General features: G+C 38.5%; 2 protein-coding genes across 2 annotated transcripts; one reads left to right on the top strand and one right to left on the bottom strand.

Annotated features, from left to right (window-relative positions):
- Window positions 1–225: 225 nt before the first annotated feature.
- On the top strand, window positions 226–1,404 carry LOC149156209 (uncharacterized). Its single transcript, XM_089444673.1, has one exon. It carries the CDS (start codon window positions 226–228, stop codon window positions 1,402–1,404), a length of 1,179 nt encoding a protein of 392 aa, XP_089300799.1.
- A 26,514-nt stretch (window positions 1,405–27,918) lies between these two features.
- Window positions 27,919–39,267, bottom strand: LOC149156208 (N(6)-adenosine-methyltransferase MT-A70-like). The gene is made up of 8 exons (XM_089437991.1): window positions 38,708–39,267; window positions 37,189–38,486; window positions 36,915–37,013; window positions 36,722–36,805; window positions 36,289–36,629; window positions 35,844–36,060; window positions 28,818–28,897; window positions 27,919–28,649 (listed from the first exon to the last, which is right to left on the bottom strand). The coding sequence occupies exons 2-8, from the start codon at window positions 38,446–38,448 to the stop codon at window positions 28,376–28,378; spliced, it is 2,355 nt and encodes a 784-aa protein (XP_089294117.1). The 5' UTR covers window positions 38,449–38,486; window positions 38,708–39,267; the 3' UTR covers window positions 27,919–28,375.
- Window positions 39,268–72,089: the final 32,822 nt, after the last annotated feature.

Raw genomic sequence — 72,089 nt, 5'->3', positions numbered from 1 at the left:
GGTGGCCCTTGGGAAACAGAAAACCATTGATAGGGTTCTTAGAGCAAGGAATGCCCTCCCCCCTCCCCCTCCATGAATATTTTATCCTTTAATTGTCGAGGGTTAGCTAGCCCTGTCAAAAAACTAGCTCTGAGGTGACTCTTTTCATCTGTTCCTGTTGACATCATTTTCTTACAAGAAACCCTGAGTATGTCTAGTTTGATCACTCCTTTACTAGAATCATGGATGTCGGGATGGACTTTTCATGCTTTGGATGCATCTGGGCGATCTAGAGGTATTGCAATTGGTTTTCAGAACCAAACTATTGATTTGAGAAGTATTTGGGGTGGTGGTGGTTTTATAGGGGCAGACATATACTCTGCAGCCCTGGAGACTGAAATCAGAGTAATCAATGTATATGGTCCTTGTCAAGATAGGGTTGTATTTTGGAGAAGGTTATTCAGCACCTCTATCATGCAGGTTGATAACATCATTCTCGGAGGAGACCTTAATTTCTCTTTGGGTTTCATGGAATCATGGGGACACTTGGCTCAAGTGGATGGATTAACTGATGTTATCACAAACCTGTTGGAGGATCATCACTGGATTGACATACCATCAGCTAAGATTCAGTATACTTGGAAAAACAATCGCATTGGGGAACACAGTCTGGCCAGGAGATTGGACCGTTTCCTCATCAAGGAAGCATTTCAAGCTAAACACCCCCGTATCAGGCAATGGGTGGGCTTTGGAGGAATATCAGATCATCGTCCAATATACCTGGAGTTGGATGATAGTATACACAGAATCAGAGCTCCATTTAAATTCAACTCCTCATGGCTTCGGGATCCTGCCTATATAAAGCTGGTGACTAAATATTGGCAAACTCATCTAATCAGAGAAAATGAGGACACTGCTGAGGGATTTGTTCGTAAACTTAAGGATTTAAAGGGCATTTCCAAAGAATGGGTGCACAAGAAAAGGAAGCAAGAAGACATTATTCTAAGAGAGGCGGAACAAGCCATCACAAATCTTGAAGCAAACACAGATGGCACATATACCTCTCAGGAACAAAAAGAGCATATCTCCGCCTTCATCAAGCAGAGAACTCAAATTTTAAAAGACAGAGAGGAAAGTTGGAGACTTAGAAGTAGGGCGATTTGGTTAAAAGAAGGGGATGACAATACCAAGTTTTACCACAAGTTTGCCAATGGTCGGAAGGCCATAAATACTATTTGGGAGCTTCAGAATGAACAAGGACGCATTGTTAACACCTCCAGAGACTTGGCTAACTTAGCCACTTCTCATTTTAAAGATATATACAAGGCCCCCCCGGGAGCCAATATACTAGAAGTTATGCGTACAGCAAAGCTTTTTCCCAGTTTGTTGATCAGGAGGAAGAAGATGAGCTCACTAAGGAAGTGACAATGGGGGAACTTGAGGCCACTATCAAATGGTTCAAGAAGGATAAGAGTCCAGGACCAGATGGTTGGACTATCGAATTTTACATTGCTTTCTTTGATATTCTGGGTAATGATCTACTTAAAGTGGTGGAGGATTGCAGAAAGACAGGAAGGATGTCCTCAGCTATTAAATCAACATTTATAGCTCTCATACCCAAATCAGATAATCCCTCATCTTTCAATGACTTTCGCCCTATATCCTTATGCAATTGTTTATATAAGATCATCGCCAAAATCATTGCCAATAGACTCAAACCTGTCCTTTCGGCTCATATATCCCCTGAGCAATTTGCCTTTCTCCAACACAGACAGATTCATGAAGCCATTGGCACTGCCCAAGAATTACTTCACTCAGTTCATTTGAGAAAACTGAAAGGCATGATTTTAAAGGTCGACTTATCAAAGGCTTTTGACAGGGTAAATTGGTTATACATTAGAATGCTTTTAACACATCTGGGATTTCCCTTTATATATATTAAATGGATTATGAGCTGCATTACTAATGTCACATTCAGTGTTCTTCTTAATGGTGCTGCCACTCCTTTTTTCTGCGCAGAGAGAGGACTCAGGCAGGGATGCCCTCTATCCCCTCTATTGTTCCTTCTCATCATGGAAGGTCTAAGCAAAATCATAAGTGTTGAACACAGAAGGGGTCGAATCGTTGGCATCAAAATCACGGATAATTGCACCCTAACTCACCTTCTTTTTGTGGACGATGTCCTTATATTCTTGAATGGGGGCATAGGAGACATATCTGCTCTTCAGAATGCATTTGGCCTCTTTTAGCAGGCTACAGGAATGGTCATCAATGTCAGTAAATCTACCTTGACTGCTCCCGGATGCTCTCAGCATGAAATCCAATTTGCAATAAGATGTTTTCCATTTACTCTCCATAATATAGAAGAGGGATTGAGATATCTTGGATACAGGTTGAAACCTCAAGGATACAAAATTGCAGATTGGACCTGGCTGATCTCAAAGGTTGAAAAACGTCTCAATATCTGGTACCATCGGTACCTCTCAAGAGCAGGTAGGCTTGTTCTTATCAAAGCTGTTCTGGAAGCAACACCTGTGTACTGGATGACCTTGGCATGGATTCCCAGGGGAATTCTGGCTAGGTTGCAAAATATTTGTTGCAGATTTTTGTGGAAAGGTAATCAGCAGGGGAGATTATTTGCATGGGTTAAATGGGACATTATTGCAAGACCTAAGCGATGGGGATGATGGGTTAAATGGGACATTATTGCAAGACCTAAGCGATGGGGAGGATGGGGTATAAAGAGATTGGACATTTTTTCCAGAGCTCTGGCTGCAAAACTGGGTTGGCAGCTCATTACATCTCACAGTCTATGGACCAAGGTTGCCTATGCAAAATATATCAGCCCTGCTAATATCATGGACTGGGTCCAGCAGAACCAAAGGAGCAACAGCAGCATTTCTATTATTTGGAAGGCGGTGATAAACTCTATCTCTCTTATTCGAGAGGGTTTAACTTGGAGAATTCAAGATGGCAACGCAGTGCGTATTGGAGAAGATCCTTGGATTGGATGTGGAAATGCCCATAGACTTCCTGTAGATCTGATAAGATTCTTATCCAGTCAGGGCATTTCTCATATCAGCCATATTGCAGATCATAAAAATTCTACATTATTCCAACAGGCTTGGAAATCTGCCCTTGAGATAAATCTCCCCGCTCAATGGCATCAGGAATGGCAAGATTACACAGAAGCTCTTACTCAAGCCCATATTCGGATTACTGATGGCGAGGACGAGATTATATGGGCCTTTGCCAAACATGGGAAATATTCACCTAAGGAGGGATATTTGAAGCTGATGGAACTTGCAAAACCGCAGCATATCGAGCACTCATGGAAAGCACTCTAGAAACTTAAGGTTGCACCTAGGACATGCATGCTCATGTGGACTATCTTGTTTAACAAGATCCCGACCGGACTCAACTTGATGAAAAGATCATTTTATGGACCTTTCTGGTGCCACCTCTGCAGAAGGGACGAGGAGAGCACTGAGCATCTTTTTCTTGAGTGCCCTATCATTACAGAACAATGGAATCTCATTACAGTACATTACCCTTCCATCAAACCATGGCAGGGTAGCAACATTATTGAAGCTTGGAACAATTGGTGTAATGGACACAGTGGCAAAGAAAGGAACATGCCATTAATCATGTGTTGTGCTTTTTGGATCGCTAGAAATCAGTTGATCTTCAATCTAAAGGCCCCTCATTGGCCTTCCATAATGTCCAGGGTCATTGCTGATTTTGACCTCCTTCCTGAAGAAGACCCTAACCCTCCCACTAGAGTTATTCAGCCTGAATCCATTGATAAATCCATCCCATGGGCATACTTTGATGGATCTTCCCAGGAAGGAGGATGTGGGGGGGGGGGGGAGGCATATTATATATTAATGAATCTCACTGCTTCAAAATCCAAATGCGATTAGGGAGGGGCACTAATAACTTCGTTGAACTAAGTGCTGCAAAACATCTCATACAATTTGCACTTGAAAAACAATGCATTCATCTTCAACTATTTGGGGACTCCAAAATAGTATGCAACTGGTTAAATAAAACATCACATTGCTCTGCATATTCATTGAGGCACATTTTGGCTGAGGCACACAGACTTATATCATCTTTTGATTCATTTGTCTGTCATCACATTTACAGGGAGCACAACTCAGGGGCAGACTTCCTATCAAAGGAGGCAGCGCTCAGGCAGGATGATGATTGGTTAATTCAGGAAGAAATCGATGGAGTTTTCTACCAGCGTTATCATAGACCCTGTTGGAAATAATGCTAAGAGGGGGGGTGAATCAGTATTAGCAATTTAACAATATTTCATTTCCATAAACTGATTTATATACGCTACTTCTGTTAATGAAACTTGCATGTATACGCAACTGCATTTAGAGCAACCAGCGTATACCTTGCAAACTTATAATTTAGTTAGTTGATCTTTAATCTGTGTATCAGAACCATATAACCAGTAATCAGGTGTAGTAAACAGAACAGGCAATCACACACATGAACACAAGATATAAGGTGGAAACCCAATGTGGGTGAAAACCACCTGCTGCAATTGTCTCTATCTTTCTTTAATAAGAAACTTCCTTTTACAAATTTTGTACTAGTGTAGCCGTATACCAGTACGCAAGCTTCTACCTGCAGAAGGATACAACCTTCTCTCGTTCTCCAGCTTTTCCTGGAAGGGAGCTACAACCCCCTTAGCTCTTGTACTAGCTGATGTGTTTACTAGTACGTAGGTGCTAACCTACAGAAGACTACAACCTTCTCTTTTCTTCCAGGGACCACGTTTCATAAATTTTCAGACTGGATCCATCAATAACATCAATCAAACATCAAATATATCTGCATTAACCAATCTCCTTTGCACCAACCAAAACTGAATCAAACAATCACTTTTCTAAATGCTGTAACTAGAATACAGTAACAGTAACCAGAACTCAAAACACTGCAACATTAAACAGAAGTAGCTAAAACATATTTTATGAGATGTACGCTACTTCCATGTGTCGAACCTGTGTGCATACGCACTTTTCTGAAGGTGGTCCTGCGTATATGCAGTTTTGAAATGCCGAACCAGCATGTATATGCGCCTTTGCTATACTGAACCTGCGTACAGATCTGTAAAATATGATTTAACCTTTACCACTATTCAAACATCAGTTATACCCAGATCATCAGATTTACAGATTACAACATGCGCCAATTATTCAGATAAAAGATCAAAACCACACAAAGATACTTCTCTTCAAGCCTTAAGATCTTGACCCATCAATAGAACTTATCCTTCTTCAAGCGCTCAGGTTTCTCCTTGATTCCGATCCAGCTATGCACCATAACCTAATGACCAGTATTCTAGATCTTGCTCTTCATTAGATATTCAATGCTTGAGTGCATATGCCTAATGATCTCCTTCTCATTTTATAGTCTTAGGCCTTACTCAATACCATGGTCCAAAACCACTTAGAATCAATACCTTGGACCAAATACCTGGGGTCAACACTTCGGACAAGATACCTTGGACCAATACCATGGGTCAAAATACCAAGGACCAAATACCATGGACCAAAACCAAGTTTTCCAAAATGTAAATGCTTTTCCTTGCGTGAAAGTGCATGTATACGCATACGCGTCTTTTGGTCTTCGAACTCGCGTGTATACGCGGCTTGGTCAAAGGGAACCTGCGTATACCTCTTTTTCCTTCATTTTGTGAGCCTGAACTATGATCTGTCATCTGAGTGAGTTGCCATCAAGGACAACACCTGTGTCATAATGCCAACAATCTCCCCCTTTGGACTTGATGGCAACCCCAAGTCACTCTCCCCCTTTGTCATCAAGGGCAAAGGGTTATCTTCCCCCTGAGTACATGTTGAATTCTCTGATCTGTTGAAGTGTGTTGTCCATGCTCCCCCTAACTGTAAGCAAGGTCTGCAAAAATATGTTCTTACAAGAAGAACAAGACTCTATACATCATAAATTACCTTCCTATCAGCAAAGACTCATGTTTACATCCATCTCCCAACCCAGTGGGGATATACCAAATGTTTATACATGATAAAACAAGAACATGACATCATCCATCCCAGGCAGAGTGGGGAAAAATAGGTCGTTACATGACCTTGATAATAAAATATATTTAGAGACAAAATATCTAAGACAAGACTATGATAGTCATCAACAACTATCATCAGTAGCATCTGTCAATCACCATCCAAACCAGCAACAAGGATCTCCCTCTGCACCTGTTCCACCTCAATCAAAAACAACTTGTGAAATTGTACCAAGATCTTCTAAGATAATGCCAACAGACCCTTCATCGATTTGCATGCTCAACAGGGGCTATAAGCCCATCATGGTTTTTTGAACAATTGTAAATAATTATGATTTGCTTTCTTTTTTAAGATGCACATGAACATACAATACAGTTTATCGATCTCTCTATGAAGAGACAGTTTCCATTTTTGGATGTTTACAGTTATCTTTCTCTCTGTGAAAAGACAGTCACCATTTTTGGGATGTTTTTTACAACGCTCCCTGCGAGGAGACCATGTTTTTGTATCATTTTTGTATCACTCATCTGACTGGCTATCTAGCCACAATATGCATATGCTATGGCATCTACAAAATGTAATTTCTTATTATTAATGGAAATTACGACTTTTTTCCAAGGGAAAAACTATAATAGTCGTTTTCGAATATTTCAAAAATAAGGGATATTGGGCAATTTAACGAGGTCACAATTTCGCTTGTTTTCAAGAGTTAGATTCCCACGCCGGTTGACGGTGAATTTGTAGGACACTTAAACTTGGCCCACAGTGCAACTTTGACCAAAACTTTGACTAGCTCATTCTCCCTCATACGAACTCAGATTTGAGCGTCGTTCGCACCATTGCAATCAGGGCAATGAGAACTTCAATCTAATGCTGGTTTGGGAGCAATCTGACCACTTTGAATTTTGTCCCTTTTCTAAGTCCTCTGGGACTTCTGCATGTGTCTGGAGCCACCTAGATCAGTGTCTAACATTTATCTCATACTTTTCATTTGGATAAATCGGAATTCTAAAAGCACTAGCAGTTGCTGCTAAAGAATCTGCAATTCCATTCATTAAGGGAATTTTGACTTCTAAATGTTAGGATATTCCAACACATAGGAAATAGTTAATATAAATTGGTCTAGTGTAGAGTTAGGTAGTGTGTTTCTTTACTATGTACTTTTGTAACTTAGAATCTGATTGTCATGATATGTTCTAGACATGAAGTGATCCGACGGTTCATTCTCTCCTCGGTATTACCGACACTTGATCCATGGCTCAACACCCGATTGGTCCATGATCTCTATTTAAATAGCATGGAGGGTCATTTTTAAGGTGACCGTTCATGAGAGAAGCTTATGTAAATTTTATTTCTTTTACATTAATAAATTGCCTGAAGTGACCGCGTTGGCTCAGGTCATAGATTATTTCCCTCTTTGAGGGTTTTAACCATGTTAAGAATACTGGTGTATTGATCTGTGATCTGTTTGTGAGCGGTGTCTTTTGGTGTTCTATCTAAGGAACTTACCCTATAAATTCCTAAAAATAGATGAAAAAAGTTTTCATATTTTGTCTTGATGATATAGAATATAATTATTTCATTGATTATTTATATTTTAAATATTTTTTAAAACCCACTTAATTGAATCATGTGCAATCTAATTCTGCTTCAAAACCTGAATGGATAGATAGTTAATGTGAAGACCAATTTTGAATTTTAAAACTGTACATTCTCCTACCAACCAAGATTTAGAAAATCCTCCTACCCTACCAAGATCAGTAAATAACTCTAATGAATAAACAACCTCATCACAAAACATTTTATCTTACTCCAATAACATCATCAACACCAAATACCCTGTCAATAGTTCCAATAACACCACCTAACACTAAATACCCTCTCAATAATAACATCATCTAACAGTAAATACCCTCTCAATGGCAATCAATGGAAATAAATTGTAGATTGGATTCCCCAATAAAAATTTTCCTTTAAAAGGTAACACCATTGCATACCCTTTTATAGTAACTTTATGTTATTAGTCCCTATCGCATGCAAGGCGGGGACTATAGTAATCAGAATGATATTCTTTACATTAGTTAGTATTGATTTATGTGAAAGTTTTTTCCTCATATTTGATTGTCATGCGATTAATCCCTTTCGAATTTGATTTCAACGTCTTATTTGGCCTCTTCCCGAGGCGGAATAGGTTGAACTATATGTTATTTTGTAATTGTATTGTTCATATTTAAGAATATTTTTGTGTCTTGAAATAATGTTAGCACTAATTTGAAATTATTAATGCTATGGATTGCTATTGTGCCAAACTAATTTCTTTAGTGTGGTTGGTCTTTAATGCGGTTGGGAAGGTAAATTAGGTGGTTGAAGGTAAAGCAGGCAGAATTGTAACTGCATTACAGGTGGTGGATGCATGCAAGATGTTGTGGTGGCGTAAGATAACACTATTACCTTCGCATGGAAATTTTTCATAAAAAGGACTCTGTCGAGTTTGAGGGTTGTTCTTTGACCTTTGAACCTTGCAATATGTAATTGGACACTGGGTTATTTTCCTTTTTCTTTGCTAAGAGCGTTACCCTGGCCGGTCAGCGCATGCAGCGAGCAATGCTAAAGGCACTCGAGAGCTAGTTGGATTACCCTAAAGTATAGGCAGTTGATTCATAGGTCAATGGTAGCAGCTGTTTCAGTCGATCCAGAAACAAACATAGACCAGGGAAGCAAGAAGGGAGCTCTTCACTACCTCGACAGCCTAAATGTGATCGGAGAATCGTAACCCCTTCCTTAGCCAAGTATTTGAATGGTCGGCTAGCTTTGGCTTTCTGGTGTAGCATGGTTGGCTTGGCTACTGGTCCCAAGTCTGTTGCCTTCCATCCTACCTCTATAAAGGAAGCTTAATAAAATGGAAATTTGAAGACCTTACATCAATTTATCAATTGACAGAGTTATCACTCATAGGGTATAGCGATTCCTGGAATAGATTCTCAATCCCAAATTGGATAATGGCATCGATCAAAAACCCATTTTGGTAGCAAGGATTCACTCTAAGAAGTACCATTGTGCGGCCTCATGGAAGCTCAGGCAGTGTCAAAGCTCAAGCAAGTAAAACAGGCTCAAGCAGCGAATAAGGTTGGCTCAGCCAACAAGAGGAAGGATACCTCAAGGGCACTCCAATATCTCCCCGTGAGTGGTCACACGACTTGCTCTCTGGCAGTCAAGGCTCTTTCCTCGTGCAAAAAACCCTTAAGTTACTCAGTTCCACCCAACTCATTACCTTCGAGCTCCCTCAAACTTAACCCCTGTTCCTCGACAAGTAACCCACTTTTGGATCCAAAAATGTAGTAAGAGCTTTAATGGTTGTGTAACAACCTCTTTTTGAGGTGTGGCCTCACCTTGTTTGTGCCTCTGAATCGATTCCCCTTCTACTTGTGACAACCTATTATATAGAAAATTTGACATAGCACATCAGATACAGAGCTTAACTTCCATTATTGTAATCGCGTTAGCATAAGTAACGTAGGCAAAGGCATCATATGAGCAGTTGATTCAGTAGTTGATGCAGTTCTTATCTAGTTTCTTCCTGGTTATCCATGTGGTAGTTGAGGCTTGGTGGGCTTGGGCTTGGCTGGCTAAAGGTTGGAGGTTGAAGGTTGAAGGTGATCGGTTATAGGCTTCTGGCTACTGGCTAAGCATATACGAGCAAGAGGTTTGATGGTTAAGCATATACAAGCAGGAGGTTTGATCATCAGAGCTAGTTTTCAGCAGATAATACTAATACAAGCGGGAAGACTAAAAGCACACACATAGGTTTCAGGTTTCAAAGATGACATATGTTTCAAACATACGACATTTGTTCAGCGAATTGAAACACATAAAGGGCATAATAGGGCACATATGAACAAATGTGACATTGGTTAAGGCGATTTGACACAGGTAAACACAAATCACATCATATATATGTGTTGCTTGCTAATATTCTTGTGAACACATTTAACTCCCTGTGAACACATTTCATTCTATCCCATACCATCCATGCAGATTTGTGATACGTGTAAGTTTCTCTTGTTATATAGTATAGTACAATGTTGAAAATGCATATCGCAGATCATTGTTGTAAATGAAGTTCTATCGTCTACGCTCTCTTTTGATGTGAATGAAGTTTTGTGCTCTATTTGTGAATTCTCAAAATCAGCAGCCATCCTATTGGTAAGAAGAATGCACTATTGACAAGTTAGACATAGGATTGCATTTTTATGCCCAAGAAATTTGCATTTTTCGAAACATTTTTTCTGTAAAGAACTTGATTCTGGATCTAGTGTGTTGTATGCATGCTTTTGTTTAATGTATAATTATGGATACATTATGGTTAATTGCTAGGTGCCATAAAGATGCATAGATTTTGTTCTTGGTTGTTCGTCTAGTTTCATTCATTATGTAAAATAAAAGAGCTTATGATTCCATAAAAACAAGCTCATAGTGTGTACAGTATAAGCGATTTTATCTGACTATGGTCATGATTACTATGAACAAGAATACTTGGCTTATGTATTCCATTACCTTTATAAGGGTAGATTAATTCCCATAATTAATCTATATACAAGAGTTGAACCTATTTGACATATAAGAGTAAACAAAACATTAATCAAGATATGGTAGTCACACTAGTTAAGCTTGATAGTTAAGCTTGATTGAATCAATGCCCTGTATAGGCTTGTTAAAACATGTCTCTATGGTTAACATAAAGCAAGTAGGTTGGTGTTCAAGCTTTAAGACTAATACATACTTAAGGTAAAACATGACCGTAATCAAAGAAGAGTTCTATGTAGAAGCTAATATGTACATGTTAGTTATAACACCATTCATTACTGTGATTAAGTTCTAGTACATACCTGTTATTATGTAATACTCATATGTAAAGATCTTCATGGATTGTGTATCATCACCATTGCTCTTAGAAGTTGTAATGGTATATAAGCTCATATAGGGTCAAGTTGAAAACAACTGTGAGTTCAACCTATTCATTATTACTAATACAAGCTGCTAATCATTATGCCTATTTTATTACACAACGTAACATAGGTAATAGTGCTATTCACCTTATACAGTTATATTTGATTATGGTGATGCTTACTTACCTCTTTAGCTTGATGAAGTTTGAAAGCATACTGACTCCAAGCGAATAATTGTTTTCTTGATATAGTTTTATCAAATCACGGAGGACAAGGGGGAATGCAGTTTTGTTCCAGGATGCCTGTAGCCTTTGCTTTTACTACTGGGTCATTTACTGATTCGAATAAAATAGCATTCTTAAGGACTATGCTAAGTTGTAGAATTTTTGCTAGTCAAAGTGGTTAGCTCAATTCCTCCAAGTAACCATCATACACATCGATCCCATACTATGTTGGATCCAGTTCTGAATCATGAATCCCAAGTTCAGTTCCTCATGGGTTTCTTATTTCTTGTGTTTGTTGTTTTTTATTCACTCTTACTCTATTAATAGTGCAGTGATTTGCTCTAATATATCTGCCATTAGACTTCCTTATTTGTAGTTGCACTAAGAGAAGCAAGCTGCATTCTGAAACCCAGTTGGGGGCAGAGGTGGTCCATCAACTCTTCATGTGTTGGTGTTGGTAATGTGAAAACTCGGCGAACATTGAATCCTACTGAAGCAAACTAATAATATTTCACCTACTTGTTAAATTACTTGAACAAGTTGCAGTTTTCTACGGCAAATACTGAAATACAAACATTGCAACCTACACAAAATAAAATACTGTGGAAACTAAATATTGCACTAGAGAGAAATAAACACACACATCAACAAAGTGGTTTTTGGACAATGTCCCCGGAAAAACCCAACTTGGGAAAACCGGTGCAGCAGTGGAGAGTTTTAATTATTACGCAGTAGTAAATCTAAGTACAAATCGTTGGATGCCCAAACTGGCTATCCGATACAGAGAAACACTGGCAAAAAGTTAGTGAGAAGAATCTCACACATATACGGGAGATCCGACTCTAATCAAGGGGTTGTTGACTGGCCCTACGTTGCCTTTATGCAGCGTCTACGTCAACCCTATGCAGATTTGTGTCACAATGGCTGGGCTCTGCATCAATCCCTTTATTGACCTTCGATTTTTTGGAAATTCAACCTTTGGGCCCTCTGATCTCACACCCCGTCTTCTGTCACTGAACCTCATCTCTCCCAACTGGAATTCAAACTCCCTTTGAAGCTTTGCACTACCTCTACGCTCCCTCACTGAACTGCTCTTTGCCTTCTTTGCCTTGCACTCCCTAGATCTGGAAAAATTCCTCCGATCTACTATCCCTTCCCCTCTCTCACTGCTTCAACTTTACTGAATCACTTCTGGCAACTCACAGCTGCTACTCAAGAAATTGATTCTCTAGCAAAGTCGAACTGCTCAAGTGTATTTCTCCAACCGCATCAAACTCCTTATAATCTCTAGTTGGAGCTCCAACAACCAGGATTAAAACATAATTGATGGCTAATATTAAATTGGATTTGATCCTCGTCTTCTTCTATAAGATTCACACCTGATTTAATTAATACCCTTTAATTAACCAAATTTCCTAAGTTTAGACTTAAGGAACCATTTTAAAAAAATAATTATTTTAATTAAATCATCTTTAGGTGGAATTTCCATAAAGGATTTCTGGGATTTGGAGATTGCATGTGTCTTAGCCTCTCTACAAAGTTTCAAGGCTAGAGCACAATCTATGCTACAAAAATAAACACTCCCTCTTAGTGAGGAATGTGCTCTTGTGTTGCAACCCACTGGAGCATCACTCTGACTCTACAACACCTCTTATTGTGTTGCTGATGTCTAGCTCTACTGTCCACCAACTACTGCACAACTCTTATATGAGTTGCATATGTATTGTTGCTGAATTGTTGTCAACTACTACATCTACACTACAACCCTCTCTTCATATGTTGTTGTTGCAACTGCAACATCTGCAATGGAAAAACATCCAAAATACTAAACTAAATGTGTTCAATATGATGCATCTTTTGTTACAGTTCTGATTGCTTCTAGATTTTGTGCCATCACTGAATCCTTTGCGATGTTGCTGACTCTGCTATGTGCCATCTACATTGTTGCCAACTCTACTCTGCGTTGCTTAGTATCTGACCACTACTAGCCACTACATTTGTCACTCTGGCACCTGAATGCACCACCTAACACTGGTCCATCCTGTCACTGTTGACTATGGGCTCTCGTAGCAATGTCTTGATCCAAGAGGTGGACTCCTCAAGGATCCTGCCCATCCTGTAGCTCTCTGAGGCTACAACTCTAGGTCACCCCACCTCACCCCTGGAGGCATCTCGGAAATCATGGCAAACTCTTCCTCCATCCTAGAGGAAATCTTGTCAATATCAGTGGATGCAGATTATTGATCCTGCTTCTCCTTCTTGTCCCTCTTCCTAAGAGGACACTGAGTATTGTAGTGGCTCATCTCACCACACCTGAAGCACTTGATCTTTGAAATGTCCTTTTTCCTCTTGCGCTGGTCTTGTTTCCCCTTTGATGCAAGGACCATGTCCTCCTCTTCCTTCACAACCTTCATCCCACTACTACTACTTCCACTGATTGTGGCCTTCACCATATCAAGCCTCATATCCTCTTGTTGTATATCATCCCATACACATTCCCAATCTAGTAGGTGTTATCTTCCCAGGATGCTCTTAACAAACACTTGCCAATATTCAAAAACGCTATTCAGCGCTAATCGAACAAACTCTATAGGTTGGGGCCATGACCCTATTGAAACTAGTTGATCTCGGACTTCCTGAAGCCTCTTAAGGAAGAGGTCTATTCACTCCCCTTTTGGCATCCTCGTGCATCTCAACTTTTCTTCTAAGTACATCATCCGCTGCTCGGAAGATCCTTCATATAGTGTGGCTAAGGCTTCCCACCTCTGCTAGGCAATATCCTTGCCAGCTATATGGGATACTATATGATCTCGAACCCCAACGAGAATGATCTTCTTAGTCTTCACCATCTCATCTTTGTACTTCTTGAGTGGATCTGCATCGGCAGGCACAGCTACCACACTATTGACATACATCTTGAGATCATGCTCATCTAGAAGGCAGGAAATCTTGGCCTTCCAAATCACATAGTTGGAGGCTCCATCCAACCGATCTTGATCTCTCAATCCTGTTGATGCCATCTCTCCAGAAAAAGTCGAACTGCTCCCTCTTCTTCTCTACGCAGCTGCTACCTAGCTATTTGCACTCCCTTCTGGAGTGAGAAAGCTCACACACAGCTACTGTTTCTCTGCTAGAAAAAATCAGACTTCTTGGTTGGAAGTCCTCTAAGGAAGAAATTCCCTCAGTATGTGCTATTCTCTCCCTCTGACGCTATTCTACCAACAACTGTTGCAAAATATTTGTGTCCCAGCTGAAGATCTACTCTGCAAGGAAACAGCGTTGCTCCCTTCCACCTCTAGAAAGATTCAATCTAGAGAATTGAATTTCTCTGTCAACTCACTCAGAGAAATCGATCTCACTCAAAACTTCGACCTCTTTGGCCCAAGGACTGCGATGCCTTCTGGGGTTTCGAATTGTTGCCTCTGCAGTAGATTCGAAATTCCTCCTCCCATATGCTACTGAGCTCTCGGGCTTACGATCTGTGCTCTGATACCATGTGAAAATTCGGCTAACCCCAAATCCTACTGCAGCAAACTGATAATATTTCACCTACTTGTTAAATCACTTGAACAAGTTACTTGTAGTTTTCTACAACGAACACTGAAATACATACACTCTAGCCTACACAAAATAAAATATTGCGAAAACTAAATATTGCACTGAAGAGAAAGAAACACACACATCAACACAGTTGTTTTTGGACAACGTCCCTGAAAAAACCCTACTTGGGAAAATCGGTGCAGCAGTTGAGGGTTTTAATTATTGTGCAGTAGTAAATCTGAGTACAAATTGTTGGATTCCAAAACTGGGTATCCGATACAAAGAAATACTGGCAAGCAGTTAGTGAGAAGAATCTCACACTGATCCGGGAGATCTGACTCTAATCAGGTGGTCGCTAACAGGCCCTATGTTTCCCCTACGCAGCTTCTGCATCAACCCTACGCAGCTTCTGCATCAACCCTACGCAGATCTGCGTCACACTAGTTGCGCTCTGCGTCAATCCCTCTGTTGACCTCCTGTTGTCTGGAAATTCGGCCTCCTGGCCCTCTAGTCTCACACCCCGACTTCTAGCACTGAATTTCGTCTCTCCCAACTGGTATTTGAACTCCCTCTGAAGGTTGGCGCTACCTCATTGCACTGCTCTCTACCTTGCACTCCCCAGATCTAGAAAAATTCCTCTGGTCTACTATCCCTGCCCCTCTCTTACTGCTTTGACTTTATTGAATCACTTACGGCAACTCACAACTGCTACTCAGGAAATCGATTCTCTAGCAAAATCGAAATACTCAAGTGGATTTCTCCAATCACATCAAACTCTTTATAATCTCTCGTTGGAGCTCCAACGACCAGGATTAAAACATAATCAATGGCTAAGATTAAATTGGAGTTGATCCTCGTCTTCTTCTAGAAGATTCACACCTGATTTAATTAATACCCTTTAATTAACCAGATTTCCTAAGTTAGGAACCCATTTTAAAAAGTTAACTATTTTAATTAAATCATCTCTAAGTGGAATTTCCAGAAATGATTTCTGGGTTTTGGAGAATGCATGTGTCTTAGCCTCTCTGCAAACTTTCAAGGTTAGATCATATTCGATGCTACAAAAATCAACATATCATTGTGTAATAGTGGACTGGATGTAGATGATGCATTGAATATGTCGCTATATAAAATTCCTAATTTTATATTTTAGAAAATAATGTTATATGCCAAATTTCAGCATTATCATTCATTAAATATTTGTTCCATAACATCATGACTTTTGTCACCATCCATGGCTTCTTGTCAAGTTCACTTTTATGAAGTATTTATTTTTAATTAGTTCTCTCAAGCTCATAGTATTGTTGTTGTCTTCACCGTGCACCACCTTACGCATCCATTTATCTTATCCAAAGGATATTTAACAAACAATTATCCCAAGAGGTGATGCATGTCCTGGGTTTTCTTTGATTGAAAGTTTATCACACCTGTGTGGGATCAAAAAGTAGCTTGTAAAGGCCACTATCATGAGTATGTTAATTCAGACTCACTAAATACGGCTTTGCAGACAAAAAGATCAAGAAGATTCTAAAATAAAGGCCAAGCATGAAGAATCCAATGCAATCACAATACAAGAGCTTAAAATCCTCAAAGTGGCAACAACCTTTCATGGAGATGTGCTAGTAACATATAGAACAACACTTGATCGAGCACATGGAGTGGAGTTGTTACGTGCCGATTTAGTTGACACCAAAGGAGACATCACAATTACGCTGAATGTGCCACACAATCTAATTACACGTGTTGAAGCCAAACTTGTTATTAGCCACGGAGTTTGTATCAAGGATTTTAAAATCTCTGCAAAACCAATTTATGATCATGGTGATTGCAGTTGCATATTAATTTTACATGATAGAAGCACTTTAGAAACAATATCAGCAATTTGAAAAGAACATAAGTTCCAACCAACAACAACAATCAGACAACTAACAACTGCGAGATTCCATTTGCAATAGACACAGTCAATGCACTTGTCACATCTGCAAAACAGGAAGGTCTTCAATATGCATTGGACATCAAATACGGCCAATTAGAAGAAGACAAAGCAACAATATGTACAAACTCAACCATACATACTTTTGCACATTTACTCAAACAGATTTTAAAGCAACCACTTTTAACACTAATGCATTTTGCAATTCAGGTTTATTTGTTTTTTACATTCTTTCCTTCTTCCTTTCCATACAACAACAAATTTCAAAACAACAAACACCAATGGTGTTATTCTGAAATCTTGTTAAAGAAAAAAAACCAAGCTCGTTTCACACATGAAAATCCACTTTTATAATCACTGTCGACTTAAAGAGAGCACTTGTAGATCTAAACAAGCTAATTGCCTCAAAAACAAAGGTTATTTCAAGTTTCACCCAATATACATTCCACTAAATAATTTAATGTTCTCATAGCATTTTCTATTGCAATATCTAACACTTCAATTATATTGAAATATGAACCAAATTAAAGGAATGTTGACAATAGCAAACATTCATGCAGATCCTTTTGTCACAATTTATAACAGTTGTACTTTCCCACCAGATGCATTTGGAATAGTTTTTGGGGATCAACTTCATTGTTCCACATGTAAACAATCAACAACATACTGACGATATCTCCAATTACAGTGCATTATTCAAAGAGAAACAAATGTTCAATACGAGTGCATTCTAAAAAACACTTTGTTGTTGGAGCTTTGTCAAAGCTTGAAAAGTATCTAGAAGACACTTCTGATGTTATCTACAACCTTCGAGACTTCCATGTACAAGGCAGTGTCATACTAGATAATGCAAATGTCATTTTACATACAGAATTATGCAACTTCATTGTCAAAGAGCGTTCATATCTTTTGTCTCCATTGTAAAATTCGCTTTGTATGCTTCTATCATGTACTCTTGCAGCAAAGATAAAGAATCCCAAGAATACCTTTCCTAAGGCACTCTTTTGCGGGATGTTGTTAGTGGTGTTGGGCTACTTTGTCCCTCTCCTCAACGCCATTGGGTCGATGGAGCTTCATAGAAACCAATGGGAAGATGGCTATTTTGCAAACATTGCAAAAATCCTGGGTGGGGTTTCACTGACATCGTGGATAGGGGCAGCTTATGCTCCGTCAGATATCGGGATGTTTGAAACAGAAATGAATAGTGCTTCATTTCAACTGCTTAGAATGTCAGAGGAATGTTACCCGGAGTTTTCGGCATCGGGTCTCGGTGTCATACCCCTATGTTGGGTATTTTATTTTCAACTTCGGGTGTGCTTTTGTTGTCAACAACAAGCTTCCAAAAGATTAAGAATCAAGAACTGAGCAATGTCTTGACCCTACAAGGTTCAAGCCCTTAACTTCTTGAGAGTTTTGCCAAATGTTTTTAATATTTCCTGAGGTGGTGGTTGCACACCCTTGTCGAATTTATTCATTCTGCAAGTATTCAAATGCATTCCTTACTTGCATTTCAATGTTCAGATGTTTTGTATAGATTTATATATTAATACCAAGGTTTTGAACTTTTTTCTTTTATAGTGAGACTAAATTTGAGAATCTAGATATTGTAAAAGTTTCAATCTTCTTATTGCTGCCAATTGTTCTTTAATTGTTTTTTTCTTTTGGAAATGTGCAAACCTACAAATGTGAATTGTTGTCATGGTTTTCAAGCACCGTCTGTGGGATCTTGTCATTTGATCATAATTTCCCTTAGCTTTTGGAAATGTGAAAACTACAAATTTGAATCGCTGCCATTGACTTTCAGGCACAATCTGTGGAATCTTTGTCATTTGGCAATAATTGCTTTTATGTGAAAATTGTTAGCATCCAAAGATATCCCAATTCATTCATTTGTTACATTCCATTGGACAACAATGTTCTTCCATGGCTTCTATTTTTATGGGCATTTGCCTTTCCTGTGCTCTGCTTGTTTCTTCAGGGCATGTAAAGGCTGAGAAAACCAATCTTATTTTCCACAGTTTACTTATTGTTCTCCTGATGATGCACATTGAAATATCAATTGCATAATTGGCCAACCAAATTGACTTCCTCGTGGCCTGTGCTTCACTACCCCCTCCATTCTTGGTCATGACCATTAGGGCTTTGTTCCATGGATGGGAGTCCCCTCTACCAGCTGCACAAAATCCTGCTCATAGCCCTTTGTTCACTCATGATTTATCTTATTTGCATTTATCATCTGGATCGCTTTTACCAATTTTTGACTTCTTGCCTTGACGATGCCAAGCAGTGTACTAGTGTCCTCCACTTTTTGATACTGCTTGGATGCAATTTTAAGTAACTGGCCTTGAGATTTCACCAATTCATAATGCTCTGTTGCTACCCTCACCGAATGCCTTAATATTACTACTATCATTTCTTCTCATGCTAAACTTTGCTTTCTATACCATTTGGTAAGCAATTTTAGGTTAACCGGCCTTGAGATTTCACCAATTCACAATGCTCTGCTACTGCTCTCGCCGAATGCCTTAATATTACTACTATCATTTCTTCTCGTGTTAAAGTTTGCTTTCTATGCCATTTGGTATCACCATGGCCTCAGCCACTACCCGCTCTGCTTCATTCCTCTTTGGAAGCTTATCAAGCTTAAAACACTTCTGTAAGGTTATTGCTTCTGTAAGGCTATTGTTTTCTTCTGCTCAATCTTTTTTGACTTCATTACTCTTTTACTTGGCCTCTCTAGTTCTCATGCCCACCCTCTCATTCAGCAACGAAACTTTCTATCACTAAACCATTCATGTTAACATAAGATATAGTAGCAGCTGAAACCCATTCATGTTAACATAAGATATAGTAGCAGCTGAAACGACAAAACACCACCTTGTTGTTCATCTTGAATGTCAGTAAATACTAACATTCATACCCTAAGCCAATTTAGGTTCTTGACAAATTTTTTAGGAGATAGAATAGAGCCTTCAGGTCAAGTATTACCTCTTGCTTCATCGAATAAATCTTTGATCCTCCAGTTACTAGTAGGTTGACATTCATAATCCACTCAGGTGTTGCTTATAAGCAGTGATTTCCTAAATCTATGCACTTTTCAAGACTTTCTTTATAAATGAAGGGCATTGAACTAAAGGCATGACATCCAGCTCATTAACGGTAGCTACAACTAAGCCCAAAGAGAACGATTTCAGTACATTCCCACCCTCATGCTCTAAAGGCGCAACATCTGCCTCATTAGCAGCAGTCGCACCTGAGGCCGAAGAGGAGGATTTCAATATATTCTCGTCCTCATGCTCAATAGCAATACCCCCTGCCTCTACAAGGTTCACCTTAGACTGCCTCACCAAACATCAATACTCCCAATCCTACATGATCTAGTTGACTGGATTAAGTTTATAATAATTCACAGTTCACATGATCTTCAAATTACAGGAATGTTCTTTTACAGCTTATCTGTGTGGGAATTTTATTTTCAGCTTCTCTGTGTGGGTATTTTATTTTCAGATTCTGGTATGCTTTCGCTGTCAACAATAGCTTCCAAGACATTAAGAATCAAGCATCGAACAATGTCTCAACCCTACAAGGTTCAAGCCCTTAACTTCTTGAGGGTTTTGCCAAATGTTAATATTTCCTGAGGCGGTGACTACACGCCCTTGTCAAATTTATTCATTCTGCAAGTATCCAGATACATTATTTACTTCGATTTCAATGTTCAAATGTTCTGTATAGATTTATATATTAATACCAGGGTTTCGAACTGTTTTCTTTTGTAGTGAGACTAAATTTAAGATTCTCGATATTATAAAAGTTCCAATCTTCTTATTGCTGCCAATTGTTCTTTAATTGTTTTTTCTTTTCTTTTGGAAATGTATCCGCTGGCTATGCAGGTTGTCCCCTTGCCGCTGTAGTTGTTTCTGCCGTGTCATAGCATCTTCTTGTTGTAAGGTGTTGTTGAAACCTTGCTAGCATTGACTCAAACACTTACCGCTACTTTCTCTTTATTGGTTAATTCAACAACATAAGAGCACAACAACCTACGTATATTCGTTGGAGCTCTTCTTCGTCGTTGTCGGAGGGCTCAACAGTAGCCCCACACTTACAGAGCTTCACACTTTGAAAACACCTCTGTGCTTGGCTTGTTTCATCAAGCCATGTAAAGACTGAGAAGATTGATCTTATTTTCCATTGTTTACTTATTGTTCTCCTCATGATGCACATTCAAATATCAATTGCATAATTGGCCAACCAAAGTGACTTCCTCATGGCCTTTGCTTCACTACCCCCTCCATTCTTGGCCACGACCATTAGGTCTTTGTCCCATGGATGGGAGCCCTCTCTACCAGCTGCATAAAATCCTGCTCATAGCTCTTTTCTCATTAACGATTGACCTTATTTGCATTTATCATCTGGATCATTTTTACCAATTTTTGACTTCTTGTCTTGACTGTGTGAAGCAGTATACTAGAAACGATAAAACACCTTCTTGTTGTTTATATTGTGCTGAAGATTGAGTAATAGCTAGAGATTCAACCAGGTCAATAATAATATCTTTGACTATGATCATACAATATCATAAAACAGAGGAAACTATCAAAATGTTTTATTTATTGATAGTACCATATATCCACATATATGGTTTTTTCAATATGATCAATGGTAACAATACATAGCTATCTACCAATCAATATCGCGTGGGTAAATTTGCAGATTACTTTGAGTCACTTTATAGACATCATTTTCTGTAAACTGTTATATTTCTCCCATGAATAGATGTTGGATGCAGAATTTTCAAATTCATCAAGGGCTTGATGCTTGGATGAGTATAGATGTTGGACTTCAAAACACTAGATAAGCTAAGATAAGATAATTATATTTATGTCCAACTAATGACCACAAAGTAGGTCAAAGGGACTGTTGAGTACATTGATGTATATACAAAGTGGGAGAACCAAACTGTCTCCTATAAAAGATACAATGCATGAATTAAATCAAAGATACAATGCATGAAGTAAATCAACATCTGGCCCTAGTGAAGAAGATCCAAGAGCTAATAGGTCTGACTATCAGACCCATCTCTCCTAACATCTGACGTTGAATGAATAACAATGAAGAAACTCAACAAAGTCTGTTGGCCCGATGAAGAGCTGATGGCAAGTGCAGACTATCCACTAAATCATATCCTGGGGGGGTCACACGTTGTTGAACGCTGGAGGACCTAGTATGTCTCCCAAGAACAGATCTAAGACAGAACTGCTGCTGAGATCTCGTGTGGCAAGGTGAGGTCCCACGGATCCTCACTGATATGGAGTCTGGATCCGTACTAGTATCAATCGATCTTTTAGTGCCCATGTCTGAAGGTATCTCTTGCCTTGGGAAGTTCTTCATATATCTTAGAAGTTAAATTTTATTATGGACCCTGGTTTATGGTAAAAGATCCCAATGTTGAACCCTTGAGGTTAGCCAATGGTAAAAGGCTCTCAAGGAGTGCTTACTCATAACTAGTATACAAGTGTGCTATAGAAGTCTAGTAACACAAGTTAAAATGGGTATATTTGCAATGTTTTCCAAGTATTTGATTAAAGCTACAAGGATTCTACAAGAATTTGATGTTGAATTGCTTATATAAGTTTTAGACTCTGCTTTTCATAAAAATATGAATTAGAGATTCATATTTGAGTTCTAGAATGGAATCTATTGAGATTCACTGGGTTGCACTGTTGACAGTGGCCAGCGATTCGTAGTAAACATTGGTCTGATTCATATGGGCCTTGGTCACTGCTACATTGGGCACCTTGCCTGGAACACAGGCTTTCCAAACTTACAATGGCTTGTTAACATGGTTGTGATTCAATTTTGAAACCAAGCATATCTCCTTGAGTTATGGATAACTAGTTGAGGCTAGACACATCACAACTGGAGTTTAGGCTAGACACATCACACCAGTTGTACCTGTTTTGTTAGAAGACTTCGTGTTGTAGCATTTTAAATCCACGACCATTGCTTGGAATTGAGCTTTGCATCTCAAACAACCACCATTCATCAGTCCATTGTTTACATATTGTTCTTCTCATGATGCACATTCAAATATCAATTGTATAATTGGCGAACCAAATTGACTTCCCCATGGCCTCTACTTCACTACCCCCTCCATTCTTGGCTAGGACCATTAGGGCTTTGTCCCATCCATTCTTGGCCAAGACCATTAGGGCTTTGTCCCATGGATGGGAGCCCTCTCTATCAACTTCACAAAATTGTGCTCGTAGCCCTTTGCTCATTCAAGTCAATCAATCAATCAAAGCTTTTCCAGCGAATAAAGAGAACTTAGGGGCTACCCTAGGCAAATGTCAACAAAGAAAACTCTATCATTTTCCCTTTCAACGTGTATTATATAGTCGTCTCCGCTCAACCGACAATTCCCACCCCCCTCTATGCTTCATTCCTCTTTGGCATCTTATCTCACTTTGAACACTTCTGTTTCTGACTCCATCACTCTTTTACTTGGCCTCTCTAGTTGTCACGCCCACCCTCTCATTCAGCGACGGAACTTTCTAGCTATGAGTTCATATATACCTGCAAATGCTCGTGTTTACACCCAAGCAAATAAAGAGAACTTAGGGGCTACCCTAGGCAAATGTCAACGAAGAAAACTCTATCATTTACCCTTTCAACATGTGCTATATAGCCATTTCCGTTCAACCTACAATTCCCAACCCCCCTCTTTGCTTCATTCCTCTTTGGTAGCTTATCTCGCTTTAAATAATTCTGTAAAGCTATTGTTTTCTTCTATTCAATCTTTCTAACTCCATCACTCTTTTACTTGGCCTCTCTAGTTGTCACGCCCACCCTCTCATTCAGCGACGGAACTTTCTAGCTATGAGTTCATATATACCTGCAAATGCTCGTGTTTACACCCAAGCAAATAAAGAGAACTTAGGGGCTACCCTAGGCAAATGTCAACGAAGAAAACTCTATTATTTTCCCTTTCAATGTGTGTTATATAGCCGTTTTCACTCAACCGGCAATTCCCACCCCCCTCTTTGCTTCATTCCTCTTTCGCAGATTATCTCGCTTTAAACACTTCTATAAGGCTATTGTTTTCTTCTGCTCAATCTTTCTGACTCCATCACTCTTTTACTTGGCCTCTCTAGTTGTCACACCCACCCTCAGCAACGGAACTTTCCAGCCAGGAGGTCGTATATACCTGCAAATGCTTGTGTTTACTCCCAAACAAATAAAGAGAACTTAGGGGCTACCCTAGTCAAATGTCAACAAAGAAAACTCTATCATTTTCCCTTTCAACGTGTGTTATATAGCCGTTTCCGCTCAATCGACAATTCCCACCCCCCCTCTTTGCTTCATTCCTCGTTGGCAACTTATCTCACTTTAAACACTTCTGTAAGACTATTGTTTTCTTTGGATCAATCTTTCTGACTCCATCACTCTTTTACTTGGCCTCTCTAGTTGTCACGCCCACCCTCTCATTCAGCAACGGAACTTTCCAGCTAGGAGGTCTTATATACCTGCAAACGCTCGTGTTTACACCCGATTGAATAAAGAGAACTTAGCGGTTACCCTAGGGAAATGTCAATGAAGAAAAGTCTTATCATTTTCCCTTTCAATGTGTGTTATATAGCCGTTTCCGCTCAACCTGCAATTCCCACCCCCCTCTTTGCTTCATTCCTCTTTGGCAGCTTATCTCGCTTTAAACACTTCTGCAAGGCTATTGTTTTCTTCTGCTCAATCTTTCTAACTCCATCACTCTTTTAGTTGGCCTCTCTAGTTGTCACGCCCACCCGCTCATTCAGCAACGGAACTTTCCAGCTAGGAGGTCTTATATACCTGCAAGTGCTTGTGTTTACACCCCAGCGAATAAAGAGAAGAACTTAGGGGCTACCCCAGGGAAATGTCTACAAAGAAAACTCTATCATTTTCCCTTTCAATGTGTGTTATATAGCCGTTTCTGCTCAACCTGCAATTCCCACCCCCATCTTTGCTTCATTCCTCTTTGGCAGCTTATCTCGCTTTAAATTCTTCTGTAAGGCTATTGTTTTCTTCTGCTCAATCTTTCTGACTCCATCACTCTTTTACTTGTTCTCTCTAATTGTCACGCCCACCCTCTCATTCAGCAACGGAACTTTCTATCATTAAACCATTCATGTTAACATAAGATATAGTAGCAGCTGAAATGATAAAACACCTTCTTGCTCTTCATATTCAATATCAGTAAATACTAAACATTCATACTCTAAGCCAGTTTAGGTCCTTGACAATTTTTTTAGGAGATAAAATAGACCCTTGGGGTCAAGTCTTACCTCTTGCTCCATCGAATAAATCTTTGATCCTCCAGTTACTGGTAGGTTGCCATTCATAATCCACTCAGGTGTTGCTTGTAAGCAGCAATTTCCTAAATCTATGTACTTTTCAAGACTTTTTTTTATAAATGAAGGGTACTGAACTAAAGGCATGGCATCCAGCTCATTAGCGACAGCTGCAACTAAGCCCAAAGAGAAGGATTTCAGTACATTCTCATCCTCATGCTCTAAAGACACAACATCTACCTCATTAGCAGCAGCCCGACCTGAGGCCAAAGAGGAGCATTTCAGTACATTCTCGTTCTCATGCTCAATAGCAATACCCCCAGCCTCTATAAGGTTCACCTTAGACTGCCTCACCAAACATCAGTACAGCCCAATCATGCATCATCTACTTGACTAGACTAAGTTTATAATAACTCACGGTTCACATGATTTTCAAATTACAGGAATGTCTCTTTACAGCTTGTCTGTGTGGGTCATGGAAGTTCTTCATATATCTGAGAAATTCTTGTCTGTGTGGATCATGGAAGTTCTTCATATATCTGAGAAATTCTTGTCTGTGTGGGTAATGGAAGTTCTTCATATACCTGAGAAATTCTATTTATAGAAGTTGACATCATCATTGTGTTGTTGGGCTAAAGTGTTTTTTCCTGATACCTTGAAAAGGGTTGCTCACTTATTTTTTATCCTGGAGCCTGGTTTATGGTAAAAGATCCCAATGTTGAACCCTTCAGGTTAGCCAATGGTAAAAGGCTCTCAAGGAGGGTTTACTCATAACTAGTATGCAAGTGTGCTATAGAAGTCTAGTAACACAAGTTAAAATAGGTGCATTTGCAATGTTTTCCAAGTATTTGATTAAAGCTACAAGGATTCTGCAAGAATTTGATGCTCAATTGCTTATATAAGTTTTAGACTGTGGTGGAATCTATTCATTGCCTGGAAAGCAGAGATATGGATAAACAGTTGAGGCTAGACACATCACAACAGTTGTAGTTGTTTTGCTGGAAGACTAGACACATCACAACAGTTGTAGTTGTTTTGCTGGAAGATTCCATGTTGCAGTTGAGCTTTGCATCTCAAACAACAGCCATTCATCAGCCTTGAAAGGTTTGTGGCATCACATTAAGCGATCTGCACAGAGTGATGTTATTTGTTTACCCTTTCTGTGTTGTGAGAGAAGGCTAGTCTGTAGAAAAATAGGATCGGATTCCTTAGACATGGGGACCTAAATATCAATGAGATAGCTCCAAAGAAGCATCTCCTTTGATACATATTTTAGATCAAATGCCCTTCTGAATATATGATTTTCCAAAAAAAAAAAATTACATGGGAATAGCAGGATTAATATGCCAATCTGCTCATAGCTGCGCCTTGTCACATTGATACTAAGTTTCTCTTTAGAAATCATATTGATATGATATATCTATCCATCAATCTAGAGGCTCAAGCTCGGAGTGCATTGTTTAGTGGGCAAGTAAAGATGTAAGACATCGAATCGATGCTGCTACTGGTGTTTACCTACTCTTTCCACCTGATGGGCCCACATGACAGCTCGCTAGCATGACAATTCTTCAGGAATTAGAATCTTGATGGCCGAATTAGGTCATCCAGTGACCCTGTAACTGAGAGATCAGGCTATTTGCTAGTTGGGTGAACAGCACATAACTCATATAGAATATTTCCTGTGAAAAGTATCTAGGGCACTGGGTACCTGATTCTTTGTTCATGAGCAGTAGCTTGATGATTTCTAATGCACCGGTTCCAGTGATAGAGGAAACTTGGTCTTGAAGCCTTTTCGAGAGGTGAGTGAGAGCGCTATTCGGATCTTCGGATCTGCAGTCAGTTTATTTCTAGGATAATATTCTACTCTTTGAATTTCAAGGAAGCGCAATGGTGCCTATGTACTAGAACTGTGTAACTGACCAACTCACTCAACCACCTGCTCCCCGCTTAAGGCACAGACTAGCTGCCATGCAGCCAATCTTGTTTTTTTACTTTATGACACTCATCTGTTTTTTTATTTGTTTGAAATCTTAATTTTGTAGACCTCAGCAATGTGTAGGTATTTATTTCCAACGTACTTCATGAGAAGCCCTTTGTGGCTTTTCTGGGTATTATGCTTTGTACTATACCGTTTTATAAATAAATTGGTGAAACAAATCTTAAAAATAAAAATTAGGGAAACAAATCTCAAAAAGCAGTGGCAATCACATTACAATGCGAAGAGCACAATATTGCTCGGGTGCCACAATGTCACTCTAGATCTCATTCGATACAGTGCATGAAACCAATATTCATTTCAAAAGCAAACCATCCTACCTAAACCATACTACCATTTATAGAATTTTCTTACAGTTGTCTAAAATCAGTATCTTTACTTCAGTCCTCAAATAAAAGAAATACCAAAATGGTCTGTGGACATTGATTTGTATATGATATGCCATTGGAAACTGGAAACCATCAATTTAAGACAAGAATACATAAGCAGCATTTAGAGCATGACACATGTCATCTTGATTTAAATTAATAAAACTATTAAAAGGAATGTAGTTATTAACAGAATTTCAATATAGTCGATAAAAGCTTAAGATCTATCTCTAATAAAATGTCGGGAATAAGGTGGAAATTTAACCCTCTGCTGCAATTGCAGCCTTCTGTGAAGGCAAGTAGACTTACAACAACTACTGCCATTAAAAAGAAAATTATCTGAGATAGATTAGTTAGCCACTTATGAAACTAGAGCTTAATATGAGAAAACATCAAGTAAACAGATAAAACTGGAATTTTGTTCACACTCAAATTACAAAAATATCAACTGAAGAGAGAAAAAGCTTAATTTTTTCCCCAGCTAGAAATGAAGAAAACTAGTGCTTTTTGTTAAAAAGAAACCTAAGGGAAAACCAATAGTACATACACACATAGTTGAAAATATCTGACTAATTTTTCAGTAAACATTAACTATTTTTCAATCAAAATTCCAGAAAGTGATTACTACATAAAATTCCCAAGATACATTTTATCATCACCTTTTGCATTTTGGACCTACAGATTTCACTGACAACAAGTACACCATTTCTGAACATGTTCAGCTGCTACTGTAGATTCTATTCATATAAAGCGCTCATTTTCGGACAGTTGAGTTTGCAAGAAATGCCTTTTGAAAAGATGAGGGTTGGACCTAAGCGCTGTGAAAAAAAATTTCTACTGTCACCAGCTACAAATCTTCTTTGTGGAATTCTCCTTTGCTACATACCTCATCATAACCATCAATTAGATTCCCAATCACTGAAAGGTCACCAGTGTTATATAATTGCTTTCCCCTTCAACCAAGAGACCTTTTAAAAAGTTCTTGGTCGGTTCAACACAAAAAGTAAGGTTTTCAAGTTATCATTTCAGCGTCTTTAGCTACAAACTTCTCCTCTGATGCATAATTTTCTGATCCTGTCATAGGCATGTGTTCAGGTGTAACCTTGGCTTCCATTCCGCTAAAACGGCTGTTTGCTTGTGCAGTTGCCTCTCCATCAGACACAGGAGCAGCTCTTGAAGGAGAAGGAGGCTGCACCTCCACATCTGAATAGGCAGCTTTGAACCTTGCTCTCAATCCTTCATCGACTAATCTCACCCCATTTAATTGGTTACCAAGTGACATCCACCTAATATCCCCATAAACATAGTAACACTTTAGAAAACAAATGGAATCTCGATGAATTCTGAAGTGATTTAAATCTTATACACACTAAATACAATGCCTCATTACCATCTATCACATGATAGCATTTTCCCTATATTTAGTAACATGAAATACAGGCATAGTTACATACCCTGCATGAGTGTTATGCATCCGTGCAAACAGTTCAAGTTTTCGGGTACGAGGACTTATCCTTTCTAGCATCGGATACATCTGCGCATAAAAAATACATTTGTGATCAATTCCAGTTGTTTTCAATTATTAGGAAACTAGACCACAATAACAACATACATGAATATTTCTTCTTTTGGAATATTTGGACTATTTATATTGAGTTAAAATGTAACTAACAGCATTTTTTTAATTGAACGAATGCTGCACATAAATTCTGTCAAATTCAACTAACTTATAATCCAGGGCTCTGTGCCCACCAGAATTTGAACTTGGGTCATTAACATTGCAATGCACTGTGTCAACCACTAGACCACAGTCCAACAGACATAGCTAAGAGCATTAACAGAAAAGGATTGAAATTTCAGTGATCAACATAACAAAAGAGAAACATCATTAGCGTCATGAGAGATCATGATTCTGGCATTAGAAGATGAAGCATCTCATGAGCATGTCAGTATCATAGCGTTAGGTCCCTGTACTATTAGCATAACCCCTTATTGTTATTAGTGCAACCCCATTATTATTTGTTGTGCCCATGTAGTCCCCATATTGTTATTATTGTGTCCCATAGAAGTCCACTATTGTTATTGTTGTGCCCTTACATTATTATTGTTATGTTGGCTCTGATTATATTATGACCCCTTAGACTCCTATATATAGAAAGGAAGTCTTGTCATTTGTATCATCCAAGAATTGTTCATTTGTGTAATGTAAAGGAGGTTGCCCCCTCCAAGATCTATCTTTTATATCTTTTTGTGAGTTGATTTCATAACATTTGGTATTAGAGCTTTGAATTCTAGGGTTTTGCTGCTCCAAACAGGTCATCATGGTATTTTCATTATAACTTTTTTTCTACGAAGTTTCCAATTCTAAAAAAAAAAAAAAAAAACCAGTGTTGCAGTACTCGCGATAAAATTGCGATTTTATCGTAACATCGCGGTTTTTTAAATCCAACGATAATATCACCCGATAAATACAAACCTTTTTTTTTCGGCGATTTTTTGGAAAACTTTGCCGGGAAGGAAAAAAAAATAAATAATAATAATAATAATAAAATAAATAAATATAAATATAAATAAATAATAATAATAATATTTTTTTATTTTTTTTTATGAGGTGACACAAACTACCCAAGCTACCCCTGTCACCAATAGAGGACGTGGTCTACCTCCTGTAGCTCCTAGTTCCTCAGCTTCTAGAGCACAACAAAGTCCACTGCGAACTCCACCAACATCTACATCTAGAGGGGCAGAGGAAATTAGTAGTATTAGACTTTAGTTATTTGGTTCATTTCATTGTATATGACATAATGACTCATGATGTGAGATACATTATTATATTTTTTGTTGATATTTTGAGGCTGACTTGGGACGCAGGAGTCAGGACATACTATTCATGACATGATTCACTATTATGTGTGATGTAACACTAGAAATGATATTACACATCTTATATATTAATTCTTTTATCATATTTATGTGTCAATGTATATATTTTATGTTGTAGATGCTTTAGATATTAAAAAAATTGAAAAAAGATGAATATTTTTGTATTTTACGATTTTTTCCTGATTTTTACCAGTTTTTTCCCCTCGCTGATAATATCCTGATAACGATTACTGCAACATTGAAAAAAACCATTGAGAAAACATCGTTCTGAACCTCGGATCCGAATTTCAGATCTTGTCTCGCTATATTTTCAGAGATATGATCTGAGGAAGTTAGGGTTTTTGCAAGCTCCAGAATTCCATCTCAAACAGGTCATCGTGGAATTTTCGCTATAATTTTTTTTCTACAAAGTTTCAGACTCTGAAATTAAAACCCATTTGAGCCAAAATCGTGGTGAAGCTCGGGCCCAAATTTCAAATCTTGTTTCGCTATATTTTCGGAGATATAGTCCAAGACATTTAGGGTTTCTGCAGGCTCCCGAATTAAATCCCAAACAGGTGACCTGGGGAAAATTGTCATAACTTTCTCTCTTAGCATCAAATTGAAATTTCGTAAGATGCTACAAAAAGAGGACGACCTGTACTTTTCTGTGTATTGTTTTCAGGTCCGAAGGTCAAAACAGTAACACGTGGCACTTCGTACAAGTTCGCTCTACTGAAAAAGTATATAAGCAGGTCATCTTGGGAGATTGGGCATAACTCTTTCTTGGAGAATCCAATTTCGATCAGACTAGTGGCATTGGAAAGAGGACGCAAAGGGCTACCGCAGGTCACAATTTCAGACATTAGAGATCCGAAATTTTAGAGATACAACAGATTCAAGATCGAGCTACTAAAAGCAAGAAAAAGAATGACTGAAATCAAGAAAATAGAAACACCTAGTAAGCAAAATTGGATGGAGGATTTGAAGAATGAGATCGAAGCTAAAATAAATAGTTTATATGTGCCATGGAAGCTAATATCGATGGTAGAGAAACAAATTTGAAGAAAGACATGGAAGATTTGAAGAAAGACATGGAAGGTTTGAAGGAAGGTGGGACAAAGCTGCTACAAGAAAGCCTCCTAATGACGAAAAAGTAGTAGAGGAAACTCATGATGAGAAAAAAATAAATGTTAATCATGATTTCATAGAATCTAACATTGGATTGAAGACCCACCATATTTCAAAGATCGATATGAGGAAGTTTGATGGCAGGATCCCATAACATGGATATTACAGATGGAGAAATATTTTGATCTACATGATGTGCAACTGTTACAAAAGGTATGTATTGCATCTTTATATTTAGAACCAAAGCAATTTTTATGGTATAAAGGGCTTTGTTCTCGTAAAGCACTTGCAACCTGATCAACTTTTATGGAGGAAATGATAGCACATTATGAGGATACACAAAGCAACACCTTCTTTAGCCAATTGATAAATCTCAAACAAAAGGGTTCAATGGCAAAGCACATTGAGGACTTCCAAAAATTGAATAAGGTTAAATGATATTCCAGAGAAGCAGAGGATTGATGTCTTCATGAGGTTCACCTTTGGGAACCTGATTCATTGGAGAAGGCATACAGGTTGGCAAAAAAAATTGAAAGCAAAATTATGGCAACAAGGAAGCCTACCACTCATAACTATAAAGATGGAAGTGTTGTTGCTCTTAGCCTTTCACCACCTACAAGGTTGAGACCACAACAATTGGAAGAAAAAAGAGCAAAAGGACTTTGTTACAATTGCGATAGAAAATACACTAAAGGTCATAGGTGTGCTGAGAAGAAATTAATTTACATAGATAGGGAAGAGGAGCAAGAAAAAGAACAAAAAATGTCAAAAGAATAGGATATACACCAGGAACCAATCCCAAAGAAAGAAGAAATGAATCTGACCATATCTTGTAATGCATTGACCAGAATTACCACTCCTCAAACTCTCAAGATAGAAAGGCGTATCAAGAAGAAAAAGGTAACATTGTTCATTGATTCATGTAGTACCCATAGTTTTATTCATTGTAAGATAGCCAAGGAATTGAATTGCTTCCTATATCTAACACCAGAGTGTCAAGTAATGGTTGCAAATGAAGGAACCATAAATTGCTCTGGAAAGTGCCATAATATCAAGCTATACATGGGAGAATATGTCTTGAATAGTCCAATGCTTTCCATTCCAATGGGTGGTGCGGATGTTGTACTAGGAGTTCATTGGATATAATCTTTGGGTACGATAGCTTTTAATTTTCAAGAATTTTCTTGAAATTTTTTTGGGAAGGAAAGGAGGTTGAATTAAGGGGTATCGCAAGGAAACCAAGAAAGATAATCAACTCTAACAAAATGACAAAACTTCTAACGAAAGAACAAGAAGGCGAAATTGCACAATTATGTTCACTAGAGGTCCAAGGTATTTGAGACTCCCAAAGGCCTCCCACATATTCGTGATCATGATCATGCTATTCATTTGATTCCAGGAAGTGTTACCCCAAACATCAGGCCTTACAGATATCCATATGCCCAAAAGAGTGAAATTGAGCGTATGGTTGCAGAAATGCTAGAGGTTGGTATAATTCAACCTAGTCAAAGTTCTTTCTTTGCTCCGGTGGTATTGGTACATAAAAAGGATGGATCATGGTGCATGTGTCCGAATTATAGGGAGCTCAACAAGCTTACTATTAAAGATAAATTTTCCATTCCTGTCATTGATGAATTATTGAATTAATTACATGGAGCAATTTACCTCACCAAGTTGGATCTTCGTTCAGGATATCATCAAATCAGAATGAAGATTGAATACATTTCAAAAACAACATTTAGAACTAACGAAGGTCATTATGAATTTTTGGTCATACCTTTTGGCTTTACCAATGCACCTTCTACATTTCAAGGTTTGATGAATTCCATTTTCAAACCCTTAGAAAATTTGTATTAGTATTTTTTGATAATATATTAATCTACATCAAGTCTTGGAAGGATTATGTTCAACATGTTGACAAGGTGCTCAAACTATTAGAGGAGAAACAATTATATGCAAAAAGCTCCAATTGTTTCTTTAGAGTACAAGAGGTGGAATATTTGTCAGTTAGCTCATATCTCATCTTATCATCTTGAATCTGATGGGAAAACTGTGATAGTGAACAAATGTTTGGAAAGATATCTTCGTTGTTTTGTATCTGATAAACAGACACAATGGGTGACACAATGGGTCAAGTGGTTTGCTCTGGCTGAATGGTGGTATAACACTTCCTTCCATACTGCAGCAAAAATGACCCCATTTATGGCACTTTATGGATATCATCCACCGTCCATCACATCGTCTTTAAAAGAAAATTTTAAGGTTCAAGCAGTGGAGGATCACATCGAGCATCAACAACAAGTTCTCAAACTCTTAAAAGATAACCTCACTTTGGCGCAGAATAGAATGAAACAACATGTAGATCAACATCATAGCGAAAGAAGTTTTGATGTAGGTGACTGGATATTTCTACGACTACAACCATACAAACAAATGTCCCTCAAACAAGATAAGAAGGATAATAGATTATTACCAAAGTATTATGGTCTGTACAAGGTGTTACAAAAGATTGGTACTATGGAATACAAATTGGAGCTTCCTGCATCTTCCTGAGTGCACCCAGTTTTCCATGTTTCATGCTTAAAGAAGGTTATAGGTGAGAAGCTCCCAATTCAAACAATATTGTCGGAACTTGACGAGGAAGGAAAAATCATATTGGAACCTAAAGTAATCATGGAAACAAGAACCCAACAACTACGAAATCAATCAATTTCAGAGTATCTCATCAAGTGGAAGAACTTACCCGCTGAAGAATCCACATGGGAGAACGAGAAATTTATACAAAAGCATCCAAAAGTACTCAAGCATTGAGGACAGCACTTTTTGAAGGAGAGGGGCATGTTAGGTCCCTATACTACTAGCGTAACCCCTTATTGTTATTAGTGCAACCCCCTTATTATATTGTTGTGCCCGTGTAGTCCCCATTGTTATTATTGTGCCCCATAGAAGTCCATTATTGTTATTGTTGTGCCCTTACATTATTATTGTTATGTCGGCTCTGATTATATTATGACCCCCTAGACTCCTATATATAGAAATGAGGTCTTGTCATTTGTATCATCCAAGAATTGTTTATTTGTGTAATGTAAAGGAGGTTGCCCCCTCGAAGATCTATTTTTTCTATCTTTTCGTGAGCTGGTTTCATAACACATAGTAAGGCATCCCACTCAGTTGTCAGAAGTGTTAGGTTAGAAATATGTAATATTGTACGCATAAGGATGTCTCACAACACATCAAAAATTTATCAACATCCTATAACTAAAAAAGGATCAACAAAATTTTATGAAGCAAGTTTAGTCATCAAGAGCATAAATGTAATAAATGATAATACCAAGTAGAATAACTCTCCTCAAATATGGTTTCTATTGACCAAACCCAGTGTAAATCACTAACATTGCTATGTTTGAGACACAAATTAACAAAGTAAGCTTCAGTAAGATTCAACACAAAAGGCAAATTTCAGGATCCATAAAATATATGAACAATAATTAAGTAACAGGGCACACCCTTGTGGGCCTGAGTGTCTGTATCCATTGTGTTAGACTCATACATGCGACACATGTCCATCACATGCCCTAAATCAGGACACATCCTTCAAAAAAGCGATGCAAGATGTGGATGTGTTTCCTAATGAAATGGATTTGGGCAAGAGCGTTGAGTTGGCATTAGTGAACTAGGATCTTAGTGAACCAATGCTAGAGCCAATCAATTTTGATGATGTTGATCCTTTTTAGGGGTCATCCTCCACACCAGCAGATGCACAGATTGGATTGAATATAGAAGATGAGGAGGAGAAAGTGGTGGCAGTGACACTGATTTTGATGATCCTGACATGGAGCACTACTGACAGTCATGAGCTATAAGGCACTTCCACCTACATTTCTAGTACTTACCCCATTTTCTATTTTCTATTTTGCAGTTGGCAATCCCATATATGGTAGCAATGACTTTGAATCTATGTAATACATTTTGATTTTGATGACTTAACAAGGAAACTACAGGTTATGGTTCTAATTTCTTTTGTGTTTGTCATTTGATCATCATTGATGTAGTACTAGTAAATGCTAAGTAGTAACTACATGTGATTGAATTTGTATCATGTAAAAGTTCTAGTTTCTAAATTCTAATAGAAAATTGAATCTGTCTATATTTCATTTTTGTGTATAATATGTACTTTTCTTTCTATATATATAGAAAATTACATTTTATACAAAAAAATGAAACACCAGAAACAGGACATGGAGGACATGGTTTCCGGGGTTTCATTTTTGTGTATAACATGTAATTTTCTTTACATATATATATATAAACCATGTCCTCCATGTCCTGTTTCCGAGGTCACAATGTCTCATGTCAGACACTCGTCTCGTGTCCCCATGTCAATTGACTTAGACTTACAACTATAGTTATCGATCAAATCTTAAAGAAAAAAGTTAATTTGGCAATATTAACAAGAACCTACATTATTAGTAAATATTAATACTTACTTCATCTGGTTTTCGGCTTGTCTCTCGAACTTCAGAAACAAGGACATCTGTGTCAATGTTACGGTTCACTTCTGGATCACCCTTAATACCAACAAGACAATGTTCTTTACTGTGATTCAACCAGTGGCCTGTTCTCCCTGTTCTAATAATTCGCTGAAGCTGATTAGTCTTCACCCAGATAAGCTCTTCAATGCGACGATAACCCCATAGTTCCAGACTGAAACATTATATTAACCTACATGAGCTCAAATTGACTTCACCAATGACATATAACAACAAAGGTCACTAGTCACAAAAACAGTAAGCACCACTACAATTAGCTATAGAAAAAATTGGTTATGTTGGTTAGAAAAATACTCCTGATTCATCCCTTTGAAGTCAAAATTGCAAAAACATAAATCAATTAGTATGCAACAAAATCAGCTAACATGACACGAGGACATACCATTCTCGTCCAAGTTCCATTGCACGTCCAGTAACCCAAAGGAAAATGAGACCATCAGTCTGCAGAGTTGGCACATTCAAATTCCTCATCTCATCATCAGCCATTGTTCCATATGGCAATTCCATGTGAATATCCCAGGGTGGGTCTGCCATAATAACACCAAACTGACCCAAAATATCCATTCTGAAATTGCGTATATCACAATTGATCCATTGTGGCTCCCCAAGCTCAATTTCTGAGCAATATTCTGCACGTAAAGGTTTTGGTGGTGGAAGGCCAACCATCCCTGGCATAGGTAGATCAGGAGTTGGATCCAGCTCATAGTGCACATATTTGCATGTCTGGAAAAGGGTAAGATTACCAAGTTATTATTAAACAATGAAAAGAAACAAGCATGTATAACAATAAGTATTGATCTTATGAAAACCCTTACCTTCATATGCCGGCAGGTGTCCAGAAAAGAACAATCACCCAGGCTAACATCAGTATGTACAGCAATTATTCGCCTGAAGTGAACCTGAAAGAAAAAAAACAGCCTCTTAGAAGCTCACACAATAACAAAAGCGTATCATGTTCAATTAAACAGTAAATAAGCAATCAAGGATAAATCATGGATGAGTGCAAACCTTCTCACATGCAATATAGGAGCATCTTTGACGTCGGCAATCTTCTTTTGTTAAAGCTTTACAATACTCTTTCAACTGGGTACCTCCTTTTGTTTTAAACTGTAAAACATTGCAAAGAGATGTCAATTAATTCCACAACCCAAAAAGTAGGCCAGATACAATGAAGCATCACAGCATGGAAACATACAAGGACATGGAGCCAAACAATCCATAGTAGATGCAAACACAAACTCCTACCAATCTTAAAATGGTAAAAAGAAAAAGAAATGCTCACCTTTGCAGCAAGAGCAGTTTCTCTTGCAGTAGGACGATGAATTAGATCATAAAGTTCTTCACCTGTCTTGGACTTCTGCAACTCCCTAAATGATTTTTTCTTGAGCAATGCTTCAATATCTTTCAAGTCATCTTCCTCTGTCCTTGGTTTGGAAGATAAAGGAGGTGGAATTAGACCAGTAGATGGTCCTATTGGTGGCCTTTGCATAGCAGGATGACCATTAAATCCCATACCCTGTCCAGGAACACCACCAGGTCCAGGCATTCCCATAAGACCCATGGGTCTATGGACACCTCTCGGGCCCATCATTTGTGCAGGGTTGCTTCCTGGAAACATTGGAGGTCCTGCTACTGGCATGCCATGAACACCTTGCGGATGAGGTTCACCGGATCCAGCCCACATATCTGGCCTCGGAATGCCGGAGTTCATACCAGCTGGGGCTCTACTTAAATCCATTCCACCAGCAGTTCCCATTACTGGAACAGCACCCATTCCATTTGAATTATCTGTATTTTTAGTATTTAGTTGCTGTGCTGTTTCAGGAAGCACCTTTGCCAATCGGGTTCGGTCAATATTCAGTACCATTATCCTATTTTTACCACTCACTGCATATTCTTCCAAGTCTACACCTGCATTTTCATCTGCAAATGCTTTCAACGCCATTTCTACAGCTGCAATAGCCCCGACTTCTCCCCCAAGTTCAACGAGAGTGTTCTTATCTGCAGGTGTGCAGTAACCATTTTCCAATTTCCTAAGAATCGCAGCAGAATCAATGGGCGGAAAACGTGTGCGATCCGGACAGCGATCGAGCAAAACATCAGCAACCATAACTTTGACAGTACTAAGAGCCTTAGGATGAGATCCACTGGCATCATACTCGTGTTTGTCATCCAACCGAAGCAGACGAGACCTAATATCTGCTTCTTCACTACCATTTACATAGTCCAATCTTGAAACACCATTTCTGTCTTCGGAATTCAAGACGCCACCTGTTGCACCCACACCACTGCCTGAACCACCACCATGATGGCGCTTATGTGGCCTTACCCTTCTATTCGGATCTGCTCCATTGAATGCAGAAATTACCCTCAGAGAAAGGTCCAGAGAGCTCACAAGGTTAGGTACAAGCTTGTCAAGCGTGTATATAAGCTCATCCTGGACAATACACCTATCCTCAATGCGCTCCACCAACTTCTGCCTCTTCTCCTTGAGGTAGATCAATTCGTCATTTCCCTCAATGTGCATATCTGCTTTTGACATTGTCCACCGCCGGGACAGAAATGTACCAAACGAATTTTCTGTACATGCAAAGGTAGAATATATATATATTATCGGTTATTCATCTAAAGTTTATTATTAATGATGACAACCCTAAAGCTTCAGAAAGCCCTAATCTGGCATTTTTTCACAGATAAGGGCGGTTCTTCAGTTGCATTCAGGCAGAAAGGCATCCTAACATGACAAGTGGATAAATTAAAGATTTTGCATCTGAATACCAAATCAGAAATTTATAGTTTACCTTGTAGATGGTGTTAATGTTCAGCTTGAATTTTGGAAGCAAGAAGGAAATTCCCAAGTGTGTTTTAACCAATAAAATGTATGGCTAATAATCAAACACAACCTAAATGCTGAAAGCTGTATCAATTCCGACGCATTAAGTCGGTCCTCTGCTAAAATTTACATTTCTGGGTATGAGGAAACTTGCCCACTGTTCAAAGCAGCCCGGGTCTGAACTGGCAAGTCACGAAGAGGATTTATGTGGTCAAATGAATCTGTCCAAAGCAGCGAGGAACAACAGACAGTCGGTCCAGGGCATATCTATGGCTAGGTTTCTCTCCTAAGGCCACTTAGGATTGCTTCCAAATAGTCCAGGGCAATCTCTGAGGCTCGTCCGCGACAAGATTTGTGGATTAAACCCTTAACAGCAGCATCTCTGAGGTTGATTGAGGTAGCGGCCTCCTTGCAAGAGCTTGTGGTGTAAATCGAGATCATTCGAGCAGCGGATCTTAGAAAGTCAGTAGTGAGTTGAAATTTATCAACCGGGACCCTTTGTGAGCTACGCCACGTTTGACTATGCAGTTATAGGTAACGAAATTATCGATGTTTGAGCATGCAGTTATAAGGCACGGTTAACGAAATTATCGAGTGAGAAACTCTTAAACTAGCGTTTTCACATATTCGTTAAGGAGTGGTCTAAGGAGGGGAGGAATTTTCTGGACAGTCAAAAGTGGTCGGCAAAAAAATTTCAAAAAATCTTGTAAAGGTAGTGTCTCAATAGTGTTTTTGATGGTGGAAATGGATTCTAAAACACTTAAAATTTTGAAGTTTAACAACTATAACTTGGATTTACAAAAATCTTTGCGGATTTTCTCTAAATATATCTGGAATTTCCATAACTTTCCAAGCAACTCCTCCGCCTAATTAGACTAGGCGATTCGTGAAAAGAAACACCAAAGGCTGAGAGCTTTACCAATGGGTGAGCATTGCAATTTTTAAAATATTAAATTTCTATAACATTTTTTAATAAATCATTGTTTTTCCAATTTTCTAAAATAATTTTCTAGTGGAATGAATGTTTCCATGTATATAATCTTAAGTTTGTTGCTTAATCAGAAGCTTTGTTGGAGCGTTGTGTCTTCTGTCGAGCCTGGTTGCTCAGAATCGCATGGGATGGTTCGTATCAGAGCTCGAGAAGCTTTGTCGAAGCGTTGTGTCTTTTGTCAAGTTTGGTTGTTCAAAATCGCATGGGATGGTTCGCATCAAAGTTGGAGAACACTGTCAGCATGAATTACTTTCATAAACCAAAATTTATGTACCATACTATAACTCGAATCGAATTGTATAAACCAATTTTTGAATTTTTTCGACCAGTACGGTCAAACTTGGTGGCCGATGGAGATTACAGACTCGAGAAACCGAACGGCTCACCAAGCAAAGTCGGCAGCAAATTTTCCACCGTCAAATTTTAAGAGGAAGGAGGAGGAAGAAAACAGAGATTACGATTCGTTGGAAGGATGAAAATAGAGACCTAGGATTGGTTGGGTTGAAGAGTGTTTGCCCAGCCAACTCCATAAAGAAAACGTCTTTCGGCGTAATTACGGCACAACGAGCAATCTTCACGTAATCGTGGCACGTTGATTGGTGGCACAGCGGCAATACAAACCACTGAGAGTGTTTGTGTGGGACCATAACACAGAACTATGGGATCAGGTCGGCCCTATTTTTCTCTCTCTCTCTTTTTGATATAGAAATTTTAACTTACACTGCTTGTTGGGGTGGAAGAAATAAGTTTGAGTTGCAAATAAAGGGATTAGACAACATCAAAATGTCAATAAAAGCCATGTACATGCCTGAAGTGGGTCAAGGCAGTTGTAAAACAGGGGTTTCTAGTTTTGCTGCTAGTAAAACCAAATTTCGGTGGAAAACGTATCCCCTCACAATCTTCGATTAGTAAATTGGTCTTCAAACTGTTGTGAGGCGGTGAAAATGCCTATAGTGACATATCATGACTTGAAATGGAAACCCCTTTTACCAAAGTTTCAACAGGTTAACACAAACAACCCAATCGATAAGTGGATTTTTGTAAATGAGAAGCAATATTTGGGGATATTAATGCGCAGGAAAGCTAGGAAAAGGAAACAATTACAAGAAAATAGACTCATCATGATCTTACCAAAAATAACAAAAAACAACATTGGGGAAGCAGCTATACGGGGCCTTTCAATAGTGAAACAAATTGACTAGGGAGGTAACAAAGGCAAAAAGGAGACTCTCTCTTCCCAGGAAACATACAAGACAAAACAAATCAGAATTGAAACCTCTACATTAAACAAAGGGAAAAGTAAGGATGGACAACAAAGCAACAAAGACATATCCACAACCTCACCTTTAGTATGGTCGCCAGAACTATATGTAAATGAGCTCAAGATTGTGAAAAAGAAGATCGAAATTTTAGAGGCAAAGGTGCATCAAGAAGACAACCAGATAAAAGAAATCACAAAAGCTAAGGAGAGAATTGAAAGAGAGAACGAGTTGTTAAAAGCACAGGTAGGAAGCCTACAAAACAAAATGGAGAAAGGGCAGTAAGAGCTAATCAACTTAAAGCAAGAAATGGAATAGACAAAAGAAACAGAAAAAAAAAAAATAGATTAGAGCCAATGGAGCGGTTAGCACAATTCAGATGGAAAAATTCTAATCAGTGATATTAGACATGGAAATAAGAGAACCAAGCTAATGGAGCAAATAAAAGAGGCTAAATCTTGGGCCCAAGTGGTAAAAGAACCAAAAAGTGAACAAAAGGAAATTATAGAAAAACAAATCAAGAGACAAATGAGAGAGGAAAGGGACAGAGAAGAAAAAACGACAAATATCATCATCAAAGGTTTGAAAGACTTTGGGGAAAAGGAGAGAACAAATATTCTAGCAAGGGATTTTCTCAAGGAGAAGCTGCATTGGACAAGTGAGATTCAATAGGCAAACATGATAGGAAAGATTATGGGAGTAGGAAGGGATAGACATGTGAGAGTTACTTTGAGATGCATGGAGGACAAGGCGAGAATCTTAAAGAATAGAGGGTTGCTTAAAGGCACTCGTATCTACTTAGATGAAGACTTAACACTCATCCAACAAGAAGAAAGGAGGAAAGAATGGGAGAAAGTAAAGTCAACAAGAGAGGCAAGAAAGTGGGCATGGTTGAAAAATGGGAAAGCCCAAGTCACTAATAGAGTAACACACAAGAAATAGGGATTTGGGGCCCCACGGGAGTACCTAAACATGGTAAGCTGGAATTGCAGAGGTTATCCATGGAGAAGGGGACCGGGGTTGGGGCCCATAGCTGAGGGTAAAGACATTATTTGTCTTATGGAAACACACGAACACAATGGATGTAGAATTCCATACTTCAAAGGATACACTAAAATCTTTGTTTGGAATGAAGAAACAAAATCAGGTAAAGGACATGGAGGAATAACAGTCCTAATAAAAGAAACATGGACCAAGATTATAAAATTGGAGAAAGAAGACCCAAATAAACAATTTATATGGCTGAAAATAACAGAGAAGGATGCAACAATATGGTTGGATGCTTGTTATTTTGCTCCAAAAAGCTCAAAATTCTACAAAAAAAGGAACCTAGATAGTGAAGACCCATATGCAGCATTGAAAAAATATATTTCAAACTTTAGTAATAAGGGAGAAATATTCCTAATTGGTGATTTTAATGCTAGAACAGCAAACAATCAATCTATTCAGTTGGGCAGCAAAATGTGAGAGGATAACAATCCACTATGTCTTAGAGAGAATGAAGAGCACCCTTCGAGGAGGACATCGCAAGATGGGAAAGGGAAGGTTTCACACTTTGGAACATAACTATTAGTGCTTTGTAGCCTAAATGACATGGTTATATGTAATGGCATGAAAAATTTGCCGAAGTCCAATAGTATTACTTGTAAAACATACAACGGGCAAAGCACAATGGACTATGTAATATGCTCTCAAAGATTTATTTCGAAGTTGTTGAACTTTAATATTGAATGCGACCATATAGAGCTAGACTCTGACCATTTACCTCTCCTTATTAAGCTTGGAAAGCCCCATCATTTGCATAAGAAAGTGTTAGAACATGGAAGAATTATGTTAAACCAAGAAAATCAGGAGCTATTTAGGGTTGCTCTTAAAGAACTCCTCCAGCTGGCCAAAAACAACAATAAGGGCTACAAGGATAACGAAAGAGATAAAAGATATGTTAGTAGTAATATGTTGATCCCTTTAATACACAAAGCTTTAAAGGTATGTAAGAGATCTAGGCTTATGAAGAGGATTGCAAATGCCTTCCCAACTAATCCTTGGTATGATAAATAATGCAAGGATGCGAAAAGATTTCTCAAAGAAAAGCCAAGCAAATAAAACAAGATTATATATAAACAATTGATAAATCAAAGAAAGAAAGTTATGTGATTTCAAGAAGGAAAAAATTAATTTCTATGGGAAAACATAATCCTTAAGGTTTCTAAGGAATTACAACAAAAGAAAAAGCAAATAGAAAACAATATCACATGGGCTTAGTGGTTAGACTATAAAAAACTTTTGTATGAGAGGGCAAATGAGAAAAGTAAGCCTTTCATAATTGTCTCCTCAACGGAGCTATTTTCGGTTGCAGCTATTGAACAAAGTATAAAGAAACTGGCAAATGGCAAGGCGCAAGACATTGACAGTTTACAAGCAGAATTTTTAAAATGGTGTAGAATTTCCCACTGTAGATCACTTGATAATGCAATATTCTAAAGCAAAATACTTGATCTACTTCTACAAACAAACTTGCGAAAGCTTAATCGATTTTGAGCAAGATCAAATAGAAGACATATAACAAAGAATGAGAAAGCAATCACACATGAACACAGAAGAATACTCTGGGGAAAGCCTCAACTAATAAACCTCGATCTCTGTATTATCATACAAGTGGAAATATGTCCAGATTACACAAAGCTATAGCTCACAAGCTATCCAGCTCTCAGTACAATCCCTCAATATAGCTCACAGACTGAATAGACACAACATATGCCTTCCTCCAATCCTCCACGCCTCTTATTTCCTTGCGCAGTTTCTCCTGGGGTCCAATGCTGCCACCTCTGTGAATTGGTCTCTCACACAACTCACCAAACTCAGAAGTAACTGCGCAATTTCCAAGGAATCAATTCCTTCTGCATGCAAGAGATATCATCAATGGAATATTCCTGCAACTGATAGTACATTGTCCCATCATCTGATCTCAACTGGGTCTCTGACTGAACTGACATGCATGAGTTATTTATGAGAGAATATTCAGTTATCTGAAGTGCAGCAGTTACATGCATGCATGCATTAACTAACTGAACTCACAATCAGTTCCACAAACTGTTGGAACTAATCTAATTGTCAATTAACCGAGCTAACTAATTACAACTCAAAATACAACTCATCCTGATCTACTTAGTCAAGGGATAACTTCCTCAATCAAAGGGAAAATTGTTGCATGTCTTCACATAGACTTCATGTTTGATTTTCTCCAACTAATTAACTCAAGATGAATTAATTAATTATTTTACAAACAGCTGCTAAGATCAAATTCGAATTTTTAATTCTCAATTTTAGTTCAGGGATTAACTAAAATTGGAATGTATCCCGAAATGCTATTTTTAGCATTTATTGTTGCTATTTTCAACACTCCCTCTCAACAAGAAAGGGATTATCAGTCACTCCAATCCTGTCTTTGTGGAACTCGAACTTGCATTTTGACAATGCCTTTGTCAAAATATCTGCATCCTATTTCTCGGTCGAAACATATAGCAACAACATGATCCTCTTCACTACACAGTCTCGAAGATGATGATACCAGATATCTATGTGTTTGGACCTGCCCTGAAATAATGGATTCTCAAAGAGTTTGATACAACTCTGATTATCGCAATAGATCACAGTTGGATCCATCCTCTAACCAAACAATCCCACTAGAATCTTCGCATCCAAATGGCCTTGCATGCTGCCTGACTGGTAGCCATGTATTCAGCCTCTATTGAGCTAAGTGCAACTGACCTCTGTTTCCTGCTGTACTAGGAAACTGCAGCTGACCCAAGGTTGAAGATTCCTCCAGAATTGCTCTTCTGGTCTGATGGACTCCTTGCCCAATTTGCATCTGTGAAGCCCTGAAGCTTCACTCCCTCTGTCCGTTTGTACCACAATCCATACTGAGATGTGCCTCTGAGGTATCTCAGCACATTCTTCACTACCTTTCAAAACAACTTGGTAGGCTGAACCATAGCTTGACTCATCTAGTTCACCGCAAAGCACAAATCTTGTTGTGTATTCACTAGATACATCAATGAACCCACAAGCTGCCGATAAACAGTAGCAGCTACTACCTCACCTGAAGTAGCATCCTTCTTCCTCCAGTTACTAGCTAGAGGAGTCTGCATGGGCTTGCACTTCTCCATGTGGAATCGCCTGAGTATCTCATTGGCATACTTGCCTTGATACACAAACACTTCCCCATCCTTCTACCACACTTCCATTCCTAGAAAGTAGTGCATAAGACCCATGTTTTTCATCTCGAACTCTCTTGCAAGGTCCTCCTTGCAAAACTTGATCAACTGATCATCACCTGTCAAAATCAGATCATCCACATAAAGAACAATGATCAATGGCTTACCTTCTACCATGAATGATCAATGGCTTACCTTCTACCATGATGTGGTAAAGGTTCGCATCTCCTTCACTCTTGGTGAAGCCCAACCCGGTGAAATAGTTGTCGATCCTAGTGTACCAAGCACGAGGTGCTTGCTTCAGCCCGTACAAAGCGCTCTTGAGTCGGCACACATGTGACTCATGAATGAAGGTCTCAAAACCTTCTGGTTGCTCAATGTACACCTCTTCCTCAATCTTCCCATTGAGGAACACAGTCTTCACATCCATCTGATGGATCTTTCAACCCATCTGAGCTGATAGTGTCAACATCGATCTGATAGATGAGTACCTTGCCGCAGGAGAAAAAGTCTCATCGTAGTCGATTCCCTTGACCTGTGAGAAACCACGAGCAACAAACCTTGCCTTATGTTTCTCAACACTGCCATCAGCTGCCTGCTTTACCTTGTAAAGCCATCGGGAACTCACCACTGACTTGTCTTGAGGTCTTGAGACAACATCCCAAACACGGTTCCGAACGATGGAGTCGTACTCCTCCATCATAGCATCAACCCAAACTGGCTGTTGCACTGCTTCCTCAAATGAAGAAGGTTCAGACTCTACACACTCCCCAACCAGGGCCATGTAACCAGTGTACCGCTCGAGTGACCTCCTTTGTCTGCGCCGAGAAGATGGTTGTCCCACATTCTCTCGCGCATCTAGCATCAACCTGTCAAGTTCCCTTGAGCATTTATGCCCATCTCTGGAAGACTCAGCATGAGTGGATGTCTCCACTCCTAGATCCTCTGCATGCGGCTGCTCCGCATCAGTCTGAGGCTCCTCCTCCTTAGGAACTGAAAGTTCCTCCTCTGCATGCAACTTGAGCTCCCTCTCAAGTGATACTCGCATGGCTTTCTGCTCGTCGAACTTCAGATCTCTGCGTACCACTATCCTCTGACTAGTAGGCAGAAACACCCAATAGTTGTGGGGTGTATCAATGTACCCCACAAGTATCCCTGTTTTGTCCCTATAATACTAGTGATTACCCCATTACTATTGTAGTTAAACCCCCTATTTATATTGTTGTGCCCCTATTACCCCCATATTGTTATTTTTGTGCCCCATAGAATCCCTCTATTGTTATTTTTGTGGCTTTATATTATTATTGTTAGGTCGGCTGGATTATATTGTGACTCCTTAGACTCCTATATATAGAAAGGAGGTTTTGTCATTTGTATCATCCAAGAATTGTTCATTTATGTAATGTAAAGGAGGTTTCCCCTCGAAGAGGCTGAATTCTAAGGCGTGGATCTCTCTTTTCTATCTTTTTGTGAGCTGGTTTCATAACATTTGGTATCAGAGCTTTGGATTCTAGGGTTTCGCTGCTCCAAACAGGTCATCGTGGCATTTTCGCTATAACTTTTTTTCTGTGACATTTCAGAAGTCGCAAAAAAAACCCATTTGAGAAGAAATCGCGCTGAACCTTGGATCCGAATTTCAAAGCGTTTCGCGCGATATTTGCGGAGATATGATCTGAGGAAGTTGGTCTTTTTGCAGACTCCTGAATTACATTAAAAACAGGTGACCTGGGGAAAATCGTCATAACTTTCTCTCTGGGGATCGGATTGAAATTTCGTAAGAAGGTACAGAAAGAGGACGGACTGTAGTTTCTTGTATGTGTGTTCCAGATTCAAAGGTTGAAACAGGGACTCGTGGCACGTCGTACAAGTTCGCTCTACTGAACTAGTCTAAAAGCAAGTCACTGTGGGAGATTTCACATAACTCTTCCTTGGAGAATCCAATTTGGCTCAGACTTGTGGCATTGGAAAGAGGACGTAGAAGGCTACTACAGGTAGAAATTTCAGAATTGAATGATCCGAAATTACAGAGATACATCAGATTCAATATCAGGCTTCTATAAAGTGAAAAAATGTGTGTAGTTTTTTTTTTTAATTTTTGTGTAAGCTTGGTTTAACGGAATTCAAAGGGCATAGTAAAGCATTATTATCAGTAATTGATGCCCCGAGGAAAGAAAATGCAAACACCTAGTAAGGAACCTGAAAGACCTAGCATGACTCATGAAGAAGAGGAAGAAATGCTACATGATATATCAAAATTACAAGAACAAGTGCAACAAATGTCACGCTCACAAAAGCTAACAGAAGCTAAGGTAAATGGCGTGGAATCTAAGATAAAGGGCATGGAAGCTAAGATGGAGGATTCGATGGCAAATTTGAAGATAGATTTGAAGACAGACATGGAAGAATTGAAGAAGTTGCTACAAGAAAGGGTCACTAATGGTGAAAAGGTAGTAAAGGAAACTCATGATGAGAACAAAAGAAATGTTAATCATGATTCCATAGACTCTAATGTTGGATCGAAGACTCACCATGTTCCAAAAATCGATATGAGGAAGTTTGATGGCAAGGATCCCGCCACATGGATATTACAGATGGAGCAATTCTTCGATCTCAATAATGTGCAAAACACACAAAAGGTACGTATGGCAACTTTATATTTGGAACCAAATCAGTTTGTATGGTATCAATGGCTTTGTTCTCGTAAACAATTTATCACTTGGGCAATTTTTACGGAAGAATTGATAGCACATTATGAGGATACAAAAAGCAACACTTTTTTTAGCCAATTGATAAGTCTCAAACAAAAGGGTTCAATAATGGAGCACATTGAGGAGTTCCAAAAATTGAACATAAGGGTAAAAGATATTCCAAAGGAGCATAGGATTGATGTGTTCATAGGGTCTTTAAAGGATAATATCCAACATGATGTGCGCCTTTGGGAACCTGATTCATTAGAGAAGGCATTCAGGTTAGCAAGAAAAATGGAAAGCAAAATCATGGCAAGTAGGAAGCATACCATTCACAACTATAAAGACGGAAGTGTTGTTGCCCATAGTCTTCCACAACCTACAAGGTTGACACCACAACAATTGGAAGAAAAAAGAGCAAAAGGGCTTTGTTACAATTGTGATAGCAAATACACAAAAGGTCATAAGTGTGCTGAGAAGAAATTATTCTACATAGATTGTGAAGAGGAAGAAGAAAAGGAGCAAGAAAGGTCAAAAGAAGAGGATATATTCCAGGAACAAAGCCTAGATGAAGAACAAATAAATCCGACCATATCTTGTAATGCATTGGCGGGAATTACCACTCCTCAAACCATCAAGATAGAAGGACAAATCAAGAAGAAAAAGGTAATAGTGTTGATTGATTCAGGAAGCACCCACAATTTTATTCATTGTAGGGTAGCAAAAGAATTGAATTGCTTCCTATATCCAGCACCAGAGTGTCAAGTGATGATTGCAAATGGAGGAACAATAAATTGTTCTGGAAAGTGCCATAATATCAAGCTATCCATGGGAGAATATGTATTGACTAGCCCAATGCTTTCCATTCCAATGGGAGGTGTTGATGTTGTACTAGGAGTCCAATGGCTACAATCCTTGGGTACAATAGCTTTTAATTTTCAAGAACTTTTCATGAAATTTTCTGTGGAAGGAAAGGAAGTTGAATTAAGGGGTATTGCAGGGAAACCAGGAAAGATAATCAGCTCTAATGGCATGACAAAGCTTCTAAAAAAGGAGCAAAGAGGTGTAATTGCACAATTATGTTCACTAGATGTTTCCACATTGGAATCATCTATTTCTCCAGATCTCTAAAAAGTCTTGGACAATCATTCCAAGGTATTTGAGACTCCCAAAGGTCTCCCACCTATGTGTGATCATGATCATGCTATTCATCTGATGCCAGGAAGTGTTCCTCCAAACATCAGGCCGTACAGATATCCATATGTCCAAAAAAGTGAAATTGAACATATGGTTGCAGAAATGCTAGAGGCTGGTATAATTCAACTGAGTCAAAGTTCTTTCTCAGCTCCAGTAGTATTGGTGCACAAGAAGGATGGATCATGGCGCATGTGTCCAGATTATAGGGAGCTCAACAAGCTCACTATTAAAGATAAGTTCCCCATTAGATATCATTTTGGGATTCAACTGCGTTAAGTAAGTCATTCAAACGTATGACCATTTCCATGAGAGGTAGTCGTAACTGACTAATTTCTCATGATTTTTTGAATAGTTCACTTAGCACTCATTGCATCGGGTGATGCTCACAGGGGTGAAGAAGTGGGATTGAAACTAGTGAAATGTGGAGAACGAATCACATAGCATCAATCATCACTTCCGGGGCTTGCACCCGGTAACCAGGACTTCCCAGGAGGTCACCCATCCCAGAACTCCTCTGGCTCAAGCGCGCTTAACTGTGGAGTTTTTCCACAATCAAGCCCACTTAGCTTGCTACCCCATTTGCAAAACCTTAGCAAGTATTGTGCCTCATGAACCATTCAAGTAGAGATCGCTTGACTCTTTTTGAATTTAATGGGGATTTACGCAGTGCATTATATTAGATATCATTTTGGGATTCAACTGCGTTAAGTAAGTCATTCAAACGTATGACCATTTCCATGAGAGGTAGTCGTAACTGACTAATTTCTCATGATTTTTTGAATAGTTCACTTAGCACTCATTGCATCGGGTGATGCTCACAGGGGTGAAGAAGTGGGATTGAAACTAGTGAAATGTGGAGAACGAATCACATAGCATCAATCATCACTTCCGGGGCTTGCACCCGGTAACCAGGACTTCCCAGGAGGTCACCCATCCCAGAACTCCTCTGGCTCAAGCGCGCTTAACTGTTATTGATGAATTACTGGATGAATTACATGGATCAATTTACTTCACCAAGTTGGACCTTCGTTCAGGATATCATCAAATTAGAATGAAGATTGAAGACATTCCGAAAACGGCATTTAGAACTCATGAGGGTCATTATGAATTTTTGGTCATGCCTTTTGGCCTTACCAATGCACCTTCAATATTTCAAGGTTTGATGAATTCAATTTTCAAACCATTCCTTAGAAAATTTGTGTTAGTATTTTTTGATGATATACTAATCTACAGCAAGTCTTGGAAGGAGCATGTTGAACATGTTGACAGGGTGTTACAACTATTGGAGGAGAAACAATTATATGCAAAAAGATCCAAATGTTTCTTTGGAGTCCAGGAGGTGGAATATTTGGGTCATATTGTATCTCATGAAGGATTTAAGGTAGACCCTAGCAAAATTAAAGCCATTAAGGAATGGAAAATCCCCACATCCATAAAGCATCTGCGAGGATTTCTTGGGTTGACAGGGTATTATTGCAAGTTTGTTAAGAATTATGGGAGAATAGCAGCACCTCTAACAACATTATTGAAGAAAGATTCATTTTCATGGACTTCGGAAGCAACAAAGGCCTTTGAAAATCTTAAAGAGGCAATGTGCCAAGCACCGGTCTTAGCTACACCGGACTTCACAAAAACCTTTATTGTGGAATGTGATGCTTCAGGAAATGGAATTGGTGCTGTTCTAATGCAAGATGAAAGACCCATTGCTTTTGAAAGTCGTCCAATCAAGGGAAAGTTTTTAAGCAAAGCTATTTATGAGAAGGAAACGTTGGCAATACTCCATGCACTTAAGAAATGGCGACCCTACCTAATGGGAAGACACTTCAAGGTAAAAACGGATCATGATAGCCTTAAATACTTTTTAGAACAAAGATTATCCTCTGAAGAGCAACAAAAGTGGGTCACAAAGATGTTGGGTTATGACTTTGAAATCATCTACAAAAAAGGGAAGCAAAATGTGGTGGCAGATGCACTCTCAAGAAAGGATGAGGATGTGGAATCATTGTTGTGTGCCATTTCTATTATCCAACCAGATTGGATAAACGAAGCAAGGGAGGAATGGAAGAACGACGAAGAAGTGTGGGCACTTATTCAAAAGCTACAACAAGATTCCAGTACTTCTGATAAATTTAGCTGGCAAAATGATTCGTTATGGTACAAAGATCGCTTATACCTCTGTAAGAATTCCCAGCTAAAACAAAAGATTCTTATGGAATTGCACACTTCTCCCTTAGGAGGGCACTCAGGATTTTTAAAAACTTACCACAGGGTTAAGAAGGAATTTTTTTGGGATGGCCTTAAATCAGATATTCAAAAGTTTGTGGTGGAATGTTTGGTTTGCCAGCAAAATAAAGTTGAAACAATTAAGACACCAGGTCTATTACAACCTTTATCCATTCCAAGCCAACGTTGGGAGGAGGTTTCAATGGATTTTATCACAGGTTTACCCAAGTCTGAGGGAAAGAGTGTCATCATGGTGGTAGTTGACAGACTTACCAAGTATGCACACTTTTGTGCATTATCACATCCATTTAACGCCAGTACAGTTTCTACTGCATTTATGGAAACAGTTCAAAAGCTACATGGAAACCCAAAGATTATTGTAAGTGACAGAGATCCCATTTTCACTGGAAATTTTTGGACAGAATTATTTTCTTGTCTTGGGACTCAGTTAGCTCATAGCTCATCTTATCATCCTCAATCTGATGGGCAAACTGAGATAGTAAACAAATGTTTGGAAGGATATCTTCGTTGCTTTGTATCTGATAAACAGACACAATGGGTCAAATGGTTGCCTCTAGCTGAATGGTGGTATAACACTTCCTTCCATACAGCAACAAAAATGACCCCATTTATGGCACTTTATGGGTATCAACCACCATCCATCACATCATATTTAAGAGAAAATTCTAAGGTTCAGGCAGTGGAACATCACATCGAACATCAGCAACAAGTCCTCCAACTCTTAAAGGATAACCTCGTGTTGGCACAAAATAGAATGAAACAACAGGCAGATCAACATCGCAGTGAAAGAAGTTTTGATGTAGGTGATTGGGTATTCCTACGGCTACAACCATATAAGCAAATGTCCCTAAAGCAAGCTAAGAAGGATAATAAATTATCACCAAAGTATTATGGTCCGTACAAGGTGTTGGAAAAGATTGGTACTATGGCATACAAATTGGAGCTTCCTGCAGCTTCTCGATTGCACCCAGATTTCCATGTTTCATGTTTAAAGAAGGTTATAGGTGACAAGCTCCCAATTCAAACAATATTGCCAGAACTTGACGAGGAAGGAAAAATTATAATGGAACCGGAAGCAATCACAGAAACAAGAACTCGACAGCTACGAAATCGATCAATTTCAGAGTATCTTATCAAGTGGAAGAACTTATCCGCTGAAGATTCCACATGGGAGGATGAGAATTTTATGCAGAAGTATCCAGAACTGCTGAAGCGTTGAGAACAACACTTTTTTTGAAGGAGAGGGGCATGTTGGGCCCCTATAATACTAGTGATTACCCCATTACTATTGTAGTTATACCCCCTATTTATATTGTTGTGCCCCTATTACCCCCATATTGTTATTTCTGTGCCCCATAGAATCCCTCTATTGTTATTTTTGTGGCTTTATATTATTATTGTTAGGTCGGTTGGATTATATTGTGACTCCTTAGACTCCTATATATAGAAAGGAGGTTTTGTCATTTGTATCATCCAAGAATTGTTCATTTATGTAATGTAAAGGAGGTTGCCCCCTCAAAGAGGCTGAATTCTAAGGCGTGGATCTCTCTTTTCTATCTTTTTGTGAGCTGGTTTCATAACAATCCCCAACTCAGTTGTTGGATCTAGCTTCTTCCGGGTATCTTTGGTCACATGGCAATAAACCAATGATCCAAAGATCCTGAAGTGACTCACATCTGGTCGCTTCTCTGAAAAGGCTTCCATTGGTGTCTTCATCCCCAGTATATAGTGCAGGCTTTTGTTCTACAAGTATATTGTTGTATTGCATGCCTCAACCCATAAATGAAGTGGTAGGCTTTGGTCATGCAACATCACTCGAGATGCTCCCACAATCGATATGTTCTTCCTTTCAGGCACCCCATTCTGCTGTGGGTTATGGGGTGCTGTCAACTCCCGTTTAATTCCTTTTGTAGCACAGAAGTCCTTGAACTGTTGGGAGACATACTCTCCACCATTGTCGCTACACAAGGCCCTTATTTTCTTTCCAAATTCTTTCTCTGCCAAGGCTTTAAACTCACAAAACCTTGAGAACGTCTGATCCTTCTTTAGCATAAAGTAGATCCAACATCTACGAGAAAAATCATTAATAAAAATAACATAGTACCTTTGTTTAGCGGTGGAGGCTATAGAGAATGGTCCACACACATCTGTGTGAACTCGCTCTAGGATTGCTCCATCTCTACTGTTTCGATCCTGAAAGGAAGATTTCTCATAATTACCCAAGGTACAAACTTTGCATGTATCTGTCTACTCCAGTTTTCCCTTGGGAAGTCCAGAAGAAATCTGCTGCAGGATCTTCAAGGCCCCATGGTGCAAGTGGCCCAATTTTCTATGCCATAGCTTGCCAACATCTTGGCTCTGCACCAACTCTACTTTGGAACTCAATGCAGCACAGTCGTCTACCTCTAGCTTGTAGAGATTCTTAACTCGAATCCCAATCCTCTTGGTCTGTCCAGTGCTGATATGCCTCATGAATACCTTTCTTTTACTAAAGACTACATCATAGACTTTGTCTTCCAGCATAGCAACGGACACAAGGTTCTTCTTTAGACCTGATACATACTTTACATCAGTCAGGGTGAGAGGAGCTCTATGCTCCCTTTGAAACACAACCATACCTTCACCTGAAACATGGTACTTTCCATCATCGCCCATCTCGATCCGCATCTAGAGATCCTTCTCCTCCAAGGTACTGAAAAGATTCTTGTCACCGTCATGTGGAATGAAGCTCCACTATCCAGGTACCAAAAACATCCCACCATCGATGAAACCATGCATGCGATGAGGGAGAAATCCAATTCGAACTGTGAGGCCAGTGCCTCACCATCTGATCTGTTCGAGGATCCCTTCTGGGATTTCTTCTGTGGACAATTCGTAGCATAATGGCCCACCTCATGACAATGAAAGCATCTCACTTTCGATTTGTCAAACTTCTTCCCACCATGGGAAGAACTGGATTTGGAATGGGTCGCCTTCCCTTTCCCTTTCCTCGCCTTACTCGTTAAGGCTAGATTTTCTTCATCATCTTGCCTTGATGAAGATCCATCTCTGGTTCTTTTTCTTATCTCCTCATGCATCAGATCCGACCAAAGTTGTTCCCAATCTGGCAGTTTCTCTCTTCCATTTACCGAGTCTTGGTAGCTATGCCAGCTCTTAGGAAGACCGAGGAGAGCAAGAATCACCATGTCATCATCGACTGTTGTGATTCCTACACTTCCAAGCTCATCCCTGCAGGTGGTGAGCTTGTTCATATATGTAGAGATCATGTCGCCCTTTTCACACTTGATTTTCCGAAGCTTGTCTTTTAGCGCCAGCTTCCTCTGATTGTTGTTGTTCTAATATAGATCCTTCAATGTTTTCCACATTGAAAACGATGTCTCCTTCCCATGGAGACTCGAGACTATGTGGTCTCAAACTCCCTCCAGAAGGATTCTCCTCGCTCTAGCCACACATTTCTTCCATTCCGCCAATTCTTTGGCATTAGCTGCTACTGCCTTGGGGAATTCTTGATCAATGAAGTCCTTTAGACCATTGTCCTCTAATACTGCTTCCATGTGATCCTTCCAAGCTATATAATTTGAGCTGCCACCAAGGGCATACTCGAGTCTTAAACCGTTGAATGCCATTAGTGAAATTTGAGATGTGATAAGAATTCGAATTCTATAATCAGGAACTTCAAACTTGGAACTTCTCCCTTCTTTGTATATTGTTCTTCTCTTTGATCACCTTTACTCTGATACCATGTAGAATTTCCCACTGTAGATCACCTAATAATGCAATATTCTAAAGCAAAATACTTGATCTACTTCTACAAACAAACTTGCGAAAGCTTAATTGATTTTGAGCAAGATCAAATAGAACACATATAACAAAGAATGAGAAAGAAATCACACATGAACATACAAGTGGAAATATATCCGGATTACACAAAGCTATAGCTCACAAGATATCCAGCTCTCAATACAATCCATCAATACAACTCACAAACTGAATAGACACAACATATGCCTTCCTCCAATCCTCCAAGCCTCTTATTTCCTTGCGCAGTTTCTCCTGGGGTCCAATGCCGCCACTTGTGTGAATTGGCCTCTCACACAACTCACCAAACTTAGAAGTAACTGCGCAATATCCAAGGTATGAATTCCTTTTGCATGCAAGAGATATCCTCAATGGAATATTCCTGCAACTGAGAGTACACTGTCCCATCATCTGATCTCAACCGGGTCTCTGACTGAACTAACATGCATGAGTTATTTATGAGAGAATATTTAGTTATCTGAAGTGCAACAGTTACATGCATGCATGCATTAACTAACTGAACTCATAATCAGTTCCACAAACTGTTGGAACTAATCTAACTGGACTTAACTCATTTAACTGAGCTAACTAATTACAACTCAAAGTACAACTCATCATGATCTCCTTAATCAAGGGATAACTTCCTCAATCAAAGGGAAAATTGTTGCATGTCTTCACATGGACTTCATGTTTGATTTTCTCCAACTAATTAACTCAAGATGAATTAATTAATTATTTTACAAACAACTGCTAAGATCAAATTCAAATTTTTAATTCTCAATTTTAGTTCAGGGACTAACTAAAATTGGAATGTATCCCAAAATGCTATTTATAGCAGTGTTATTTTTAGCATTTCTTGTTGCTATTTTCAACAAATGGGGAACGAAGCTCCTAGCCCCACACATAAGGAGATATTTAACGGAGTCAATCAAGATAGTTTTCTAGTTGAGTGGACAACTAGTGTTGTTATACCTCTTCACAAAATCAGAGATATCAATAACCCTTCTAACTACCATACTATTATGATCAACCCTTTTCTTGGAAAACTTTTTGGGAGCATGCTAGAGCATAGAATCAGCGATTGGGCAGAAAAAGAGGGAAAAGGAGCAAAGGGACAGACTGGTTTTAGGCCTAAACATTATGTCATTGATCATTGCATCACTTTAAGACACTTCATTGAAAAATTCTAGGACAACCAAGGTGGGGAAGCATTTTGTTGCTTTGTTGACTTCAAAAAAGCCTTCGATATTGTCCCTAGAGATAAACTATGGCACAAAATGGAAGAACTAAAGGTCCCAAAGGAATATAGGGCAGTTGTTCATAAGCTTTATGAGAGGGTTAGAGCCAGAATCAGAACAAAGGAAGGCATGTTTGAATGTTTTGATAGTGACATAAGAGTCAAACAGGGATGTCCTCTTTCTCCCACATTATTTGGTTTATATATTGATAAGCTTGAAGAGGGGATAAACAATAGCAAAGGAGAAGGCATCCAACTAGCAAGATATGTGGTGAAACCACTTTTATATGCAGATGAAATTATTCCTATTGCTAAATCGGCACTAGGTCTGAGAGAACACTTGAAATCTCTGGAACTCCTTTATCAAGAGGTGGGAATGCAAGTAAATACCAACAAAACTAAAGTCGCGATTTTTTCTTTGAAAAGAAAGAAGCATCAGGGTACTTTTCTCTTTGAGGGCAGCCACTTGGAGGTGGTAGATGAGTACACATATTTAGGAATTGACTTTCACTATAGGCTTAGCTGGGAGACATGTAAATCAAAAAGAATCCAAGGAGGGTGGATCGCTTCTTACCTCCTTCAGAATAGGTGTAGACAAGCAGAACTATGGGATTGGAAGACTAAGAAAACCCTCTTTGGTATATTAGTGGTGCCAATTATCCTCTATGGTTGCGAAATATGGGGGAGCAACATGTCAAGCCACAAATGGTGACAAATAGAAAGAATTCAAAAAAACCTGATCACAAGTAACCTCAATGTTAAATCAACAATCCCATATGATATCCTTTTAACTGAGGCTGATATGTTTCCAATTGAGGCGTAAGTGATCATTGATCTGTTGAGTTACCTGACAAAGGTTGAAAATATGGATAAGCATCGATGGCCCAATTTGGTTGTTGAAGAAGAGTTAAACCACCAGGAAAAGACATGGATGGAACAAAACAAAAAGTGGTTAGGCAAATGGGACGTAAATATGCATGATTGCTATCACACTAAGGAGGAGATAGAAAGGTGGGTGTTAGAAAAATTTAGGACTGCCATGTGGAAAAAGCATGTAGGAAAAAAGAAAGCATATTATGTCAAATAATTTAATCCAATGTGGAAACATGATGATAAAGAGTATTTGAGTTCCTCAATTAAAGGAATAACTAAAATTTTAATTGCTCAGCTGAGGACTAGCTCCCATCATCTAAGATGTGAAACTGGTAGATGGGTGGTCCCTAAAGAAGATTGGGAAGAACGAACTTGCATTTTTTGCAACAAAGGGGTGGTAGAAACATAATGACATTTTATCAAAGAGTGTGCAGCGTATGAAGTTATTCGTCATCAGTTTGATAGCAGCCTAAAGGTGAACAGTCTCAGTGAGATTTTTGAGGAGACAAGGCTTCACAAAACAATGAATTTCTTACTCAAGATCCATAACAGCAGAATCAACCTAGAAAAAAATCTGAATATGGATTAAGTGATAGTGGGTGGTCCCTTAGACCGCAAGGTCTCATGGACGTCATTAAAAATAGTTTCATTTCATTTCTTTGAGGCAACCATAATCCTTGTGATGCAATTATTTCTTGACTTATAAGAAAAGAAATTTTAACTTCTGTTAACGATAGTCTATGCGACTAAACACCTCGCAATCTGATCCCTGCATTTTGCGCTTCCTTTTTTTTTCTCTCAAGCAATCTTGGTTAAATTGCTTTCTTTCGTCAAATCCTTCACCATCCACCTTACACACCCCTTCATATTAGGTTGTAGAATGAACCTCTCGGCGCAACTAATATATTTTATTAATTTTTTTATTAAAATATTTAATAAAAAATTTAATTCTCTAAAAATTTAAATTTTTATGTTAAATATATAAATATTTTAACATTAAATTAAAATTAAAATTAATATATATATATATATAATGTGTAATAAATTAATTTTTATTATTTGATTGAGTAAAATTTAAAAATACATTAATAAATTATCAAAACTAAAATCAATAGCTATATTTTATAAATTTAATAAAATAAAACTTTTGTTTATAGCTTGATAAAGTGAAAGTTAAATATATTTAACAAAATTTACAAATCCTTTGTACCATTTTTGTGTTCTAGATTTATTGAAAAAGTTTTGGAAGGTTGTACAAAGTATAAAGAAAAAGTATTAAGCATTGGTTTAATCACTTAGGGTACGTGTCTTGTAAATTTATCAAATAAGTTTTAGAGAGTTGTACATTTCTTTAATCACCCTATCACTTATACTTATGGTATTTGGAGAGAATTTTGGATTTGTAATGAATGATTATTATTTGTATATAGAATTTATGGAATTTATGGATTTGTAATGAATGATTATTATTATGTTATTGTGTGATATTTAGCGTTGGGTTGGAGATATTGGTTTGTTTGTACAAAAGAAATTTTGGGTTTTTATAATGTTAATCTTTGCTTTTTGTACAAAATTTTCACCGACATCATTTTGTCGCCACATGTCCGCTACATTGGCCAAGGGATGTCGTTAGTTGTTTTAAAGACTTTGTGTTTGAGAGATTTGTGGCCTGTGTACGAGAGATGTGTAGTCACATGCTAGTTGTTCCCCTCTTTAAAACAAGGAGTTGTTGATATTTATAGCTCTAGACGCCTTGAGACTGCTTAGAGTACTCATCAATTTCCCTGATCCTAACTAGAAGATGGTAACCATCTCCATCAACTAACTCTAATATTGGATTTGTTGACATGGCAATATTTATAACGTTATGTATGGTTGCGTAATCTTTGATAGGTAAAGCCTAACATTGGGCACATTGAGAAGTGGGTCTTGCAGAGGGCATAAACAACGAGCAAAATCCTTATCTTCCCAAGGTTCCACTCTCATCATAAAATATGATTTCATTAACGAGAACAATTTCATATCGAAGGAAAACCATGGGGCACTCTTGTACCTAAGCTCAAGGGAGACTTGCTTCCGGGGTTCCAGGACTTATTTTATTTGGGGAGACTTGTATCCAGGGTTTTGAGACTTATTTTATCTTGGATCCCTCCAGCAGAGCCACTCAAGGTGTCCATGCATCTGCATACCAAGAATGTAACACATGAGCCAATGATGGCCCCGAGAATGGAAGCGTTGATACATTCAACAAAATGTTGGGAATTGAAGAGAGTGTAAGTCCCCATGAAGTGTTAATCAAATGTTAAGTTGTAAAAAGAGAGGGTCATTGTTGCTTACATGTGAGGCTTGGTCTCATTTGCATAGAGCATTCTATGTTACTATGTAATAATCTGTATATGAAATGGGTTGCGAAGAGTATATATTTGTTACACATCAAAGTGAGAGCTTGTGATTATTGTATTTCCATTTGTTGGTTTTAATTTTCAAAATTTTCAATGTCGAAACACTTTGTGATCTTTAAAGAACTATTTTATGTGGATTGGTGCGAAGTGAATATGTTATCATTTGTGGTGTTAAAATGCATTGAGATGTCGAACATAATTTTTGCCCAAATTATTTTGTATTTAAATTATTATTTTTAAATAAGTTTAAAAATATATATATTATTAAGTTTTTTATATAAATAATATATTTAAATAAATTCAAATTACACAGGCTTTTTTAACACACTTATAAAAAAAATCTTAAATTAATATGATAAATGCCCATTGGATTGTCATGACTTGACACTTTTAATTATACAATAATCTCAAATGCCTTTATCCTTAACATAAATAACGATGATCATATAAGACATTATTTCACTCATACTTGAGTTCAAAACACATGCCAGAATATAATAGGAACGAAAGGATTTGATGTTGTGAATTATCTTTTTGACTCTTTTACGTCTAAGTTCTTAGGTCTTTCCACTACAAGCGACAAAGTGTGGCGTGTGAGTAATTCGAGAATCATAAAATCTATGTCTTAATCTACGTTATTTTCAGTCTGTATTTTAAGTATTATTTGGGTTAAAATTTCTAAAAACATTCAAACCACTCATCTCTATATTGATGTTTTCTCAATTGAGTCTCTAAACTCAATTGGAAAAGTTAAACACATCTAATGTTACCTAAGTTGAGATTTTGAAGTTTGTATTCTAATCCTTGTGGTTTATATTATGTATCTTCTTATTCAAATATGTCCTCCAATATGTCATACTTTGTAATATCCCAAACTAGGAAATACAATGAATATAAAAAACATGCACTAAGCTACATCAAGAAAATACAACCATGCAAGCACAAATTTGCATAAACAGAAATAGATTAGTAAACCATAGAATAGCAACAAAAAAATATAAGCCATTTTATTAATTTTCAACCGGAACTGAGTACAGTGGAGTGGAATGATAGAACTCGGGTTTGATACTGCAAGCATGCAATACCCAGGTAAAAAATCTCAGCAAACTCCAACAAAAAAGGCCTAATTTGTCCAACGCAATGCCCAAAAAATTAGTATTGTTACTCCTAGAGGCAAACTCTAATATGAACGCTCAATAATGCTCCAAATATTCTAAAAAAATAGGAGAAGGGTCCTCATACCCAAACCAACAAAACCCAGAATAACCACAAGTTGAATCCACCAGTAACTGAAGCCCCAAAAAATGTGTGTAGCCCTTCATAGTTTGTTAGTGAGCTATAGAAATCAAACTATTGTAAGAATGCACAATTTCCCAAAAGGAAACTCCTTCAAAACTCAGCGAAATTCCTTCCTCAAACTCTCGGCCAATATCAACTCCAAAACCCACAAACACTATTGCTCAACTCCTATGCATTGAACAACCAATAAACCCTAGTGCAAACTCAAGAAAGGAAAAATGTGGCCCACAAATCTCTAGCTCTTCAAGGGAAAATCTCCACAAAATAGCCAGTCTGGAATACAACATATGTTATCTCAATAAAGCCCAACAAAATCCTGAGTCCTCCAAAACTTGCACAGGCTGAATAGAAATGTTTCAAATCCCACACAAAATACTAAAACCTCCCCTCAATCTCTCTCCTCGAATGACTCTCGAAGTCCCCTGAAGAAGAGTTGGAATTTCCGCCTGGAAATCCCTTGTGCTAAAAAACACTGGTTGACTTGGCTAAACAGCTCAATCAAACTCTCAAAATTCTGAAAATGAAATTCCAAGATGATCCAAAATGAGTCTCTTCCCCTCCTTTTATAATTGTTGCTCATTCAACCCCCTTGCTTGACCCCCTCTTCATGTGGTTCAATTTCTCCTAGGGAGTTCGATTTCCTTCTTAAGTGACCCCCACAACTTAACTTCACTTTATTTTTTTCTTTTTCTCCTAAGTGCAACCTTTATTTCTTATCAAAATTAAATTTGAGCCTCCACAACTTATTCCTCCTAAGTTTTATTTATCAAATATTATATTGATAGCCAAAATTGCAAAATTGAGAAATTCCTTAGCAAAATTATTAATCAGGGACATGACAGTACTCCCCTCCCAAATGTTGCTTTTTCTTAAGCAACTACAATGTTGGATGTTGTAAAATCTATTCTCCCTCCCAAGTAGCATCCTCCTCTGGTAAATCTTTCCACCAAACAAGATATTCCCTAATAGTCGTGTTCTTGAGCCTTCTCTCCCTCTCCTGCAATATAGTATCAGGTATTAAAATCAAATGACCCTCGTCATCGAAGGGCGGCAACTTTGATACAATTGTAACCTGATATCCCAATGCCTTTTTCATGCAAGACACAAGAAACACATTATGTACCTTGCTTCCTAGTGAAAGCTCTAGCTCATAAGCCACCTCCCCAACTCGTCGGATGACCCTATACAAATCCATAAAAATGGGTTTTGATCTTCTCAGCTCCCTTGTACTTCAATTTAGGCTGCCTATATGGTTGGAGACACAAGAACACTAAGTCTCCAACCTCAAAATGCCTCTCCACACGATGCCTATCTGCATACATCTTGTACCGGTTCTGCTTTGTCTACAAGTTGTCTTTGAGAGCCCTTAAGATATCCTGGCTCTCCTATATCCAATCCTTTGCCCCAGGGGCTCGACTGTCTCCAAAAATCATGTCAGCAAATGATAATGTATCATATCCATAAAAAGCATGAAAAGGTGACATACCGATAGACATATGGTAAGTGGCATTGTAGTAGTACTCTCCCATGTGAAGACACTTCACCCGTGTGCTTTGCTACCCTGTCACATAGTTCCACAAATATCCCTCCAACCATTTATTCACAATCTCTGTCTGCCCATATGTCTGGGGGTGGTAGCTAGTACTAGGAATGAGCTCAGTGCCCACCAATCTAAATAACTCCTGACAAACCCCCCCCATAAATCTACTGCCCTGATCACTGACTATGGTCTTGGGAAGACCTTGCAACCTGAAGATCTCTCTAAAAAAGGGCTCGGTTATTTGTGACAGTGAGGATCTGGAAATAATGGAAAAGAAATGAGAAAACATAGTCAGTATGTCCACAACCACATAGAAGCAATCACGTCCTTGCAAATTTTGAAGTCTAGGGATGAAATCCATGGATATGCTCTCCCATTTCCTCTCTGGAATCGGAAGTGGCTAAAGTAGACCAGTTGGATATGTCTACTCCCCCTTATTCTTCTAACAAACATCACACTCTTTTACATGCCTCAGAACATCCTCCTTAAGGCTTCTCCAAGAGAAACACTCCCTGATAGCTCAATAGATTTTGAAAAACCCTTTGTTGGTATCTAAATTTGACTGTCCATTCCATTCCAAATTCATATTTTAACTATCCTTCTTGGCCATTTAACCTTTATTATTCAACAATAATCCTTAGAAAATAAGTCATATGTTGTCATTTTCGTTATTTTGAGCTTGGGATTAATATTTGAAATTTTTATATTTAAATGACATTTTTCAGAATAATCACAGGAAGTTGTAACAATCTGTGATTGCTTTATTGTTTGACATGTTGCAGGACAGGTGGGCAAATTCGAAGATTATGGGCATAAATTAAAATGTACAAGGATGATGAAACAGCTATTCACTTTCAGTTTTGGGGTAAACAAGTGTCCAGTCAAGCTGGTCAAACCCAGCCACTTCATCACTTTTCACTGATTTTTGTGCACAAGATATTTTACAGTTTTAGAATTTTTGCATAAATGGAGGAATAGATCTAAATTCGACCTCCTTGGGATGTAATTAATAGAATATTGTTAGTATTAGATGGAGGAACAATAGTTGTTTTTGTTAGAAGATTCACGATAAATAACCCATATGGGAAAACTATGTTTTAGAATGGTTTTTATGAACATATGAGAAGACAACTTGTGTATCTTTGATTCCAGACTTAATACAAACTTCTTCAGTAATTTTATGTCTCAAGATTTAATAGCTACACTCTTTTGAATCATCTCCTAGTGTGCTTGTGGAGTGTTGAAGGGCCCTCATCACTTTGCTGGTACACTTTATCTTTACTTTGTTTTTCTTACTAACTGCAAATTCGAATTTAGCAGTTAATCATTTCATGTTCAGAGTTAAAGTTATGTTAGCAGAATTATCAGTTAAAGAGAACTCGAATTTGTTGTGAAGAGAGAGCCTTGTAAGAAGATTCAACTATTCTTGATCTTGGAATTGATATTTGGATGTTGCTGACATTCAACTTCCAAATTTGTTTGCTAGCTTTAATTTTGAAGGATAGTTCTAGTTTTATTTCTGAAGTGATTTAAGAATGGAGTTTTAAAATTCAATTTTCAGTTTGGTAAATGATTCTTGTAAAATATCTAACTGATATTGGTTTATAACACTGCTTATCTTATTCACTGTGTGATTTAAATTGAAATTACTTTGGACTGTTGTGATTGTAAAAATTCTTTGAAGAAATATTCTTGTAAGGGAATGTAGGATTACAATCAATCATCAACACTCTGCTTTTGTTATTCTGCAACTAGAATTGCATAGGGTTTGTTTCTCTTAGATTGATGTTTGAATGATTTAAAAGGATAATAAAGGATATTTTGTAGAAAGCACTGTTAATTTAGTCCATTAGGTAATCATTAAAATCTTAGAGCCTTCTAGATCTATATATTTTAGGTAAGCACCTCTAAGTGTACTTTCCTGGGTTGATAAAAGAATTAAAAGCTTAACTTGCCTTGGTAAGTTGGGACCAAACATTTGGCGCCGTTGTCGGGGAGGTCCAACTAGAAAGACTAAAGAAAAAAACAAAAATCAACAAAACAACAAAAACATAGAATTAAATTTAAATTTCAGTCATGCTTATTTATGTCTAGGTTTAGGGACGAAAAAGACAAATTTAAAAGAAACCCCCCAACAACTAATCCACCATTAGGAGCAGAGCCATTAGAAAGGATTGAATACACAACTCCAACAAGAAAGGTTACAACAGCACAACTTGAGGAAAAAGTGAAATCAGGCCAAAGACTCACCCCCATTGAAAGAAAAATTCTAATAGCCCACGAATCAAAGAGAAGAAATCTACTTGAAACTTCTACAGTAGTGAAATTTGAAGGGAGTAGCACAAAAATCCAACAGCCTAGTCTTGAAGAAATTTTTCTTCAAGAACTAAAACAAGAAGAAGAGAAAGAAACCTTAGATAAATCACAAATTACGATGGCTAAAGAGGGAGGAGGATCTAGAGGACCTACACCTGAACAAATGAGAGAATATGAGAGACAAAGGGAAGAATGGAGAAGAAGAAGGGAAAACGAAGAAAAACAAAACAATGATACTCTATTTGGAGGAAATCAAAATCCACCAGAAACAGAGGAATCCACATTTAAATTTCCAATTCAAGATAGAGGAGAGCAAATGGATGAGGAAATTAAAATGAAAAACATACCACCATCTGTATTGCCAAACTTCTATGGGATGGCATCTGAAGATCCAAACTCATATTTATTCAAATTTGACATAGCATGCCGAACCTATGGATATACCGATGATGCTCATAGACTTCGCCTTTTTCCTGCTACCTTAAAAGCAACAACACTTATGTGGTTTATGGAATTAGGTGAACATTCAATCACTAGTTTGGATGATATGAGATTTTTTTTTTTCTGAAAAAGTAACAACCTTATTGTCGATCAAAAGATTCCAAAGATGACATCTTTGAAATGACTCAACAAGAAGATGAGACCTTAGAGGAATACTTAGAAATATTCTCATATAATCTACAAAAGTCAAAACATAGGACTATGTCAATTGATCTTATTCGAACAATCTTTCTTAAAGGCATTTGGGATGAGTATTTAGATGATCTTAATCTCATGGGTAAAGGGGACATTTCCAACTTACCTTTTGAGGAGATTGTCGAATTATGCCAAACGTACTCTAGGAGTAGGACAAGAAGTGGGAAAAGAGCCATGACATCAAAAATCACAAAATCTACTACAGGAAACATAACTCAAGCTGAACTAGGCAACTTATTTGAGGACTTCAAAACAGATCTTATGAGTACTTTGGGAAACCGAATAGATACCTTGAAACAAAGAAAAGACAAGATGAACAAGAACTAGAATTATCTATATACTGTCCCAAATGTAGGAAGAAACATTATTTGAAAGAATGTCCCTTAGATAACGTGAAAATTTATGGGTTTTGCACAGACAACCATGACACTAAAGACTGTACAAAGATGAAAATTTTGCAGAATTACAATTTGGAAGCTAGTGCAGAAATGGAAAACATGTATTTCATGGGAGCTAGAAGACCATGGCAACCAAGACCTCCAGGTATGTATCAAAATCCAACAAATTATAACATGCATGTTCAAAATTCTTGGAATGTTCCCATGCCATGGCAAAACTTGCCTAACCAACAGCAGCAAACATACCCACAACAATGATGGAGAGGATATTATTTTCCTCAACAATTTGCTCAACAATAATCCCAGCCATATCAACGATTTGCTCAACAACAATCCTAGCCATATCAACAATCATTTGCTCAACCATATTCCCATCATTATCAGTCACAATATTCTCAACCATACCCACAACAATACCCTCCGCAACCAGTACCTTATCAACAACAAAATCCTCAACAAGCATTACTTGCTCCCCCATAAATAAATTCACCTCAACTACAACTACCATCCAACCAACCACCTCGACCCACACAGTTACTATCTCAACCCATAGCTAACCCAAACAACCGAATAGACAGACCAACTTATAGCGTAGATGAGGGATCTTCATACCCAACTCTACCATTACAAAACATCGAACTAAGGTCAGGTCGGACATTGCATAAGGAACCATCCTCTGTTCAAACGCAGTTGCAATAAGAAAAACAAAATGAGGAAGAAGAAAATCAACAACGTAGCAAACAAAGTGAACCAACACAAAACAATTTGGAACGAAACCAACAAATCAAAACACTTCAACCACCTCCATTTCCAGAAAGATTACCTCAACCAAGACCACCTACACCATTGCCACAATTTGATGTTCTTGATGAATTGAGGAATGTATATATCAAAATGCCATTACTCTAGGCAATCAAGGATATCCCGATTTATACCAAAGCAATCAAAGAACTGTGTCTCAAGAAACCTGCAAAGAAAAGATTTGACCCAAAAACAATACATGTCATAGGTAACTTAGCAGGCTTGATGTCAAATATTATTTCAATGGAGAAATATGTCGACCCAGGCATACCAAGAGTCACGGCCATTATCAACAAAATTTCAATTCCAAACACTTTGATAGATTTAGGAGTTGCAATAAACGTTATGACATTAGACACAATGAAAACTTTGCAGCTAACAAAATTGCAGACAACCCCAATTGTTTTGGAATTAGCTGATCGTTCTAAAGTCATTCCTGAGGGGGTGCTAGAGGATATAATTGTCTCACTAGATTCTTGGGAGTATCCAGTAAATTTCATGGTAATCCAACCCAAATCAAACTTAGGAGGACATCCGATTATACTAGGTAGACCCTGGTTGGCAACTGCTGATGCATTTATTGGATGTAGATCCGGTAATATGATCATTTCTAGAGGGATAGAACGAAAACAACTTACCTTGTACCCATCAGCACAAGCCCCAGCTGTAACACATAACTTATGGCTTGATGACAAATACAATGATCAGGAAGAAATATACTCTGTGCTAAGCATAAACCAAATGTATGATATTGAGGAAAATAACAACGCAGAGTTAGTGGAAATGTTTATTTCCCAGCCCGAGGTTTCAGAAGAGTTGAGAAATGAACAATACATTACTGCGGATTATATGTTGGCAGAAAGTTTTCAAGAAACATGTACGATGTACTCATTGAAATCAATATTTGATGAAATTTTTCCAATCAATTCCATTACAAATATGCAAAGCAAAACAATAGAAATCATTCCCAGAAAAACATTGAACATTGGGGCTTTTCTAGAGACATCTCAAGAACAAAAACTGATTCATTTGTTGAACAAATACCAAAAATCATTTGCTTGGGACTGCACGGATATGCAAGGAATTCACCCATAAACCTGCACTCACCACATGTATATGAACACTAGCATTTAGCCACTAAGGCAGCGACAAGGGAGAATGAACCCTATGCTCAAAGAAATTGTCAGAGATGAATTGCAAAAGTTGTTAAAAGTAAAATTCATATATCCCATTTCTGACAGCCAATGGGTATCGCCACTAGTAATAGTACCCAAGAAAAATGGTAAATGGTGAGTTTGTGTTGACTACAGAGAACTAAACAAAGACACCCTTAAAGACTATTTCCCATTGCCATTTATTGACCAAGTATTGGATACTTTAGCTGGGAAAAAGTCATTTTCCTTCTTAGACGACTTTAGCGGGTACAACCAGATCAACATAGCCTCAAGAGACCAATATAAAACAACATTTACCTGTCCTTGGAAAACATATGCTTACAACGTGTTACCATTTGGCCTGTGTAATGCTCCAGTAACATTTCAGAGAGCAGTATTAGCTATTTTTGCAGATCTGGTCCATGAATGTGTTGAGGTATATATGGAAAATTTTTCAGTATATGGTGACTCCTTTGACCACTCTTTGCAAAATCTTGAAAAAGTTTTACAACGATGTATAGAAACAAACTTGTCCTTAAGCAACGAAAAATGTTATATGATGGTGAATGAAGGAATAGTCTTAGGGCATCACATCTCATCTAAAGGCATTGAAGTAGATCAAACCAAAATACAAATCATTGTTGAATTGCCAATTCCAACAAATCAAAAAGATGTAAGAAGTTTTCTTGGTTATGCAAGCTATTACAAGTGATTTATTGCAAATTTTAGTAAGATAGCCTTGCTTTTGTTTAAACTTCTTGCAAAGGATGTAACTTTTGATTGGAACGGTAATTGTCAAACTGCTTTTGAGAAGCTAAAAGAAAAATTATCCACTGCTCCAGTTTTGAGAGGACCTAATTGGACACTACCTTTTCATATCTCAACTGATGCATCTGACACTGCAGTGGGGGCTTCATTAGGCCAAAAAGAAGATGGTTCAACATATGCCATCTATTTCATTAGCAAGAATTTGACCCCTGCAGAATTTAATTACACAATTACAGAAAAGGAAATGCTCGCAATAATACATGCAGTGAACAAATTTCGCCACTACATAACTGGATATGAGGTCCTAGTTCACACTGATCATTCCGCCATTCGATATTTAATGAACAAACCTATTACTAATGGCAGGATCACTAGGTGGTTACTCTTATTGCAGGAATTCAATATCACCATACTGGATAGACCCGGAAAAGAAAACCAGGTAGCAGACTACTTTTCTAGACTTCAAAATCCAGGTGAAGCTGTCCAAGTTGAAGATTCATTTCCTGATGAACATTTGTTTGCAATTTCAGTTTCAACGCCATGATATGCTGATTTAGCTAACTACTTGTCCACAGGAAAAGTGCCACCATGATTCAGCTCAAAGGACAAGAAAAGGCTGATCAAACAAAGCGCAAGATACTCATGGATTAATGGCGACTTATTTTACACTGGTTATGACATGATTATTAGGAGATGCATTAGAGAGGATGAAATAATTGATGTACTAACCTCTTGCCATGATCAACCTTGTGGTGGCCATTTTGCAGCAAAGAGGACAACGCACAAAATTCTTAGCCTTGGCTATTATTGGCCATCAATTTTTAAAGACACAAAGAAGTATGTAAGAAGTTGTGATAGCTTCCAGCGCATGGGACGACCAACTACCTCTAATGAAATGCCACTCCAGCCGCAAGTGCATCTAGAGCCATTTGAAAAATGGGCTCTTGATTTTATCGAACCCATCAATCCACCATCCAAAGGTAAGAAGTACATTCTTGTATGTACCGACTATGTCACTAAATGGGCTGAAGCAAAGGCACTTGTAAGGGAAACTGAACAAACAGTGGTCAATTTCCTATTTGAAGAAATTTTTGTTAGATATGGAGTGCCTAGAGAGATAGTCACAAACCAAGGGACTCAATTCACATCAAGACTGGTTCAAGAAATAATAGAGAAGTACCAAATCAAGCATAGAAGAAGCACACCCTATCATCCACAGGCCAACGGCCAAGTGGAGTCTACAAACAAAACATTAGAAGGCATCATGACAAAAACAGTGGCCACAAATAGGAAGAATTGGGCGTACAAGCTCAATGAAGCGCTTTGGGCATATAGGATTACTTGGAAAATACAACAGGGTTCTCACCCTACCAGCTAGTGTATGGTAAAGAGGTCACGCTACCAATAGAATTCCAAATACATACATATAAATTGGCAGTAGACCTAGGGATGGACCTTTTGAGAAGCTCAACAAGAAAGGATCGAAATGCTATTTATAGCAGTGCTATTTTTAGCACTTCTATTTTTAGCATTTATTGTTGCTATTTTCAACACTCCCTCTCAACAAGAAAGGTATTATCAGTCACCCGAATCCTGTCTCTGTGGAACTCGAACTTGCATTTTGACAATGCCTTTGTCAAAATATCTGCATCCTGTTTCTCAGTCGAAACATACAGCAACAACATGATCCTCTTCACCACACAGTCTCGAAGATGATGATACCATATATCTATGTGTTTGGATCTATCATGAAATACTGGATTCTTAGAGAGTTTGATACAACTCTGATTATTGCAATAGATCACAGTTGGATCCATCCTCTGACTAAACAATCCCACTAGAATCTTCGCATCCTAATGGCCTTGCATGCTGCTTGACTGACAACCATGTATTCAACCTCTATTGAGCTAAGTGCAACTGACCTCTGTTTCCTACTGTACCAGGAAACTGCAGCTGAACCATGGTTGAAGATTCCTCCAGAATTGCTCTTCTGGTCTGATGGACTCTGTGCCCAATCTGCATCTGTGAATCCCTGAAGCTTCACTCCCTTTGTCCGTCTGTACCACAATCCATACTGAGATGTGCCTCTGAGGTATCTCAGCACATTCTCCACTGCCTTCCAAAACAGCTTGGTAGGCTGAACCATAGCTTGACTCAGCTAGTTCACCGCAAAGCACAAATCTGGTTGTGTGTTCACTAGATACATCAATGAACCCACAAGCTGCCGATAAACAGTAGCAGCTACTACCTCACCTAAAGTAGCATCCTTCTTCCTCCAGTTACCAGCTAGAGGAGTCTGCATGGGCTTGCACTTCTCCATGTGGAATCGCTTGAGTATCTCATTGGCATACTTGCCTTGATACACAAACACTTCCCCATCCTTCTGCCACACTTCCATGCCTAGAAAGTAGTGCATAAGACCCGTGTTTTTCATCTCGAACTCTCTTGCAAGGTCCTCCTTGCAAGACTTGATCAATTGATCGTCACCTGTCAAAATCAGATCATCCACATAAAGAACAATGATCAATGGCTTACATTCTACCATGATGTGGTAAAGGTTCGCATCTCCTTTGCTCTTGGTGAAGCCCAACCCAGTGAAATAGTTGTCGATCCTAGTGTACCAAGCACAAGGTGTTTGCTTCAGCGCGTACAAATCCCTCTTGAGTCGGCACACATGCGACTCACGATCAAAGGTCTCAAAACCTTTCGGTTGCTCAATGTACACCTCTTCCTCAATCTTCCCATTGAGGAACACAGTCTTCACATCCATCTGATGGATCTTCCAACCCATCTGAGCTGATAGTGTCAGCATCGATCTGATAGATGGGTACGTTGCTATAGGAGCAAAAGTCTCACCGTAGTTGATTCCCTCGACCTGTGAGAAACCACGGGCAACAAACCTTGCCTTATGTTTCTCAACACTGCCATCAGCTGCCTGCTTTACCTTGTAAGGCCATCGGGAACTCACCATTGACTTGTCTTGAGGTCTTGGGACAACATCCCAAACACGGTTCTGAAAGATGGAGTCATACTCCTCCATCATAGCATCAACCCAAACTGGCTGTTGCACTGCTTCCTCGAATGAAGAAGGTTTAGAATCTACACACTCCCCAACCAGGGCCATGTAACCAGTGTACCACTCGGGTGACCTCCTTTGTCTGCGCCGAGAAGATGGCTGTCCCACATTCTCTCGCGCATCTAGCATCAACCTATCAACTTCCCTTGAGAATTTCTACCCATCTTTGGAAGACTCAGCATGAGTGGATGTCTCCACTCCTAGATCCTCTGCATGCGGCTGCTCCGCATCAGTTTGAGGCTCCTCCTCCTTAGGAACTGAAATTTCCTCCTCTGCATGCAACTTGAGCTCTCTCTCAAGTGATACTCACATTGCTTTTTTCTCATCGAACTTCAGATCTCTGCGTACCACTATCCTCTGACTGGTAGGCAGAAACACCTGATAGTTGTGGGGTGTATCA

Source organism: Pinus tabuliformis, chromosome 9 (genome assembly GCF_031772625.1).
Source record: "Pinus tabuliformis cultivar Carrire ecotype Pingquan chromosome 9, CPIR1, whole genome shotgun sequence".
NCBI lineage: Eukaryota > Viridiplantae > Streptophyta > Pinopsida > Pinales > Pinaceae > Pinus > Pinus tabuliformis.
Note: the sequence above shows the minus strand (reverse complement) of the source record. Positions and strands in the feature narration are given on the sequence as shown.

What these genes read in the sequence shown, in the direction of transcription:
- LOC149156209 (XM_089444673.1), top strand. Translation starts at nt 226, where the DNA reads ATGTCGGGATGGACTTTTCATGCTTTGGATGCATCTGGGCGATCTAGA.
- LOC149156208 (XM_089437991.1), bottom strand. Translation starts at nt 38,448, where the DNA reads ATGTCAAAAGCAGATATGCACATTGAGGGAAATGACGAATTGATCTAC. An exon ending in AAACTGCTCTTGCTGCAAAG is followed by an intron (nt 37,014 to 37,188) that starts GTGAGCATTTCT and finishes AATGTTTTACAG; the next exon opens with TTTAAAACAAAAGGAGGTAC. An exon ending in CAAGCCGAAAACCAGATGAA is followed by an intron (nt 28,898 to 35,843) that starts GTAAGTATTAAT and finishes TTTTATGCGCAG; the next exon opens with ATGTATCCGATGCTAGAAAG.